Source organism: Temnothorax curvispinosus, unplaced genomic scaffold (assembly GCF_003070985.1).
Source record: "Temnothorax curvispinosus isolate PA1 unplaced genomic scaffold, ASM307098v1 QBEX01002687.1, whole genome shotgun sequence".
Lineage (NCBI taxonomy): Eukaryota > Metazoa > Arthropoda > Insecta > Hymenoptera > Formicidae > Temnothorax > Temnothorax curvispinosus.
The window spans coordinates 20,279-92,184 of NW_020212467.1; the positions used below are offsets into that span (position 1 = coordinate 20,279).

Below are 71,906 nucleotides of genomic sequence, written 5' to 3' on the forward strand. Positions count from 1 at the left end.
AGAGAGAGACGCAAAGCGTGCTAAACTTTCGGCTGTAGAAAACGCATCGTCGTCGTGTCGGTGCATTAACGTAATCACAGAGATGCCAGGTGCTGCTCTGCCTCTCTCATCTCTCCCCTTCGTTTTTTTTTACTATCTCTCTTAAACCGTCCGTTTTCCGGATGGACCCCGCGCGCTATATGGTCCGTCCAACGCGTTCAACACGTTCCTGACACGCGTCTGTGCGTAATTAAAACAAAGCAACTAGAAAAAAAATCCTACCGTCGCCTCTCGACGACCCGGGCATGGTGCGCCATGCCCGAACCATCAATATGGAAAGCGAGCGACCGTGCTTAAGTGGCTCTGTGACTCTGCAAGAATTCAATTTTTATAGCCCGAAAAAATACACGTCCGTCGGTCGGTTGACCGGCAACGATACACGCGGCCGATCCCCTTTATCGCCGATTATCGAGCCGATCATCGAGCGCCGTACGTTATCGCCGTCTGACGGATCGACGATCTGACACAATCGTCGCGATAGGTTTGATAGAAATAGAATATAGAACACACAAACGCAGTATCGTTTATCTTCTGTTATACAGGTATGTCCGAAAGATGCTTATACATATACTGACTCTAGTTAGATATCGATTATCGTTACGTGAAAGATATATTAATAGTTCTCAAATTTAATTGTTTCTAAATTCTGGGATGCCAATGGATATTATCTGTGATTTCGGTGCAGCTTTTAATTAGTTTCTTTTATCTTTCCTCGTATAGCATACTCTTATTTGCAATCGTTAACAATAAAGTTATATTGTGTATTGTTTATTTTTATGACATACATTTGCGACTATATAAATTTTTTATACGTACATATATATATAATAAAAGAGGAGTGTGAGGAAAAGATTGTTCGCAAAAAAATTAGTAATTCCACGCGAAATCGAGTTTCTCCTGAATAAAGTCTACATTCTTAGCCCGGAGGAAAGAGCGGTCACGAGATAAGAATTTATCAAGGCCGTTGGAATTAATCTGGCATTAATTCTAATCGCCCCGGCGATTTATTAGGAGACGGTAAATCTGCCAGGAACTTCTAAAGAAGTAGGAAAGTTCCCTCGCCGCCGAGCGAAGTCGTAAGGAACTTCGGGGCCGAAGGAGAGCAGGGTGAGCAGGGTCCGATTTTGGCTTCTTTAATTAACTGCCCTCGAATCACGAAATCCTCGTAAAATTTATGTCTATTCGTCCCTTAGCCGTGATAAATATACTCAACGTCATTTATGCGGAAAGTCCCTGTCGCCAAGCCGCGCGATATATCCGCCGTTAGAGAAAAAATACGCGGTTAATGTGACGACGCTGCCCGTACAACTATTCTAAATCAACGTCATTAGGGAAACATGTTGTTAGCGAAATGACGTGTCATATCTACATACACTTGTCATAGTTTCTCGGCCGTTAGTGATTCGTCGAACATATTTAACCTGTTTGCTTCTCCGAACTGATAAGCATCGTAACGATCGTGGCATTAGCCTTGAGGCTAATGGATGCATTTAACAAAAATACGGAACGCAATTAAGGAGGCTGCAGCTCGTTAATTATGCCGTCTCTTTCACTTCGTAATTCTCACTGAGTGAAAATATAAAGTGGATATTCTATTGCACAGTCTCTCGATGAGTTTTTCTGCTCTCTCATGCGCCACTATGTCTGTCACAGATTATACTGCATTACATCATTTACAGAGCTGCCTGTCTAGGTGTTTCTCGTTTTACATTTCTCCCATGTTCGATTATGTAAGCATCGATGTTTATGAATTAGACAGTTCTAGAAAACAGTTTTTCAAAAGATTTAGAGAAAGGTATCATAACGAGAATATCTGATACAATTCGAGACAGTTATTCTCTCTATATCACACATTTCTTTTGTACGTAAAGTTAGTTTTAGAAGTAAAAGTTTTAAAACGAAATAAAACAGCATTTTACAAAATAAATCAATACTTTTAAGTTAGGAAAAGATTCAGAGAATCTTTGTAAATTCTTGTATGAAAGACATTTATGTTTAACGTGTTTATACGAAATTATATTAACGGGAAAAGGGCTTAAAATATTATCTGTCTCTTAAAAATTTATTTTTATGATACCATCGCTAACAGCAAACGGTTAAATACTTGTGCAATTTTGCTGTCATCGGGTAATGTTGAGTCATTAACAACAGTCATTAGCACTCTTCTGCAGTACTTCTGCATACAGGTGATGTTTAAAGTGCTAATCAATCTACTTCCGCGTTATTAAGTACAAATTCGTAATACTGAAGCTGGCAAGAGGAAGAAGAAGATTTTTACTTAAATCATCTATTCAGTACGTATTTAAGACATAAATCGCGAAGGAACTGTAAGTAAAATCAATTATTTTTTTTCTGCATGGCATATATTAATCAATGCCAGCGTCTAAAGGACATGCGGCAATCAGGGAGCAAGTCGACAACTCTCCAAATCGACCATGTTCACGGACAAGACAGGACTCAAAATAACAAAATTAGAACTTGTAACACGCAGTTATCTTTAAGTTCACGCGGAATCTTCAAATAATCTGACAGCTTCATCCATTATTCACAAGTTTCGAAAGCAAAATTTTACCGAGAACGCGTCTACGCTTCCAAGGCGGACGACAAACCGCGGCAACAAAAGTAAATCCGAAGAAAAAGTTATTATCGGCGCGAATTTGACTTTTGGGAGGGCGGCCAACGTTGTCGAAAAAAAAAACGAAACGGCATTCCGCATTATCTGAAAGGAGACCCTGGAGAACTGCTGCTCCAGTCTCCTTTGGTGTGCTTTTTTTCCCCTCTTCTCTATTCTCTCTATTTTCGCCGCTTCCTACCCTCCTTCCACCCTTACACAAACCTGTTCACTTACTTTTCTAAACGCGAGTCTTTTATCCGAAGTCCCTTATCGCCGGTTACGCCGGTCAATGAAGGAGGGATTGTGATTTTCTGCATGAAGGAAGTTACATGAAAAATATATAGCCACATGCAGCTGTATATGTTATATTATAACCATATTATAATTTATTATTTTAATATATTATATTAATTCGATAACGTTAATGGAATTTAAAAGTCGCATGTAGATTTTTATGTAAAAAACGCTTTTATTCTTTTTATCTAAAAAATTGTATTCGTATATGTAGAAGTCGATATGCATTTCGCATAACGACTGCAAAATCTTATGAAAATATTTTAACTATAATCTGCAAATATACATATATATAATAATTTCTTGGATAAAATAATTTCCATCGAAATTCTTTCAACCGCGCCATTCGCTTGCTTTGATAACTATATATTGTATAGTTTATTGATGTCTATCGTTTCTCTCTCCGCAACAGTATCGCCATGAAAGTATCGACGTTTCCGAAAGACGTTTCCGCAACGGGAGAGGGCCAGAGAAAACAAAAGAGCTTTCCTTCTTTCCGGCCGTACTCGTCGCACGTATTTTCAGCGGAGAATAATAAATCGGCGCCGAGTATCCGAGGCACCGATATCGCGGTCGTTCAAAAACTCACGTAGTTATGTAATTTATGACTATTTTCCGACGTCCTCTCCAGTCCGGTCGCGAATAAAAATCAGGGCAGAAAAGTATCTGCGTAAAGCATCGACCAATCGTGCATTGGTATAGGACAGTAGGGATAGATCGCCGGGAGACATTCCGGAAAATCGAAAGCTTATTAGCCAGTGGGAAACTCTTGACTCGAAAGATGATCGAGACTTTATCGTCCTAACTCCTATATCAATTGTTTTTTTTCTTTTTTAATTAACTCTGCTATTATTACTTGTTCTTATTTTAATCTCAAATTAATTAAAAAATGAAGTTTAAGATGAAATATAATAAGAATCTGCTAAAATATAATTAAATATAAGTAAATAACTTCGAAAAAGCGTTATTATTTTTATAATTTACATTAATTTATTAAGAATAAAAAATAATAATTTATGCCCCAAAAGAAAAGTGATTAATTTTTTATTTTTATGATATCATTATTTCTATTTTTGTTTAAATGTAAGTTAATTATTACGCTCAGATAGAAACAAATATATAAATTAATATGTAACTAAATGGCTTTTTTTAATTTGAAAAGAAATTTGAAATTTCATAACTTTATTCTCATTATCGTTATAATTATATCTCGAAATTCACTCGCACCAATCATTATTTATAAATTGATCTTTCTATTCTGTTCATTATCCATTATGTCGCGTTCTTCAAACATAACAAAGCGTGTTTTAAAGCTCTTTATTATATGGCGGAAAATACGGAAATTGCAGATATATATTTCCAGTTGGTCATTTTATTAAAAGATTATACGTGTACATAATTTTGATTTCTTAGATTTGGGGTAAGCGTTGTTCATGTGGACATGTTTATGGGTGATATTTGTATAGTTATTTTAAAATACGCCATACAATACAATTCATCTTTGTATCTATCATAAAAAAATATATGTTAATATATTATTAATCAACATTTTTCCAATCTATCAATCTTTCTAGCGAAATCTTATTGTATTTTCCGATAAACCTTGTATAGCATTTATAATTTTTTACGTTATTATTATATATGTAGAATATTTATGTTATTGTACTCTTAAGTTCCTTAACAAGCAAGTTAAAGTAGATAGGAAAGGATTATTATGGAGCAAGCTATTACTTTTTATATAATTATCAAATTATTCTTTGTTTGGAACATTACCGAAGATGAAACGCAATAAGCCGGCAATTCACGGGACAAGGGGGGGAAGGGAAAGAGGTAGGAAAAACAGCGATGTCAAAGAAGAAGTGAACGAGATCGGTAACGAGGAGACACGCGAATGGACACGGTAGCTCTGCGTATAGCGCGCGATGGAACAGAGATCGGTTGTTAAAAGAGAGGTGGCAAGGTGAGGGAGCGAGAGGGCAACGGCGGCGGGAGATAGAAAAAGAGGAGCGCGCGGAACTCGGGAAGGAACGCGAGTCGACGGAGCGCGCGGAAGGAGAGAGAAAGAGAGAGACGGAAAAACAAGAGCGGTAAAAATGAATCGATAGGCGGAGTTTTTCATGACGCGCCGCTAGAGGCGCTCCAGGTGGGGAGCGCAATAGGCGGAGTCAAGCTGATTTAGGGCCGCCATTTTGTGACAATGGACGAGAGGGGGTATGCCTATCTGATTGGCTGATCTACGGACTTCTCTCGTCCTGGACAAGCTTCTACAGATTGTTCGGTTGTACACACCGCCGGGTACTCCAGCCACCCGGCAACCCGGCAACGCTGCCACCCCACACCGTAGCTTCTCCTACCCCGTTGCCGACGCTGATGTGCTCTCTCTTCCCTCCTCCCCCTACCCCGCTGCTGTATCATCGTGCGCATACACGTACATACGTACGTGCGTACATATACACGGAGGAAACGCCAAGTCCCGATCGCGTAGCGGAGGAATCCTCGCGAAAAATTGCAAGCGTTTCGTATACAGCTCGCTCGTGCGCGCGCGCGCGCTTTTATCTGCCATCAGAAAATGTTGATTGCAATATTTCACTTCCGCTTAATCGAACGTGCCTGTTTCTCTCTCTCCCTTGTTCTTTTGGACGAACGTCGTCCAGACGGACACTATCGCGTGATCTTCAGCTAGGATTTTTAATTTGACAGAAACAGAAGAAGAAAACGCGCGAAGACGCTTTCAAGTGTCGATTATGCAACAGTCTCCTCGATGGTAGATTGATTAGATTCACTGGTTAGCAATCGCGAAGAATCTACATGACTCTTGCCTCACGACATTGCATTCTTGCGAAAAGTTAAGTATATGTGCCAAGAGTACTTTGTCGATTAAAACGCATTTTCCGAACCGGGTACGACTTGTTTTTGTTCAAGAGATTAGGATTCGAAGGATTTAAATTTATTTTAAATTTTTAAATTTGTCTAATATTATTTTTTTTGTTATCTTATATAGGAATTTTATTTTGACTGTTACGTGATTCAGTTGTAATAATAATAACTAATAATTGTGTGTGTCTTCGTCACAATTACATAATTTATCCAATTTTTATTTTAAGAAATGCATAAATTTTTTATTAAATCTTGTTCTATGAAGCCTGCTATTACATTCCTTATAAGATATAAGAAATTAATATTTATATGCAATATTAAATACAAATTTACGCCATTAAAAAAAATTTAATTATTTAATCTAAGATCAATAAATTTAGAATCTTATAATAGCAGGGGTCACAAAAACTCCGAATTTTCGAACACGTATCGTGTATCAAAACGATTATGTATCTGTAACATATCATCGCGGAAAAGCTTGAAGCCGTATAAAACACACCTAACGTCGAGCATGCGATGTAAACAAGAAGATTGCCGGTATCCGGCTACAATTAGCGTAGAAGCGATGCGAGAACAGCGGGCGCAGGCCAGAAAGTCTCGGCCGCGCTATCGGATCGCACGACCTGGGGCAACCTGTAACACGGTAGATTGTCGTTGTCGTCGTCGTCGTCGTCATCGTGGTCGTCGTCGCATCTCGCTCGGATTTCAGACTTCGGATTTCGGAGGGCGTGTGTATCTTAATCGCGGTATCTCATCTAGATAGGCCGCCGGCATCAAGATCGACGGGGCCCGCTCGCTCTTTCGCGGCGCGCGCGAGTTACGTGTCGTGTATATGCAATGTACACACGCGCGGCATATGCATGTGTGTATACGTTTCGTGCGTGTATTGTGCGTATATATACGCGAATGTGTATGTATCTAGCCGGTAATCTTCGCACGTGGGGCACGTGGCTCGCGCCGTTCGGGCTCTCGTTTTCCTCGATCCGATCTAAATTCGGATCCGGTCGATCGCGTGGAGAAGGCGCGCGTCTCTCTTTCATCACGGGAACCACACCGGGATTCCCACAGCCACCTCGCGCGCCGATCCGACGGAATTATTCAGCATCCCGCCGGCTCGTGCTGCGATCTAGATAACCGCGTTTTACGCGATCGGCCCGATTCCCTTTCCGTCGAAAAGTGCGTAAACAAGCTGAGTTTGGTCCCAACTGATCAAGGCATCTCCAGAATGAATTATTTTTTTTATATTCGAGTTAACTTTCTTCTCTCTTCTTTTTTATTTATGGATTAATTTATTTTTAATTTTTACTTAATAAGAATATTAAAGACATAAAAGATCTCGAATAATAAACACGAAATTTAAATTGTAATTTAAAGATATTTATATTAAGCCACTCTATGGAATTTGATTTTGTATCAATTGGTCAAACCATCTCAAAAAGTTCTCATTGCGGAGGAAGATTAGAAAAATTATCCGCGATACTTTCATTCATCATTGCACTATGATGATACGTTAGATTTTCGATTGGCCGGCGCGCTGATAAATTGCCAACGTAAATAGCATCACTCGCGCTGCAGCTCGCTGCAATATATTCAAAGTAGACTATAGAAATGTATCGTGCATGTGCGTCCTGATGGAACGATTTGGCACTGTTGAGCCGCGGTATCTGCCAATCGGTGAGGACTGCATTAAATCCGCCTGGGAACATTGAATTTTCCACTCGCGCGCGGGCGCGGGCGTCCCGCTGTGAACGTTCCGAATCGCATTCCGAACACTCTTTGCTCCGATATACTGTTGCTAGGTAGGACCAGCTATTTCCCGACTCGTAAATTATTTCCGTTAAAAGGCAAGCGAATCACTTATCTGCATGTGTGTGCGTGTACATTTCTCATTTATGAATTGACTTCAATATAGTCAGGATAAATTGTACGACTCGTCTGTGCATTTTTTTCTTGAGCGAAGGCATTCTCAAGAAATACTGACGCCGTAGACCCGATTTGCTCCTTCGTAAACCGGTACGGACAAGATAAATGACCGAAGTGGGCTCGATGCTCGAAAGAAATTACGCCTAAGCTAAGCGGGCACCGCCTTCTCTCATGAATATTCAGCTGGCCAATAGAAATCCGTCCCACGACGACACAGCCTAAAAATTTCAATAATATATCATCGATCGTGTCGGGCATACCGCGTCTCCATCTACCTCGTCCTCTCACTCCTGAGGTACGGACTCCGTATCCATTATTACCGTTATACCACGCTACTAATTTTATGAAAGCGCGAGGCACTTGTCCTCTTCCATCGTTTCTCTCGCATATTCTTGTCAACGGCGTTGACAGCGGCGGCAATAACATCGTCGCTGGAGGAGCGGTAGGTACGGCCATGGGCATAAGTGCATACGGGTGAACAACAGAGTGCACTTCTCCGTCGGAGCAGTGGGAGGGAGAGGGCAGTTACGCCCCTCCGGTAGGTTGGGCTCCGGCTGGGGGGGCGGCGCTAAGACTGACCGAACGGCGCCGAACGCTGACGAACGTTGCCGAGCGCGCGGGAACGTGGGGGCTCGTGCGGCGCAGTGTTTTCATGCGCTTAGTTTCGCGCCGGGTGCCACGACAGTCGCATCGAGTTGAGTTCGCGCGCGCGTGCGTGCGTTTTTTGGGGGAAAAAAAAGGAGAGGAAACCTGCGAGAAAGACTCTACAGCCGCACCTTATCTGCTCGATAAGACGAACCGCGACGAGAAGACGAGGGACGGAGGATGGACTAGGGGCGAATTTTGTGACGGAAGAAGGCAGAGTGCGACGAGAGTTCGCGCGCCAAAGTTCTACCTCGCAACGTGACGGGAACGGTCGTCGGGCTCCTCGTATATCGGGATCTTCGTTCTCCCGAGAGACGTCCGCGGGCAGACGGAGAAACGGAAAGAGAGGAAAAGCAGACGGAAGGTCGATCGATCATCCGATCAATCTGCTTGTGCGCCTGCCCCCTCTCCCTCCACCCACCCACTTCACTCACTCGCTCATCCGCCCGACGAGCAGAACTCCACGAACGCTACAATGTGCTGTGTGTGTGATGTACGGTGCAGTGTGTTGGTGCTAACTTAGTGATAACGATATCCCCTCCCCCGCCGCGTCTATCATCCGCGGAACCTACAACAAAACTAGTCGTCCTGTTATCTCGTCCGGGGATTGCCGCCGGGAGATAAGGTAAGAGCAGACAGCGTCGACGATCGTATATAGTTGCTTGATTATCCGCGTTGATTGTTTCGCGACGGGGGGGGCACCGCACCGCGGCAACAGCATAGCCCAGCAGCGCCGCGCAAATAGGCACCTCGCGATTACTTGCTGGCTTGGGCCTTTATCCGAATCCACCCTGCCGAGTCGCTTTTCCAATCTTTGGCGCAAGCCGCGTTCGTCACAATAATACGTAAGTTAAGACTTACCGCAGCGCGCGAATAGCAAACGTGTTTAACTTGTTTTGAAATTTGCAAATGTTAAATTGCGAGCAGTGTAAAATTTTATCTCAATCGGATGATGTGTTACGAGAAGGAAATCAATTCGCGTTACGTATCGTACTTTCGCTTCTAAATGCTTTAAATATTCATGCATAATTAGGTTGGCGGGATAAAATCGAGCTCACCTCGTCTATATGCGGATAAAGCGTCGCGATTCTATATCCAGTATTATTAATAATTATAAATCATTGTGCTTTTATATACTATTCGTCATCGAGGTTATTTGCAATGCGATCGGTGACCGTCACGTTGCGTGCTATTCATTTCGTGACAGATTTTTTTTAGGCACGGTAAACAACGCGGCTTATTGTGTGATGTCGATATTGCAGGAATAGTCAAATCAAGAGTAGGTTTCAAGAGTTTCAAGAGTTTCAAAGAGATGATTCAAGATACATTTCAAAATCACTATAACAAAAATGGAGGGTTATTTATAATAAAAATAATTAGAGAAACGTGAAGTCGGCATGTTGAAAATTCATCTGGTCCGTCTAACGCAAAGTTATTAGGAAATGTTTAAGCGGTCGAACAATCCGACTGGTTTAGCATCTCCCGCGATGTCAATCTTTCTGGAAATGCGATTGAATTGATTTGTTTACCACCTATTATTGCTCGCGAGTCTTTCTATGTCTTCCATCTGCAACGTCTTTTTCGGATAATCACAGAATTCTTAAAATAATTTGTTTACCACCTATTATTGCTCGAGTCTTGACGTGTCTTGAATCAACAACAAACAACTACATCTTTTTCGGATAATTATATACAATTCCTTGCCTTGCGAAAACAAGATGAACCAAGCTGAGCGAAACTGTATCGAGAGTTGAAGCGAAAACTGGATATTCAGATGAATTTCGAAGATGCAGGTAGACCGGTCAATAAACTAGAATAATACAAACGCGTGTGACCTGCTTTTCGTGGACCCTTTTTCGACACCCTGTCGTAACACAACTTTACGCTCGTCAAAATGTCAAATTAATGTCCTCCGGTGATTTTCTTCAGGGGTTTGAGAATGTAAGCGTCATTTATAGTTTCTCGTTGAAATGGCCTAATGGTTGTAGGTAAACCTAAAACGCAGTAGGGTTCCATTTGTGGTTTCTCGATCTTGTTACGTCTCTTATTTTCTCAACGACAATAGGGAATTACTTTCAGCACTCTTGTTTCTCCAGCCGACCATCATCGTTTATAAAAGACTCGAAAGAAAACAAAAAATTTTTTTCGGCAATTTTTAATGACTTAAGTAATTATTGAAACATGTAAAATCCCAACGTGCCTACAGTTCACATTATGTTTGAGGTGAGACTGATGATTGCAGTTGCTGGGTTTAAAATTACACAGATAAAATCGAGGATTCCCTATCAGTGATTTTTTTCCTTCAAAATATTTATTGCTTGCCATTGAATACGAATATTTTACAATCTCTGGATACGTAAAACATGTTTTATGCATTTACAATAGTGTTGAGTTATTGCAAATTTATGCTTATAGTTTAAATAATTTGATATCGAATAACGAACGAGCGAATAACAATTAATAGTAAAGCATTTATGAGTGTGATACGAACTGATGTGATATTTGTGATATTTTTTATTTAAAACAAATAATTTTCTAATTTTCTCTTTCTTTCTTTCTCGATCTGTGCCGAAATAGCGTATAGTTTCATCAGTTTTCTTTCAGCAAATGATACCCCGGGGTACTTCGCTGATGTTAATCCAAAACTTTGTTAGGTATATAATTGGAAGAAACGCGCTACTTTTCTATTTCTGCCGTTATAGGAATTCTTTCGTGAGAATAACTCCGATTGCAATTATTATTATAGCACTGGTGCTAATAATGTTTATAGCATTGCGAGAATTCGCTATGCAATTGATTCTTTTTCGATATTAGCATCATAAGAACTTACTTAATCTCTGCAGTATTTCTCCGAGTATCTCCCTTTTTTGTGATTCCTGGTTTTAAGTAATTTAATTATCGCTGGTAACGTTCCAAAATTAAATATCATGACGTATGGACAAATCGTTTTTTATCATTAAAAATAGATGCTCAAAACTGATATAGTTTTTATTATACTTTAGATTTTATTATAGATATATAAAAATATTTTTTGTAAACGTGATGGTTGATATAAAACACAGAATTATATTTACTCTCGTCGAAATTATTGTCAAATTTCTAACTAAATAACTTGTATCTTTCATAAGACATTTAGTGCTTTTATAATATATGACAGCGATTACACGTCTCTAATATCGTTTGCATTTTCACATGAATGAAATTCACTTTTCTTCTTTTCTACTATCTCGTAAAAATATATCTTTTCTGCGGGAAAGGACGTATAAGAGACATCGGAAGAGGAGAAAACATTAAACGGCGAATCATAAGGCATAATTGGATATTTGCAAATGTAATAGACATACTGACGGTATAAGAGAAATAGAGAGACGTGAAGTTTGGCTAGTATAATTTGGCTACTGTTAACAGTGTTAACTCGATGATAGAAAAATGCGGAGGCGATAATATTAATCCTTTGGTAGCAGCGACGGTAATATTAACCCTTTACGTTCTGTCTTGGATATTTATCTAAATACAAGTAACATAAGAGAAGTTGCGATACATTAACGTATTTATACTTTCAATTTATTTGAATCTCACCTCACCTGTCATAAAACACATACACACCTCGACAAACACTTGATATATCTTTCCTAATTTTACCACGAAGGAATGTTCATAGAAAGACTCCCGCACACTCTCAGAAAAGAATTCTAGATACAACACTATTAGGATCGAAATAGGGCCAATCATATTTTAATCTTAAATAGAAGAATTCTTAAATTCTATCTAGACTTCTAGATAGTATATTGTTTATCTTAAATAGAGGAATTCTTAAATCTAGAATAAAATAATCTTGATGCTATCCCTCTAATTTTCTCAGAATTATTCTAGATTCAAGAATTCCTCTATTTAAGATTAAAATATTCTTCTTTTAATGCTAAATATGATTGGCCCTATTTCGATCCTAATAGTATTGTATCTAGAATTCTTTTCTGAGAGTGCACGTCGCGCACTCAATCGTCATCGCTCGCTCATCTTTTGCGCATCCTATTAAAGATATTTGTGATCGTTTCATTATTTCTGAGAAGCGAAGAAGTATACACAAGGTCGACGTCTGTTCTTCCTACCTACATCTCGAAATTATCGTGAAATTGTCCTCGAAATTTTTGTTGCCTGCGCGCGTCGCAAACCCTTTCGCCCAAGAAAACATTCTTCAAATTTAACTTTTGCCTCGAGCGCTACAGGTTATCCCGTAAACAAATGCCAATGTCCCTTCGAGCTTCAAAATTCAAGTTTTTTTCCCCTTTCTTTTCGGATCAAGGCGAGTATCGTGTTACGATATCTCTCGGCGGTTAGAGTCTCTCCCGCGTTCTCTATTGTTTCGTTCCCGATCCGTCGGCCGAGCGCGTTGGACAGACCGGCGCGGCCGCGGGCCGATCCGAGCGATCCGAGCGATCCGAGATCCGCTTTTCGAAGTTGCGCTTGCCAAACGCGTCTCTCCTCTTATTTCCATGGTCGTGACAGCGCGTGTCACGAGCTGATGATTCCATTCTTCACCTCCCGACTCCCGACGCGTTTCGACGGGCGCGCGAGCGAAACAGTATCCATTTTAGGGTTTCAATCAGGTTATTATTGCAAACCACGCTTCGTGAGTTCGTGATGAGTCCGATCGGTCCATATGTCACACGTGTTTCAAACATGACACTAAGATCTTGAGACACGGCGACACTTGATGCAGCAAGATTAAGTGTGTGAGCGAATAGTGTGATTTTGTGAAATTTTCGAGCGGGTTCGTTGAGAAACGTCATCCTTTTTTTACGCTGAAATTGTTCAATAATTTGAAACTGGAACCAGTGCTGTTCTGCATGCATCTTGGAAGCAAAAGGAATATAATGTGTTATAAAAAAAAGCATTTGCTTCTTGATCTTGAAGCCGCAAGGCCAGATTGGTCGCTCTATTCCGAAAACGTTGAAACGTGCTGACACAAAATCGACGGATTCTATTGTTATTCTACTCTATTCACATTGTGATATAGGTGAAATCGTGTTATCGTCGGTTCCAATTCTTTTCCAGTCTTCGAAACCTCCGTTAATTTCGACGTCGCATGTTGTGTGTGCGTGTGTGTATGTGTCGCGCTCGATAGTGTGTATTTTCGATATAACCAACGCTGTCACGACGTTACGCGGACACTTTTGAGGAGATTAACGAATTTCGATAAGATTAGCGATGTGATACGTGATCGAGGAGTTCACGCCGATGGAGTTTCGTCGAGAGTGGACACAGTGATGTAACTCAGAGTAGATAAGATCCACTAGATCGGCGCAGTCGGGGTTTAATGAAAGTAAAATTAGTTTGTCGGAAACACAAAATCAAATCTTGGCGCTAATCACGAGCGAAATTCCTAAAACGCCTGCTTCTCTCGTTTCTGTTAGTTACGCGAAAAATATCAGATGTGATTTACGGCGTATCAGATAGCCAGATAGCCAGATGGAAAAACGCACGATTTTAGATTAATCGCGACGGAGGGAAGGTTAATTTCTCGCGCGTTTTAATTATTAGCGTTACAATTGAGACGTGTACAATAAATCGCGATATCGCGAGGGAAGTCTATTCGAAAACTCGTTAATGTCGATGTACTATTACGATCGATGAGATCATCTTTATCGCAATGAGCAAATGTACATGAATAGTATACGCTTATCAGCTATAATTATTTCTTCGGCGGTTCAACGGACGTGCTCTAATTTGCTCGAACCTGTTCTCGTCACGGTCGCCGTATGTAATATTTACGATATATATATATATATAACGACGCCGAGATCTAGGAAGTAACCGCTTATCGTCTTGTCGTCGTGGTTCACTCGAAAAGTCCGAGTATTTTTTTCAGCCTGTCCTTCGTTTTCACGTACGTCGAGTGTCGTAATCTCTCGCTCGCGGTTAAAGTCTACGATATTTTCGTCTTGGTTATCTAGCCCGGGGTTTTTATCGTGATTGTCAAATCGATGAAAAACCCAATTCACGATCTGTACGAGTGATTGAAAGTGCATATCGGTCAAGAGTTCTGATTATCTAGAATCGAGCGCCCCTCTTATTAGATTAGACAATTTCCTTCACGTTCTAATTTTCAGTAGTAATTACGATTGAAAAAGACGAACTGTCAAGAATCTATTAGAATAGCAGAAGGGAAAAAAGAAGCAGGAAATAAGAAATCAGCAAAAAGAAACGAGTTTCCTTGTTAGTAAGTTGGTTTTTTTTGTTTTGTTTAAGAACGAGTTTCGCGTATTAGTAATCATTTGAAACTGTGAGAATACCCATATATATTCCCAGTGGTAAATATTCAAGCATGCTAATGATTTAAACGACCGCTGTAATATGGCCGCGATAAAAATAAAGTACGCGCAGGCTCGCGTGATTTATATTGCCAAAAAAATATTATTCCGATCGTGAGATATCTCTGAAAAGTAATCGCTCGTTCGTCTTGCGATCGTGTCGGGCGATACGGTTTGATTGATCTGTTCAAATTTAGTTATATCTATGATCGATCGAGTCCGCGATTATCTTTCCGACGTTTTTGGCGATAACCGCCTAAATTGGGCGACAATTTAGAACGTCATACTTTTCGGTACGCCTAATTAATGAGCTGCTCGATTGGCATATTACTCGCGATGTTAAATGATAATTGAATATATTCATAAGAAGTATCTAGACCAATTAGGAATATAGGGTTGCGTTAACGTTTGTGTTACACGTTGTAACATTGTTACATTATTAGCATAGCTGATAATAGTATTTTAACGTATGAAATATATTTGCAGAAATATATGTACGTCGTATATCATATAATACTTACATTAACAATAAACGATGAATCTCGATAGCTCGACAATCAAAATTAATCGGATATGCGTGTCACATTCCGGGCGGTATCAATCTTATCGATATTTCGTGTGTATCTTATCGCGCATTGTTTTTCGAGTGTTTTATTTGCTCCGGGCAAGAGTGATTTTTAGCGCGCAGCAAAAAGAAAAAGAGAAAAGAAATGTAACGTCCGAATTTGTCGAAACAACCACCACCGTCGCCACCACCGCCATCGCCGTCACCATCGCGTCGTTCTTTTTGCACGTCGAAAGATTCACTATTTTGCGGCTTCGACTGAAAATGAAACCTGTTGACCGGCGTAACCGGTTTCGCGAGAATATTTTTTTTCCGCCGTAGAGCCGCGAACGCACACGCGGCGTTTTTAGTTCCTCGCGACAATAAAAATTCACTTCACGCGGGAACTTCACGATCTACCGAGGAGATAGTTATCTAATATTTCCGAAAACGTGTCCCGATAAGAATCCCGTCGCTGCTTTCCGCCTCTCCACGCGGGGGCCACCCGGGCCACCGTTCTTCTCTCTCGCCGTCCCTTTTCCTCTCCCGCTCCTCTATCTGGATTGGGCGATTAAACCTACCTGTCCCGGTTGCGTCATCGATGACCTTGATCGCCCATAAGCTGATTGATAAATCATTTCGAGTATTTGATCGTCAATCGTTGATACTCAGTTTGTTCGCACTAAAGCGCTGATCAGGACCTAATTACCGTAGATCACGCTGATCGATTATCGAAATTCAACCCGTTACGCTAATTCAACGATCGGGGTAAGTTTTTTTTCCTTCGAGCATTTCCTCCGCTTTTATCGAATCCACGATATCGAACGGAAGGATTTCCATTAAAACTCCTTTCTTACGTAAGCAAGAATCTAGCGGTTTGATCGGAAAGGCGCGAGCATGTAACGTCCATAAATAAATCTGAAATCTGAAAATCAGAAAAGTAACCAAAAAACCCAGAAATAAGTCTGAAAATTTATACATCAGTTTTGATATCTATAAAAATATTTGCATTCTGCTTAAATCTCGGCTTAAATCAAAGTAATAAGATGTTGCTCAAGATATTTGTTTGCTCACATATACGTCGTGAAAAGTTCTTGATCTCTTCAGGTATCCATGTCCAGGTATCGTGAGTATATCGAGCAAAAGTGAATTTACAGTGAAATAAAAACGTCGGATACAGTGATCTTTTTTTTCTACCTCCAGTTGCCAATGTTGCCATCAGTTACCGAGTCAGCTCGACGAAGCAAGAATAGCGCTTCGTTTCGATCGCTTGCGAATCATCTCGCGTCTTTCCCGTTTTCGCGTCCGGTTCGCGGTAGAAAAAGAGAGAAAAAGGGAGAAAGAAGGAGAGAGAGACGTCTCAAAACAGGCGGCGCATTATGCAGCATGTACGCGATGAAAGAATCATTGAAGCGTCTCGTGTTTCGGTATTAATTTACTGCGTGCGTGTCCGCCCTGCTCATGACACGCCGCGTTCTTCCTTTTACGCGACAAGGGTGATATCGGCGGAAAGCCGGTAAGGACGCCACGTAAACCGGTGCGGCGCGAATGGACGGGCGTAGCTTGTCGTCGTGCACGTTACAAAGTTGTTCATTATCCCGTACCTACAATCGTGTATCGCGGTTAACACGATCGCGCCCAGAATCCGAGAAAGTCGGGCCGAGCCGAGCGACGGCTTTATTGAAATGACGTGTCGAGAGAGATATCGCCGGAACGTTATCCTCTCGCGGTGAAATCGGGGGCTATTGATCGATTAATTAATATAGCAATAATTTTCGCGGATTTGACAGTGTCTTATTAAAGTCAAGTCTGGCTGCCGCGCGTATCACCTGCTACTGCGAATGATATAATTAATTAATGCGCCGTGCGCGCACGTGTCTAGGCCACTTAACGTGGTCGTACAAATCGCGGAATTATTTATTGCTAATAAAGTTAGAATTTTCCCACCGTGCGGCGCGGATCGCGTGGATCGCGTTTGACTAAGCACTCCAATTAACTTCGTTCCACATTTGCATATATCTCGTGCATCTTATGGATAATACTTGGTGTTGTAGTAACTGTATATTTTAAATCGATATCAAACGCGCTTCTGATTATTATAATTTACTCCTAAAGGGTACCTAAAATAATTCCGTATGTTTAGACTTCTTAGATATATCTTTCGGAGTTCACTGATCATATGACTGAGACATTTTTTTTTCGCCGCACAATAGAACAATTAACGCGAAACAAAAAATAATCAATTGAGATGAACAAGCAACTGAACTAACCCATGTCGTTCGATGTGTTTCGCAGGACGGAGGCCAGGAAGAGGTTTCTTTCGCTCAGCAAATCAGACAAAGATTACCTATGATCCCACTGAGCGTCGCGAGGACGACGGAAAAGGAAGAGAGGCGTTTTTGGCAGTACTCCTAATCTTCTTCTCCGACCTGCCGCCCGTTCTCTCTCTCTCTACATTCCGCTTCTCCGTCCCTCTCTCTCCTCCCTCTTCTCACGACTCCTCCTCCCGCCGTTACTTCACCTGCTCGTTCTTCGACAAGCGATCGCGACGCACCGAGATCTCGTTGGACACGATGGACATGAGCAGCGAGTCAAGCGCTAGGACGTGGTACGAGACGCCTAGGTCGTTGGAGCCGCCTTCGGGGGGCGCCGGCGTGACTGGAGTGGTCGGCAACGATTACAGGGGTTACTACCCTCATGCCGGACCGACGGCGCATCACCCCGCAGCTGCGGCACACTACGCCCACAGTAAGTACACATCATGCCGTTCTCTCTCTTTTCTTTAATCGCTTACATCTTCCTATCTCTCTCTTTCTCTTTCCTCTTGCTTTTTTTTAATCTTCCCGTTTTTCTCTCTGTTTTTCCTCCCCGAGAAGCTGTCGTCGCGGTTCAACGACCGACTGCTCTCGCCGACATTTCCTTTGAAGACTTAGCATGGTCGAAATTAAAAGAAGCGAGAGGAGACCCTCGAGAAAGGGTCTTACCTTTTTTTTAGCGGCGGATACCGTGCTGCGCTATTAAGAAGATAATACGTATAATCTTCGAGCCACTTTGTAGCGTTATCGATTGAAATCCGCCTCAGTGATGCGTGCACGGCAGAAGCTCTCTTTAGCAATACAGCTTGTCGCGAAAACTCGCGGCTTCTTTGCTCCTTCGAATGTTGAGTATTACGAAAAAAAATGACACGATGTCGAATACACTAGACTTAGTTGAAGCGAACCCTTTAGCGAATCTATATGATGAAAGCACACTCTGCATGCTGTTGGCTGGTTCTCGCGTGTTTCACGTTGCCGTTAGGTCAACGACCGTTGAACAGTCACCTCTCTGCGGGCACTACTCATTAATTAGAATTTCTATATTTAATTAACGAGGCGTCTCCGAGGCTATCAGCGCCATCGAATGTCTCCCCTGATGCATCGCCATTTCGCCTCTCCCCCTCCTCCCCTTCTCGCTCCGACTAGATACCTGCCTCGATAATTAAATTTCTACCGCGGCTGATAGGCATGTGACATTGTACCACTGGGAGGCCCGGGAGAGTGACAACCGTAACATGCCATTGGGACAGTTTCTTAGCGCAGCGCTAATCCATCTCGAGCCCCCGAATACAGGCGACAAGGCAAACCCCCCTTCGAGATGCTCTTGAATGTGCACTTTCGAGCACACGCGAGTGCGTGTTGTGTACCCACGTGCCACGTCTTTTTTTCACGTGTCGCGTACACTTAACTCCGTTCGCTCGTGGCCTGTAGATACGTCCTCTTGATTCTCGCCAGGCAAATGACTTTCCATTTCGAACAGCGCCACCCTTGCCCACTTCTCCGGCGTGAGTGACAAGACTTCTCTAAGCGAGAGGCAGAAACGCGCGGCAAAAAGCAAGTACGATTAGCGTGCTACCGGCGTAAAATAAAGGAGAAGCGTAAACGCAGGAAACGTGTGATTAGTTGTTCGTAAAAAGGAAGTCTTCCTGGGAGATAACGTAACTGGGGGATAAAGCAACAACATTTGACAGTTATGTACAAGGGAGAAGGTAAAAAATATAATTAAATATGGAAAAAGAAATAGATGAGGTACAGTGAGAGGGAACTGCGAACGCGATCTCGAGAGAGATTATATTAGCAACTTTAGAAATTAAAAAACATGTTTTTTTGCAACCATTTTATTTGGTATTTATTTTATGTAATAATTGTTTAATGAACTGTAGTGACAGAAATTGTCGGGAATAAAACGAAAGTTAGTAACGCCTTCTCCTGAAAATGACCAATTATTTTAATTAGCAATAATCAGTTTTAATTTTTGTTCTTTGGTTTAGCACATATGTTTTAAATTACATATCGTCAGTTTTATCTTGAATATGCTGCTAATGCGTAAAGCGAATGCGAAATTTTCTATTTCTCCGTATATAATTTAGTCAATAATGAACAAATTGCTCCTCTCTGTTTTTAACTCTATGCTTTTAAGAAATTCCACGCGAGAAAAGATTTCACGGCCTCACGCAAAGAGAAAAAGAGAATCGTTTCGAGGAGAGGCGCGCTAGGCCGATGGTGTGTACACTCTAGATGTACGTAATCTCGATAGCTCCTTCGGTTCCTCGCCGTTAGCCAAGCATGAAAAAGCATAGCGTAGGTAGAGAAATATAGGTGTAAGATAGAGGACATAAGAATGAGAAGAGAAGAAGAAGACAAAGGAGAAAAAAAAGAAAAGAAGACGAAGAAGGACGAGACTAGCGTTTCATTTCGAGTCTCTTCGACGCGCCGAGGAAAATCCAAAACAAGAGGAAGGAAGGAAAAAGAGAGAACGTCAGGAGAGGGACAAGACGGAGGACAAATGACGGACGAGATGAGAGAAACGAGAGGGAAGGCAAAAGGCCAAAAAGTGCGTGAGGGACCGAGGAAGAAACACGATAGGGCCGGGCCAGATCTTGAGGCCCTGGAAGGCGATATCCCTGATTCGTGCCGACGTGCATGGATCATACTCGACTCTCTGTTAGCTCGTGGCCCCCAAAAAACGGCGCCCCTAATCAGAATCAAATCTGCTGTCCGATTGTACGTCGAGACGACGCGGAAAAAGCGCGGAACTTCTTGCGACTTCTGGGCCGCTCTTGCCGGGGCACATCCGTGCGTCGGCAATTTCTTCTTCCGCCGACAGAAATCCGCCGTTTCACTCGGCGGACGATCGGTTGCCTTTGATTTTCATCGCTCGAGATACGACCGCGTCGGAAAATCCCCGAGCCTCGCTCGAAGCGCGTCCCGAGTTTTGACAGCCGCTGATGAGTAGGGCGGAAAAATGTCGACAGCTAATGAACGTTCATCTTTCGAAGTACTTATGATCTTAATTACCATGGCGACGTTACGACAAGTTAATCCGAAAATGGTGGTTTAACTTATAAGTGTATGAAAAGTGTGAGTCTGCCTTTTCATAAATAAAACTACCGACAGTATCTGCAAGTAAAACTATATAGAATGCATGCAGTAGAACTGCGTAGTCAGAATTCTTTAACTTAGGAACTCCAACAAAACTAAATTAAATCACACTATATTCGCGAGACGCTTTCACGCACACTTGACGCCGAAGCCGAGATATTTCCCTCCGACGGAGCCACATTCAGCGAGAGAGACAGAGAGATGGAGAAGAGAGCGGGTAGGAGAGGGAGGAAGAGATGGGACAACGAGAAGTGATGCTAAAGAAGGAAAAAAAATAAATAAACAAGATAGGCGGACGCGCACGGAGAGCGGGATGCATAATACACAGTGGTTGCGGCACAGACAGGAAGGAAGCGCAGCCAACCGCGAAGCCCGCGGGGTCTGAGAGAGGTGCATACGTAATTGCGGGACCACGCGGGAGGCTCTCTTTTCTCTCTCTATCTCTCACTCTCTCCATCTCTTTTATAAGTTAGATCTTGTCCCTTCCTCGCCATGCTCCTCTCTCTTCTCCGCCGTGCGCGATCCCGTACCCTCGTCGTCGTCGTCGACGATGACGATGACGATGACGACGACGAAGGAGAAGAGGATCCGGTGTTGTTCATCGTCGGGCTGGAGAGCGGCACGGCGAAACGCGGCCGGCCGACGGCGGCGTCGTTCGCGCGCGTTGCTCCGGTGTGCAAAATGTGTGCAACCGCGGCACACACCGACCGACCGGCGCCATCTTGCGCAAATGCACACGCCAGCTGAAGGCGGAGCTTCTCCCGAAGGGCCTCTCCGTCGCTCTCTCCCGTCGTTTCTCTATCGCTATCTCTTTCTTCCTCTCTTCTCCGCTCGGTCTCTCTCTCTCTCTCTCTTTATCTCTCTCTCTCTTTCTCTCTGTCTAGTTCATCGTAGCAGATGCAGCTTCACCGCGATCAATCTTCCTCCTCGTCGCCGCGTTTCGTTCCCTCCGTAGTCTCCTCTCACCTCCGACACAGACATAGTGTGATTCCTCCGCTCTCTGCGGTAGCTCCGCAACCCGGACGAGAAGGTACATCGTCCGCCTCCGTTGCTTCCGCGCTTCGGGAATTTAGGGTAGATTTTAGAACCGATTCTACCAACGCTGCGATTAAATCTCGCCGGTGTTTAAACAAAATTCCTTCTCCCGACCGTAATGCCGTAGATAATAAACGAAAAACGGTATTCGGAAAAATCGTATTTTGTGTTCCATAAAAATAGCAAAGAGTTGCACTCGCGACTACCGGCGGTCGATCTTTGACTTCGACATGGAACTCTTCGTGAAAAGGGAATTCAATTTCGTGGAATGAATTTCTACTTACATTCTCTTAAGCCGTATATTTTTCGCCTGAGTACACTTACCCCGATCGCCTTTTTGCGATCGAGAGGGAAAGAAAGAGAGAGAGAGAGAGGGAAAGGCTTGATCGGACGGGTGGATAGGGGTGAAATTGCATGTTATTACGCGAAAGCTGCTGGGAGGGGAGAGGGGCGCCTGACATGAAATGAGACGTTATTTTCCACGGGAATTTCGTGCACGTACCGGGATTATATTATAAGACGCGCGCGCGAGAGCTCCCGCAGCAACGGGGCGGCTCCTTAACCCGTGGGATACTTTCGGGGCATTCCGGGGCTTAACTGGCCCTCGGCGGCAAACTGCGCCGGCCCTCCCCGCGCGCCACGGATCTTCTAACGAAAGTCATTCGCGCGAGAATCGTTAACTAGTTATTTCGCGCGGAGATTGCGTGCGTCTCGCCGTCGTTGTTGCGGGCGATAATTGGGCCCCTCGCTAACCGCGAGAATAATGACGCGCGAGAGCGAGTTTCCATCGGAGGATCTCTCTCTTTCGACGGAAAATGGAATTCAGCGGAGCGGCTCCTCGTCCTTGTCGACGCTCGCGATAACAATGCTTATCGCACACCGAGCGTGTGCGCGCGCGCGCACTCACGGTTAACGAGACTGCCGCGCAAAAATAATGCGTTTACGCGCGGTCGGCGGCGGATGTTTTTCAACCGAGGTGATATTTTAAAGCATATCATTTCTTATTCAACGACACTAATTGGAGCTTCGCTCGTCGAGCAGTTTCACGTATTTAAAAAATGTATGATCTGATTCGGATTCGTCGATGCTTATTTTCACCCCGTTTCATGTTTGTTATTTATTTATTTATTTACTTAATGATAATAAATTAAAGCACTACGTTATTCTATCGATGCTTTAAGGAAGTCATGATGGTGCAAACATCTCGACGCAAATCATCCACTATAAAATATATTTTCCGGAAAGAATCCTTTTCGTAGGATGTTAATGAACTGCCGCTTCACAGTTTACAGATCCGCGCGTTGCAAAAATAAGTCGTATAATTCTCTAAGTAAATAATTAATTACTATTTCATGGTAATGAAGCAGGTGTTTTCGCTCGGAAATTCCCTTCCTCGCCTAGAAACGCTCGAGATACGCCCGGTAATTTTCAGCGGGATCACTCCGGGATATTTCTTCATTAATAAGATCAACGCGGTAACGACCCTGGTCGCGCCTGAAGCTTGCTGCATCTCGAGATCTCCCGCGTCTCTTTTGAACCCGACGGCGGGTCTGGAACGGGACGGACGTCGAAGGCAAATGGCCGGGAAATAAAGCGCGCTTCCTGATACGATACGGGCGAGTCGTCCTTTCAGAAGAACCTGCCGGCGCTTTGAATCCTTTTGACTCTTTGAGATCGCCTCTTCCTCTCTGTCTCCTCTCGCTCTCGCTTTGTCCCGTGTCTCGCGCACAAAAGCGAAGTGTGAGTGTCCGCGCGCACGCTCTTTCGGGCGTGGTTAATTATTTGGAGTACTCGCTTTTGTGTATGATACGTACGGGCGAAACAGAGATCTCGCGCAGTGTCCATTCGCGAAATAAATATAGGTATTTGCGAGGACGTGGTTCTGCGCCGGCGTGTAGCGAACGCGACCGCGCGCGCATTTGCAAATTATTCGTTATCTGGTTAGTAGAAGCTTCGCGGGCAGGTTTTTTTTTTATGGAAATACTCCCCTCAGCTCGGAATATATTTCGCTAAAACCGATGGAAAGAAATGCAGCAGGGGACAATAATGATAAGCGGACTACGTTACTTTATCTACCGCGCCTATTTACTTTGTTTGAGAAATAATCATGATACTGCGATATTTTGCTGTTATGTGTGGATAAAAATAGCTACTGGAGAGATAAGTGTATACGAAATAGCTAGTAAAAATAAATAGGCGAAATGAAGTAGAACCAAAAATAAGTCGACGAGAAATTCAATGACCGATTTGCTCACATCGGATCCTATATTCGACAATGGAGTAAAAGATATCAAATACATTAACAAGCAAACAATTGCATATTTTATAATTCCGACAACGTTATTACGCTTCGCGCAGAGTAAATGTTTCCGCTTTTATATTACTATATTATTAATGATATCTTTCATCTTAATGGACGTCATAAGATATAAATCAAACTGAATTTCATAAATCAAACAAAGGCAAAGAAAGGAAAAGGAAAAAAAATCGATTAGTAGAGTACATTCGAGACTCCAAAAAACGTGTGTCGTCGCGTTGTTTTTCCCGCTGAATTTGTTTCACTCGTCGGAAAATGCCTTTCGCGGCTTTCACTCCGCCGCGCCGCTTTGATCTTTGTCCGCGACCGGAGTAATATAAATGTAAATCGGTGCGATTGAATTGCGTATTGGTTACGTAATAGCCGCCAGTTTCCGTGCGGCGGTTTTTCATGGCGCAGAAAAGTGGGGGGATGGAGAAAAAACGAAAAGGAAAAAAAAACTAACGCGCTCGACAATGTTCCTCAGGTGCGCCATGATTTCCGGTTCGTCGCTATAGCTCCGGCGCTTCGGCGCGGCGACGCTATCGATTATCATATTAATTTATTACGGAATGTCGTCTGTTCGCTCGGCGAAGTAACACGAGATCGCAGCCGTGCATACTTATACTCGCCGAACGCGTGGGTGCGGACGCGGGCGCTCCTGAATCATCTCTGCGCGCTCGACTGCGGGCGATCGAGTAAGCGATTAATCGAACCGATCTTGATCGCGCTTCTTAGGCGTGGACCCGTCTCTGACGTTATCGCGCGTATCGCTTGCCCCGTGACGAGCGAATTTAAAATACGCTGAAGTAAGAGAGACGGAGCCCAAAGCCGAAACGATCGGCCCGATCGCTCGGAGCGACCTTATTAAATCCGAGCGATGGGATTACACAAATTTGCGTGGCCCGTGGCGCGACCCGTTCTTTTTTTTTGTGGACAAAAAAGTTTACAAATATCGCCGGCAATTTTACGACGAGCGGATGCACGTTGCGACGTCCTGTATTAGCGAGGGGAAAAAAAATACAAACGTGTATTATATATATAGTCAAAGGACCGAGTACGTTATCTGCAGTCGTGTCGATCTCGTTCGCGCGATATAACAGTGACCATATCCATGGATTTTTCATGAATATTCATGATGCGCCGAACGGCGTGATACCGTGCAAAATCCTCCGGTTATTATCTAGGAATCAGCCGATCGGATAATATCGCGAGGAGCGAAGCGATATCTGGAATTTAACGATGCGGCTAACGGCGGAGCAGAGCAGAAAATGTGTTTTCTAAGCGGATTTACCTGTCCCGAAACCTCGAAAGTGATTTGTGATTTCCCATTCCCTTCAGCCTGCCGATTGACTTAATTGTGAGCTGAAATTTGATGTATGAGAATAGGATAGATTGCCGAGAAAATCGATATCGTTAGCATAATGTCATCATTAATATACGGCAAGCTGTATTCGGTGTACGTGGGCATCCGTGAGCCTCTTTTCGGATCTGGCATTTTTTGGCTCGATCGACGGGCAATCCTGCCTTAACAGTGCAAAGACGAATTCGCGATTGAGAAAGAGAGCGGCGGAATATTGAACGGGGGAAGGGGGGCCGTTCCCCAACACGGAGCGCCTTGGAACACTCGAAAAACTTCCAGATATGTAGCGCAATAATAATACGGCTCGTCCGCGCTCGTCCGCGCCCTCCTTTTTCCTTCTATTCCGACAAGACAACGTTATTGCCACACGCTGCCAAGTTTTCGATCTCGCGCTGAACAGCGTGATCATCGTAGGGCGATTTATGGAGAGCGATTATTGCGCGTGCGAAAACTGGCGGCTGGGTGGGTTCATAAAAGCGGAGCCACAAGAGTGAATGGAAACGTTATTCTGGATGATCCGGCTCTCGTGGAGCGAGCAAATCATATTCGTCGAAAATGCATCGCTGCCGCTTATAGCAAGCGTGATTTATAACATGCGTTGCTTTGAGTCGGTGATCTTTTAACGTGGCTACGTTCCTTTTCCGCGCTTGTATCTTGGAGATACTTAAACGATACCAAATGTTATTGCTCTCAATAACTTTATTAGACAATCAGTCGGACGTTTAACAACGATAATGATGCGATCACGTTTATTGTCCTTGAGCGTTGGATCTTGGAGCTGAAGCGCGGGCCCTTCGACATTCGCCGGAATGTCGGGAATGCGCGAGGTGAAGAGACAGACATTCGAACAGCTGACCGCTCGTCCGACAGCCATATTGCGCGGACGCGTTCCACGACCGATTAGCGGCCGCAGATAGAATTGCAAGAGTGACATAAATATTGTCGAGATAACCGCGCGAGAGTTATGTCAGCGAGTCAGGACGGGACAAAGACGACATAGGCGAAGGTATAACGGAAAGGAAACGGAAGAGTCGCTTTGTGCCGCGGGGGAGAGCCAGCCGGCAAAAAGCCCCGTGAAATCCCCGTAAAAACGGAGTCGCGACGACGAGGGTCGAGGAGGAGGAGGAGGGGGATTGGAAAGAGCGATAAATATCGCTCAGCATGGAAGTTTTTATTGCGTTGAGAGTGCGAAGTGTTCTTCTCTGTCTGCGCATTTCTCGCCGCTACCGTCTTTATCTTCGACTCCGATCTTGCTCGTCGTTGCGATAAGACTGATTCTGACACGAAACGACTGACTTCGACATTCGGTCATTCCGTCAGTGTATATTTTGTCTAATTGCTATTGCAACCTGTAATAATGCCGGGTGTCTCGAATAATTGGAGGAAATAGAATCGCATTGGGGCGCGTCTTGTCGTTATAAAAAATAACGAATGGGTATTGCATAACGTTATATAGCGGGATGAATATCAAGGTGTAATGAAATAGTCGAGGATTCGAAAGCGTAGCTACACGTAGAGCTTGTTTACTTTTCATTGCGGCTGCGCCGCGATGCAGCGGATCCAATTACAGACAGGCCATCGTTGGCTCCGATTAATTACAGAGCCGCAGCTGCTCATCTCGCCGCTCGCTGTATTCGTAATATTGTGTTTCGCGCTTCTCTAAATTTAGACAGCGTCTTTTCGCAGATTGGCCGCCGCCATTTGCAACCGCGCGATACACGCCAACGAGCATTTCGCTTATATCTCGTCGGATTTGTCTCCACGCTTGAAATAACGAATTTGCAATTGTATTAAAAGTCATGGAATTTATATTCGCGCACGTTGCGAGTACATTTGCGGAAGAAGAAGTGCGAATTTTGGAAACTTTTTCCTCGCGACGTTTGCGCGAAGTGCGAGATTCTCGTAACGCGGACGTGAGAGTTCGAGGGGCTCAAAATTAATGTCCATAATTCGAGAGACGGTCAGAAGGCCCGGGGAGGGAGACAAGACGAAGCGCGGTTTGGCAAAACATCATCTTGTTATCAGCGTATGTCGTGAAGATGGTGGAGCGGGCGTTGTTAGCAAGAACCACTCGATATATCGATCGGCCACTTGGGCCAAGTAAGCAGGTTTGCATGCGTCGCATGCACGTTCTGGTATTCGCTGGCAACAATGTGCATCCGCAAATTTGCACGGATATTAAGAACGCTGCACTTTCCTGGCTGACGGCGAAAGATGGGGATCGGTTAATTAGTCGTCGTCGTCGTAGTCGTTGTTGTCGTAAGATAATAACCGAGGCTAATTAATTTGATGCGTTATGAGCTCTCGGTACCGTCGTTAATGACAGAGGTGACCGTATCGTCGCAGAGGATGGCCGTAATTGCCCATTCATTTTTGTCCCACAAATATAACTCTAATTTTAGACATCGTAACCACGCCACGCCAGCTTTTTTGACTGTTAATTACCTTCGCATTAAAGAGATATAACTGTTTTTACAGCATTGTGCATTGTATTTATATCAGCGCACGAGAGTCATTCATTAACAATACTTCAATTTTAAACGAAAAAATTAGTTTTTATCTAAAACATGTTTTAGACGCGCTCCGATGTGATTTTACATACTTCAACGATCCGCGTGTCGAGAAACGGAAAATGCGAGTCTAAAGCAAACCAGGCATTAATCGGGAAAAAAAAAAAGTTACCTGCGATATCGCAAATCATTATATACGCTCTCGCGCGACTTCTACATGCGACACGCGGTCTAATTCGGACTTGGAGCGCAATTAGCGTCAGGCGAACAGCGCCATTTCTCGGTCCGACATTTACATAGCGCGCTTTCTTGTCGATAAGCACGATAAAACGGACGAGCGCGAGTCGTCTAGCCGATGGGCACACGTAACGCGCGATCTCTCGTCGGCGACGTCGGCGTGGCATCACGCCGGCGGATGACACGCTCCTGGTGTCGTATAACGAAATTAAGATTGCTAATGAAGAATTAATTATGCGTGGATAATCCGCGCGCGCAGGTTCAGCGCTTTATCGTGTATAAAGCGATTCGCGAGTGGCTTCAAACTCGATCGAAGAGTGATACACGTCCGTTCGCCTATATAAGGACAAAGGGAAGAAGGGCCATAATACCCCATGTCGAACGAGTGGGCATCGCACTTAATTAAGACGTCTGGCGCAATTAGGCAGCCTTTACGATCGGCATAAAATCTGATCATTCCGAGCACGCACGAATCAGGTTCTTCCTTCTCGCGACGGCAAGACGGTCGTTGCTACGACGGCATCTGTACTCCACGTGGGCTACCATTTTCAGATAAAGCCATTCCCGAACGAAGCGCGATCGACTCTCGCACACGAACGAGTCGCGAGACACACCTGCTCGAGCTCTTCATCGTACGGCAGAGTTCTTAAAAAATATTTATAGCAGCACGCAGCGGCAATGAAACTTGCTTTGATAGCTGGAGCGATCAATGCTTTAAATGCAGGATGGTTAAGCCTCTTGCACAATAGGCGATAGCGATAGCGACAGCGACTATCGCCTATTGTGCAAGGGGCTTTATATACTTCTGTTGCTTTTATTTCAAGAACAAAAAGATCACATTGTGAAATATACTGTTCGTCGGCATCGTAACGTGTAACGATTTCGCCAGGGATGTAAGGATATGATTCGTGATGAGAATTTATTTATTTAATTAGATATCAAACGTATCGATACAGACAATTGATTCACATTTGCGTATGCATTAACGCTATTCCGTCTAACGTTCCACGTTCCGTTTTGCTTTTCAGCAAGGATGTCGAGCAGCGGCGTGTCGAGCGGTCCAGTGAGCCAGGTATGCCGGCCGCACTTCCACAGCTCGGTTCTCCACCCGTGGCTGTCCGGCAGCAGCGCGGACACTTCGAAGACACCTTGGGGATTCCCGACGACGGCAACTACGGGCGGCTCGGTGAACGACGAGAAGCCGCAGAGTCCTCTGGGATCCTCGCTGCCGCCCACCAGTGGAAGTTTGTCGAGTCACGGTGGCGGCGGCCACCATCTCTTCTCCTTCCCGCCGACACCGCCCAAGGACGCTACGCCCGACAGCATAACCGCCAGCACGACATCCAGCACGAACAATAACAACTCCACGAGCGCCAATAATAATAATAGCGGTAATCCTCTTTCCGGGTTGGGCGGCGGTACCACCAGCGAGTACCAAGCGGCGGTCGCTCACGCGGCGGTAATGGGCGCGTTCATGCACCATCAGGACGCGCTGGGCGCATCGGGCGCCAGCTCGTGCGACATCAAGCCGACGGTGATGCTCGGCCACCATCATGGAGCGCCCTCGCCGCCGCATCAGCAACACAACGGTTCCAACAACGGCAGCAATGGTCCCGCCGGCACGAACGGCTCGTCCGCCGGCCAGGTGAAGCAGCGAGAAGGTAATAACCAATCCGGCAATGTGACGGGCAGCCAACAGGCGAGTGCCACGCAACAGCAGCAACAACAGCAACAGGACGCGTATCAGAGCAACAACGGGGTGCCGGCCGGCGGCGGAGGTGGTGGCGGTGGTGGTGGCGGCGGCGGCAGCGGTGGCGGCAGTGGCAATGGCGGCGGCGCGGCCTCGCCCTGTAGAGACAGTTACGCGGCCGCGGCCGCGGCCGCCGTCGCGGCGGCGACCAACAGCCACCATGCCACTTCCGGCTCGCAGTACGATCCGGCCGCGAGCGCGTACAATATGTACCAGCACCTGCAGTATCCCACCCACCATCACCATCATCATCATCACGGCGCCACCTCGTCGTCTACCGCGTCGTCCCACAATCCGCACAACGGCAGTACAGCCGCGGTCGCCGGTATTTTCGGTCATCATGCCGGCGGTGCCGGCGCCGGTAACGCAACCGGCGGCCTACCCGGCGGCGCCGACTCGAAGCTCCTAGTCGGTCACGCGGCCGCGCACGGAAACACACCGGGCTCGCCCTCCGCGCAGCAACAGCAGCAGCAAAAGCCGAGGAACAAGTCGAGGACGTCCGCCGGTAAGCGGCACGCGCCTATCACGGTTCCTTCTGTTTTTTCTTTCATTTCTCTTTTTTCGATTATCTTTCTTTTCATTTCGAAATTTGTCTTCAATTTCGAGTATTTGGTTTGTTCTTTTCTTTGCTTACATTATCATTTACGGGAAAAATGTTCTAGAAAATCTTAGATGATTGAATAAAAGTCCTTTTAAACCCTGAAGTCTTAGGAATAAGCTTGATAAGTAAAATCTTTTTTTTTTTTATTAAAAAAATTAAATTTTTTAATTTCTGTTTTGAGTTGTTCCATAATTTAAAAACCTTGAAGCTTTAAGTCACGTTCTGAATGAGATATGACTGATAAATCACATTTTTCCCGTATAAAATGTTGGGATTTTTTTTCTTGAATTATTTATCAGTTACTTTGCGTAATTATTTGCTTCGGCATCTTTAGTTCCGCTTCTTTGCACCGGCGTCGATTGTTGAAATTAAAAATGTTAATACATAAAAATTTCAGTTAGTCTTTGTACGCATTTTATTTTATCTCACATTTTTAATACTATATTGCATTATCGAAGAATCTGACATACAATATTTTGTGCAATTTATATAAGCTCAACGTAATCGACGCCAATGCGTTTTTTTTTCTTCCTGGTTTTATAATATTACTTTTTCTTACGTTAAACTTGTTAATTTTCAATTTCATTTAACTTTAAAGATATTCTTTGTTCACTTTCTTAGAAATTATTTTTATCTCGCTTGTATTCTTCTTCGCTCGACATCCATTCGATATATTTTTCGAAAGCATTTCGAGTATTGGCTGGATACGTAAAAGAGTATGAGAAGAAACAGACGGGATATATTTATCAATTTTGTTTTATTATTATTCGTCTTTGTTTCTTTTTTTTTAGTTTAACCGTGAGCTTTCGGTGGCGGTCGTCTTACGCTTAAAGTTCGTTCAGAACACGTTCTTACCACCCGTTTCTCTCGTTTTTTTGAACGAGCTGTGTCACAATAGAAAGAAAGCGAAAGAGAGGGAGGCACTGATTGTGATTTTTTGTATTTTGCCTCACTAATGTGTTTTTTGCGTGGCACCCACTCGAGAGAGCGAGCGCGAAGCACCACACCCGATTTACGAGATGACACACGATATATGTATCTATACATCCCTATCTATATAAATACGCATACTGATTTTTCCCCTCACACTCACACACACACATCGTACACAATTCACACGGACACACATACATGCGCAAAGACATAAATATGCGAAGAAGCACAGGTTCTTTTTTCGATGTGGTGTGGCTAGCGCTGCATTTTTGTTTTTGTCACGGCAAAGCTCCCTCTCAAAGAGTCCACGGAGACCATTTTTCGGTGGCGTACCCTCGGAAGATATATTTTTTTTCTCGCCGCGCGAGCACACGCGACTAGGTCGCATTCGTCGCGGAGATTCGCGGACAATTATACAGATCACAATTATTATCCGTAAAGTACGATCGCGACGAGAGTGTACAGAGTTCTCGAGCGATCGACGAACTTTTGAGAAATTATGCGTACTCTCGGTAGCGTCCGTAATGTCGTATCGTCGTCGAAGTGGATGAAGCCGAGGAGGAAGGAGGAAGGAGGAAAGGAGAAGGGGGAAACGAGAAACGGTTGAAAAATGCCGGATACGCTGATTGCGGTAATAATAGCCGGTCGCTCTCCAGCGTGGCGGTGGCGGCGGCGGCGGCGTGGTAAAAATCCCAATTCCGGGAACAATGGCCCCCGGCTTCGCGCCATGGAAGCCCGTTAATTGAATCGACTTACGACACACACCAGCTAGCCGCGCGCGGAACCTCTCGATGACGAAGAAGAAGAAGAAGCCAGACGGGGGCATCGCGGCAAGCGGTGACGGCGCAGCGACGGCACCCGCGGCACCGACGGTTCATTTAGCGACGCCTACCGCGATCGCCGAGAAAATCGCCTGTGAGAAGGCCACGAAAAATGGCTCCCGTAACGTACAGCGTCAGCCGAGGTGACGCTTGAGAGGTGTCGATTGAGCAATACCTCGCGGCACGAAAAGCACAGACGGTACAGACACGGGGATTGGCAAACATCCTTCGCGCGCGATGGGAAGGAGGTGAGAATGAGGTGGAACGACGGATACTCGAGATTCCCTCCGCACGGACGAGTGAACGAGGAACGACTTCAATCGTTCAGAGATATGTAATTAAAACGATAGGCAGGGAAAGCGGCGAATGGCAATCGATAATAAATCGCGCAGTAAACGATAATAATAATAATACATTATGGATAAATAGATAACTTGTTGGCATATTAATATGAACTATGGGCGAACATTTTCATTCGGTTTTAAATTTCAATCAAAAATACACATCGCAGTATCTTATATAACACCGATAAATAAATTAGAAGCCATTAGCGTATTCGCGCTTACAATTAAACAAAGTAAATAAGAGGACCGGGTCAACGACCAGAAAGTCATCGAGGAGCAGAAGCTTTGCAGAAAGTCCTGTTAGGTTCGGAAGGATCGCAGAATTACGGTCGCGTACGTAATTAGCAGAGAAAGAAAGGACAATACGTGGAAGGGAGATAGCCGTGGGCCAGCGCAAAATTCGTGACGGAACGCCGCTTCTTTCGTACTGAATCATAACTCGACCGTTGACGGTAGAAGTAGCACGGGACGAGAGGTGGTTTCCTTCCTTCACTTCGCCGATTTTCTTCGCCCGCCAACGACCACCGGTGCTCAGGCTATAACTAGGCCCTGAATAGCCCTCGCTCGTTTGTTTCTGTATCAACAATGAGTTGCCCGCGACGATAAACGTGGGCCACTTAGAGAGAATTTTCTGGAACTTTTTATCAGCACAAGCTACTTGATATACATAATAAAAAAAAAATAAAGCAAAATACAACGGCGTATATTTGGATACGCAAGAATAAGGAGCGTTTCCAAATTTTGCAGCAGAACTTCGTCACGATACGATATACCCGTTTTATCAAGCATTTCGTGTTGTAATCCGGAAAGCTTCGAGAAAGTTGAAACGGAAGCGGAGGGTCTAACGAGCGCTTCGTTGCATGCCTGGCATTAAGGTCGGAGGTGATGTCGAAAATGGGAGCGTTACCAGTCCCTTTGGAGTGAAACCGGCCATTTTAGCGTCACCTTCTGACACGAGGACTATATTTCGAGTACGACGCAAACGAGCGTCACCTCGATGTTTCGTGGCTGATACCCATCGTCTGCGTCGGTGTCAGAAACCGTCCGCCTGTTCGTTCCATCCATTACCAACCGATCGATAGCCAGAGAGAGGCATCGGTCAGAAGGAAAACACGCGCAGTCGGAAATTATTATCGGCGATATAAATCCCGAGAAGCGGTGAACGACCATTCTATTAAGCCAACAAAATCCATCGATAATAAATATAAATTGCGAAAAATTTATTCCGCAAAAGGATGAAACTGCTGTTCTCGAATAAAACAAGAATGTCAATTAGAAAGTAATACAGTACTAGAGAGAAGATCAGGATTTAATCAGCAATCACCGAAGCGTCATCGAAATCAAATCGGAAAGCAGTGAGGGGATCAAGATTGAGCGCGTTTATGCCGCTCTGTTATTGTCGGCATGAAAGAGCATAGCAATCGGCGATCGACGGTAGTCGTGGGTGCTTCTTATCACCCCAGAATCTGCGGATTGGTAAGACCCAAATCGAATTAAAACGCCGCGCGGAGGAGTGACTCGGGCGGGTCTTCTTCCAGTTAGTTCCGAGATCGATCTGGGCGACCGAAACGACAATTAGGCGAGCATTAAACGTGGCGTTTCTCACGCTAGAATCCAGGATGCTACGCGATCCTTGATTGCGCGTCTTACACGCGCGTACGACAAGCCTCTGACGAAAAGACTGACGTTCGACTGCTCGGTTACAGATTCATCTAAGTACGTGGTGGATTCGGCAAACGAGCCGCTCGCGTGTCGACAATTACATGCGACCTACGTTACGTGTGCTAGAATTATTCCACCGCCGTCAAATTTCGCGTTAAATTGAGGTCGAGTCATTAATCAGCGACGCGCGTTCAATCGATATCGCCATCATCAGCACGACATCTTTTCGGAATTATGATATGATTTTCAATTGTTACACCCTTTATATAAAACTGAATATATCTCGCAAGATAAATTACACCCCCACAATTTTCTTTTCAACAATAATCAAAACGTACACTAGCAATAGATGTCAACGACCAGAATTGATCTAATCGCAGGGTAGTAGTCGGAGGGTGGTTTTTACGAGTATCGTTAAGATCGTTCAACAGCCACTGAACGGAACTCAATTTACCTTTACTTCGAATCGCGCTCAATCGTATATGATCGCGTAACAATTCGACAATTCGGTCTCTCGTACGTCAAAAACCCGAGGGACCCGACGACGCAATTTAATAGCAATAATTTTCAGTACCGGCCGATAAACTCGGCTATATCTCCGCGGAGGACGCAGCTCGGAGGACGATTCGTGAAACGCGCATTTCGGGAGAAGTGATCCTTGTCTCTCCACGATCCTTTCTTCTCTCCCGTCCAAAGTCGCGCGTTGCGAAAGATCCCAAATTTATTTTCCGCCGCTAATCCCGCGGGAAAGAGCGCTCTATTAATTATTATTGGATTAACGTTGATCCTTAGAAACATTTAGAAAATAAATTTGGCAATCTTCGAGCAACACCGTTTTCCCGTACCGTCCGGTCATAGACCGGGAGAAACGAACGATCGCGAATGAATCCCTATCCTTCTTCCCCCTCATACTCGCTTCTTTCTCTCGCAGTGTCCTTGGGACTAACCAACCGCACTAACGTAAGTTCGATCCGTGAATCCTATAAACGCCCATGGTCTTAAAGAGACTCTGCTTTTGCTCTGGTAATCGCTTGATATTGGTATGTCTGCAACTCTGCATGCGAATTCTTTCTCACGAGTCACCTGACTGTTCCGCAAATCTCTCTGTAAACGCACGTTGATTCACCGAAGTTAAATTATAGATATTATTACGTTAAACTAATGTCGTTATTTATCGCGCAATGCATTTCGATGTAGTGTGTAACTTGAAGGGCCAATGCTAGTGGAAGAAAATGCCATTTCGCGGAATTAATACAAAATGAAAATAATAAATGGAGAAATATAGATTCAGGGATGGCATTTTTGCATAAAAATTTTTAAAGGTATAATATATGAGAGATTGAGAAAACGATGAGTGCCCCTTCGCGCGATCAACGTGCTTCCGTGTTCGCGTGGGAAACGTTGGAATCGAGTTCTCGAAGAGAAGTTCTCGAGCTGTGTTCCCACTTTGACAAATACGATCTCGCGTTTCGCACGCGAACACGGGCGAGTGTAATATTGCTGTGCGATTATGAACTGCGCCGAATTAACATGGTTTTCGTTCCGTCGGGGTAGAGGGTCGCGAGTGCGTGAATTGCGGCGCCACATCGACACCCCTTTGGAGACGAGACGGCACTGGCCACTACCTCTGCAACGCCTGCGGGCTTTATTACAAGATGAACGGACAGAATCGACCTCTCATCAAGCCGAAACGACGCCTGGTAAGTACCTAAGCTGCGTTAGTTTCTCGAACGAGCGACCGTGTACGATTATTTCCGTCAAGCTTGACGGCAGAAACGATTAATCCGACGACGCAAAGATAAAAATAGACGGCAATTTGATTTTTTTACGCTCGACATCGACCGCTTCTGATTAATAGGCATTCGTATGCTCATGTTAATTTACATATCTGTTTTATTATCATTATATTAAGTAGAAAATTATGTAAAATTGAAAAATGGCGTGGAAATGCATAGTGCTTTGCGCGATAATCTCGTGATACATTTAACGACTGAACTTTGTATATTATGATATCTCAATCTCGAAAAAAATCCTACCGACTGTCTACACCTTATTCGCAAAAGTGCGTCCTTGATCGCTTCCTTCGTGCAAGCGAGACACACATACTTAATTAGCACGTACGTATATAGCGGAGAGAACGAAGTTATGCGTTTCTCGCGGTGTGTAGATATAGTAATCAGAATGCAAGATAAAACAAGGCCAAGTTAATTTCCTGTTACCCGCTGATTAATATACGCTCCGCTCCTCTTCACCGTGATTAGCAGCTCCGTATCGCAGAGCGCGCCCGATGATGGCGGGTCGAATGATTTTCGTGTGGAGGATCGCCGCGCCACTGTGTGTCGGAGAACGCGCGGATATAGTCCTCCGTTAACGAGAACATCTTGAAACACCTTAGTCACGTCGGAAGCGCGAGACCTCGCGATCTAATCAATTTCAAATTGACCGTTTCAAACGGAAGCGATGCGTTTGCCCGAGTAAATTACCCCCCATCCCCGCGCGGTATTTTACACGTGCGATTTGTACGCGCGACAAAGAAGGCCAAGTCGAGTCCCGCGAGATAGAAATCTTTCAGGTCCGTACTAAATAGCGCGTTTCAAAAACTGCTTATTGTAGGCTCGAACACATTTCCGTAGAAAACGAGTGTGAACTTTTAAAATTTTTAATGTTAAAAATGAATACATTAATTATAAATTTACTGTGACTCACGCTAATAATAGATTCGTATCATCTGTGTTTAAAAGAGAATTGGATGCACGTTTTCAATCGTGGCGCGTTATAAGCAGCGGCGAATTCTGTACGTATCGGGTCGCCACCGTTCGATCGATATCACGGAACGGTAGCCGGAGGTTTCGTGCGATCGGCTCGTAGAATTCGTGTGAACTCGATCTATTTTTGGCGACTCGGCTACTAGCACCTATGTAGATGGAGCAGCCTCGTCCGAAGTACCGATGCGGAAACTCGATACCACCGGCTCCGCTTCCTCTTCCATCGTTCGGACTCTCCTCCCAACTGCGATTCGACCTGACTAAACACTCACGAAAATTCGCGGAATCGATCACGAAACGTCTGTTTTATGGTTTTACACTTTCCGTCTCTCTAATCACGTATTACCGAAATCGAATTCTCTCTCTCTCTTTTGTTTTTTATTGCGTACAGCGCATGGTTGAATCGTTCGCGATAGTGCGAGATTAACATTTTTCAACGCGCGATGCGTGATTTTACGACCGTAATTTTTAAACATTGATGCAAAAGCACGTTTCGACAGAAATGTTCTTATAGAACATTCGCAGAATGTGTGCGTGTCAATGTCAGTTAAGCGATCAAAAATATCACGACGGTTGAGCACGCAATCTCCGTGAAAAAGAAAGATTGTTAGGCCAATTAGACGTCCAGATGTTGCTCGCGGTACACTTTCACGAGTGTCAACCCGTGTCTCAGATCGCGAAGATCGCGGCTCACGGCGCTCCAAAGCGAAGGCGCGCCTCGTCGAGAGCGGCGTGCGAGATGCAACGAACGAGCCCGGCATACCTCCGATGCAGAAGCGCGCATTGACGTTTCACTATCCCTCTCGTTATCGCACTTTCTCCCTGGTGCGCGATAGAGCAAGGCTGATGGATTCAAAAGTTTTTCACCGGCCGGCGGTCGTCTCGCGAGTAATTATATGCCGCACGCCATGCGTTCGTTAATTGACGAAGTTTTACAAACAGCATCGCCGCACCGCCTCGCACACACCGTGTAATTTTCCGTTGCTATTTCTTTTCATTTTGTTGCTCGCGCTTAACGCATCGCGATCACACTCTTTCGCGAAACGCGCGGAGCTCGTTGCGATTTCGCTCGATCGAACTGCGCAAAACCTTGCGCAATTTCTACGGAGAAAAGTCGCTTCAAGGAATATATTCGACGCATAATTTATTGCAAATCTCTGATTACACGTATATGTGATATGTTTCTGCAATTATTCGACTATCGAGATATTTAAGGAAAAAACAGGAAGATTGGAATTTGTCGAAGAATCAATCATTAACATGTGTCAGAGAGTGGGACATTCTACATACAACCCAAATACACACTCTGGTGTATATAACTCATTTGCTGTCGCCGTTTAAACAAAGGCAATCGTTTCGCGAGTTCGCCATGACGACCCGTACAAATATTCCGACGCGATGATGAACCGACACGCCCACCCATCATTCATCCGCGTGCACGCGGTGGTGGTGCGGTGTGGTGCGTGCGTGACGTGCCCGTATAAAAACGCGGCCGGCCGGTCGATAAAATATGTATCGATTTAAAGCAGTGGGCGTACGCACGTGCGTGCGACACTTTCGGCGTTTTCCGTAATTTTCCCCATCGCGAGAGCTCCAGACACCCTTTTTCCACTCCCGGACTAAGCTAACTCACCGCGCGCGCGCGCGCGCGCGCCACTTACTTGTCCATGTTTACTTCCGGATTAAAAATTCATGCTGCCACTCGGCCGAAATTCATCCCCGATTGCCGGTTGTCCCGGCGAAATGACGGCCGATCGTTTGCGATTGATCGACCCCGTTCGGTAAACGATGCCGCGTACAATAATAGCGGAGCATTCCGTGCGAGGGGAAAAAACGTGTCCATTTATTATTCAACGATTAGTACCTACGTATGAAGATATAGCGAGAAATTACGATATAGGCTGCATTCGGAGAGCGTGCTATTAGCGCTATTGTATCATTCTATCTTTATCGCTCATTAAATGTAAAACAAGGATAGAATAAGCAAATAGCGCTAATAGCGCGCTCCCCGAATGCAGCCATAGCTTCATTTACCGTAGAAGGTGCGACAAAATTTGACACTTTGTTTCTTTGAGGGATCGAATTCTCACAGCGAAAAATCAATTCTATTTATTTATGTATTAAAGCGAGGTTTATACATAATGTATAAAACTTGGTTTATTTCCAAAAAGTACGATTGACAACGGTGTCGGATCTAACTGCTCGCGCGTTTCGAGTAACCAAAGTATCCCGGCTGAAAAAAAAGGGGAACCGCGCGCGCGCAAAGGCATATGCCTCTATCGCAATATGTTTCATTTTTAGCGTGCGTCCGACCGTCGACCGGTTTGAATCCATCACAGATGTGTCGCCGAAAAACGGAGCGCAGATACGATCTGGGAAACAAAAGGCGGCCACCAGGTATAACGCACGCGGGTGTGCACGCGGCCCACCACCCCGTATATAATAAAGTCGTGGCATATATTGCCCACCGCTCGTGTCCTCTTCCTCCTTTGTGCGTATTGAGCTACACGGAAATTCCGCACGCGCACACGCATATGCACGCATACGTACGCACGCACACGCGTGCGCCGTGAACTCCTGCGACGGCGGCGAGGTTTCGATCAGGCAGATAGCAAGGGTTGCAACCCCCTCCCTCCCGTTGCGACCGTCGCCCGCCATGTTTGATCTTTCAGGAAGATAAAACGCCGGCTCGAACAGCTGGGAAATTTTCGTTTTTTTTTTCCTAAACCTCTTTCTCTCCCCTTGATTCTCTCTCTTTCTCCATCTCTCCTCGCCCGTTCTTTCTCGCTGTTGCTCTCCGTTCGCGCTAAGGGTGGCTACGTGGCTTACCTATATATCTTTGCGTACATGCGCGGGGTGGAACATTGCGCTCATGTCGACACGATATGGCGTCGAGACCTGTGGGGAATAAGATAAAATAGTTTAATGTAATTCTTGGCAATATTTGTTAATATCGTTTAATACAATATAACTTGAAGCATTAACGATATTATACATTATAATATATTTAACATGTAAATGTGCTTAGTAAAAGCAAATTAATATAACGATAAAATTTATGTATGTATTTTTTTTTAGATATATACGCCTAATGAATTTAATTTTTTCATAGCGCACATGGTTATATCGTTAACTTTGCAAACGCGATTATCATTTAATTAGAAATGATAATTCTGAACATGAAATTTCCAATTTAACGATACTCTAACAGTCAAGTAAAAATGAAACAATTTTTTCTCACCTATTTTCGTTTTCAAAATACAAACATTTTTATAATTCACATTATTTTCGTATCTCCGTGATTTCGATAATTGTTTCCGTCTTCGCGTGAGAAAGTAATGCGGAAATCGCGGAAACCGCTACCGGAATCGCTCCTCGACGACATCACACACGGAGAAATCATCTTTTAGTCGCAAGCCGCGAGTCTCTCGTAGTCGCGGGGGAAAAGGAGGAAGGTACCGCGCGAAAAGGAGAGAGAATAACTCTTGCGCGCGGAGTCGCTCGTTAACGACTGTCCTACACGCTCCCCTGCTTCCCTTTTCTTCTCTCTCTCGTCCTGGGCGATGCTTATCTGCGCCCATGCCCGGTCCGTGCCGTGCAACGCTCGTCGAATTACGGTCCTCCAGGCGTTCCTGGGCATACCAGCAGAAACTGCGCTGCCATTGCTGTAGCAGAAACAGCAGCCTCGGCGAGACCTATTAAACTCCTGCTTGCTAACGACGCGCGATGCGTTCGCCGAGAACAGGAGAATTTGTTAGTAAGGAAAACGTTCAAAAAAAATAGTCAAATAGTCTAGAGTGCAATTGAATTTATACTTCCCGACCTTGTCTCGCGAGAAGCTCATTTGCGCGAAGTGAGAGCTTCGGAAATGATGTCAAGCATTTACATTCAAATGTCAACAAGACGGAAAGACGTTATTTTCGAAAAATCGTTCGATCCAAATTCAAGCAGTGACGAGATAAAGAGTGACCCTCCCGAACTTCGCGGCGCGATTTTATCTCGATTGGCTCTTCAGGTAGCCAAGATAGGGCGCGACCGAAAGAGGGACAAAAATCGTTCTCGGGTGCAAAGGGTTATCCTCATCGATCTCCACGCGGAAAATGAATAGCGTGCTCTATTATGCCGGAGTCGAAATTGTCCGGCGTCTCGCGCTCGCGCATTGTGTCTCCGAGGGATTAAAGACTCCTTCGTACGAATGAACGAAGCCCGAGTATAGAAGAACCGAGCCGGCCAATGACTCTGCATTCATTTACCGGGACTAGGATTTATTCTTCCTCGTTGTGAAGCATCGGTTTAAATAGCATAATAATTGAGCGTGAATTTTTAATGGCACTTGATGACTTGATAAAGTGTCGTTACGATCCTACCTAGCCTACGTCGTTACGGGCGTATTTTTAGAGGCATTCGCCTTTTAAGTCTCGCACACGCCCCGAGCGTGTCACTTACGTGACGGTGATTGAACGTGTTTGGGAGGGGGAAAAAAAAAAGAAAAAACACGGGAGGCAAAAAAAGGGCATGCGATCTTTTCGTACTCGCCGAGTGCGCTCGCGATTCTCGTAAAGGCGCAAAGTAATCCGGGCAATGACTTGGAATACGTCTTGCCGGTGCGCGAACTCGATTATTCCGCCGCGTGAAAGTATAATTCGCGGCGGCGCGACCGGCTCGGTGTTTTTCGCATGCGCGCGCCGTGAAAATTTCCCTTCGCGTTCGCTTTTTATGCAGACAGACACACGCTCCGGAGCGATGAAAATTTCCACATAATGCACCGCGCGGCCCGGTAATTGCTCTCATGACTCGTCAACGTTACGGTTTAATTCATGCGCTATATCCCCGACAGTTCGCTTTAAATAACTTTTAGATCTTTTTTTCTTTGCAGTCTGGTACGTGCGGCAATTCGCCTCCGTTACTCTCGAACCTGTTCCTGAATCATAGATCTTTCCTCAAACGAAATATCAGCTTTAAGATCGCTATGGAAAGGTCTCTATTAATTTAAAGTAATTTGTAAAACTTGATATTATCAATGATGTGAAAAACTATGCGCTAATTTTATTTCATGTTTAGACATTATTCGTTAAATTACGAGACACGAGAGCGATTTACTTTCTCTCGCGAGTAAAATTGGAAAAGTCTCGAGCCGCAGCGGAATCGCATCGGCCGACGAAAATCCGCTGGTGGCTGTTTTTTTTCCTTCGCGGATGAAAACAAGCGTCTCCCCGACTGCCTTATGGTGGTCTATGAGCAGTGTTCGCTGCGTAGCACGTCGGGGGCAGTAACGGCGACTGAATTATGTACCAGATGCAAATACCGCCGATTGTTCGGTGCCGCTGGCGTCTTCCATCCATCTTTCAGCTTCCTTGAAAATTCCGCTCATGAAATACGAGATTTGCATCCGTTCACACTTTGAATATACGACGCGCTGTCCTCGCAAGCGAGATCGGCACTCGTCTCTCTTTCTCTCTCTCTCTTTTCTCTCGTCTCGTCGCATCCCGTTTTCGCGCCTTTCCTTCCTTTACCTCGCGACGCCCGATCGATGCTCTGTTATAGCGCCTCCAGAATCGATCGAATCTCGAATCAGCGATCAGAGAGGATTTACACGACCGTGGAACGCTCCTCGCGAAACAATAGCACACGAATTCGCGATTTCTCCGGGAACAAAAGAGCTCGTAAGTATGGTCCCGATCGATTGACTCGTTATTACTTGCATTTACCTGTATGAAATATAACTATTACATATTGTAATATGATATGTATTGTAACACTGTATGATTGCGTCATGACAATTGTTACATTCCAAGATCAAGAAATAATAATTCATAAATAGCCATTAATCCATTTATGATAATCTTAAAATTTTTATTAGTTTTTGACGGCCTCTAAAAATTGTTTATTTTTTATAGCATTAGATTTATTTATTCCATAATAATCGACTGAATGAGGTAGGATGATCATGCTCTATGCGCCTCGTTTTCAAAAGGTTTTAGTATCCTTCTCGACGGTGTACACGCATATAATTTTCGATAGAGAGCGAGAACGAGAGAGCGAGAGATAGACGAGCCAATTAGATGGGCGTGTGCGCGCGGACCAAACGAAATAAATTCAGAAAGGAGAAGGTGAGAGAAGGGGGAAAGGGAGGCCGAGGTGTGAGAGAAGGGCGCGTAACGAATCGTCGTAACCTATTAACTTGTAAATTGCTTCCGACTGTTGTGGGCGAGAGAGGTGCGCGGCGCTCCACTCATAAATTCGCGAAATAAATCCCCGGGGCCTTGTCGCCTCGGCAAAACGAGACGCGTGACAAAGTTATTGGATTCCCGTTAGCATAACCGAAGCAGTAACCGAAGACCGATTAGATTCCGTGTCGATAACTCGTAAAATTGCGGGTTTCCGCGCGACTTTGCATCGAAAAGCGACTAACTCGTGTCGCTCGTTGATAGGGCCTCGTAGAATTTAAATACAAAAATCTGAAACGGAGAAAGCGAACAAAAGGTGAGATAAATCGGAGAGTTCGAAAGACGATCGGGTCCGTGCGAGATTATTTATTGCGTGTTATCGGTAGGCCTAAAAAATTGGACGGATCAATGTCGATTTATAAGAGATACCGGATATAAGCGGACGACGATCCTGTCCTATTCGCTCGGCGCGAGACACGATCGCACACTTCGATCATTATTGACGCGATAATTCAAGCCGGTTGTTTGCCCGGCACCGTTATACCCCGCGTGTATAATGCTTTTCTTTTTCGTCCCGTGGTACACGGCTACTTAAGATTCGGTATGCCGCGATTGGACGGCCGTGGCCGGCCCGTCCGACAAGCCGATCGATCATCCGCTCCGGCCCAAAGAAACAATTGTTTCGTCGATAGAGTGCCGCGGTTCACTCTTCATACGCGTATATATTTATAGACCCTTAACTCTTTTTACTCGTCCGTGAAGGACGAGTTCAACGACAGTTTCTCGCAGAAGAATTTCACGTATATAAAAGTAACGTATGCGGCTTAGCGAACAAGACAAGAATTGCTGCAGTTGCAAATCATTCTTTACCATTATATAAACTTTGAATAACTAAATAAATTTAGGAATAATTTAGGAGTTGCAGAAGTTAACTCATTAATAAATATGTCGCTAAAACATGAGGCAGGGTCAAGGCACTCGAGCTGAGTATCTCGAAAAGTCGGCAGAAATATGTTTCACTATCTTGCGATTGCGCCGCAACGTTGACCGCCGGAGCCGAGAAAGCGCGCAGAAATTTTTCTCGCGTGCGCCCATCCGCCCGTCGTGATCCCGACGAGAAAATGTTTCGTCGCTGCTAAACGCGAAGACTCGGTACGGCGGTGTCGAATCCGGTGCTTTCCCTCCTTGTAAGAGCGTGAAATTGTTTCGCGTGCGCGTGCTGGAGGCGAGCGAGAACGGACGAATTAACGATTTAATCGCTCCGCGCAAAGCGGTCTTCGACCGATATCGGCTCGCGTGAGTTATGCAAATCGTTATTCAAATCGCGTCGCGGTGTCTGGCTGTTGTTACTGAACTCGCCCTCTAACGAAGCTCCAATCAATTCTACCTACTGGCAAACGCACGGGGGCATTGCGTCGGTGAAGGTGGCGAGGAGAGCGGTAAAACTCGCCGCGCCACGCCGCGCTGGCGTGGCGTGGCGTGGCGTGGCGTGGCGTGCACACGCAGGTGCGCACCGCTATCGCGTTACACGCTTATCAGCCGAGGGAAAGAACACTGCTTGGACATAGACAAAAAGTTTCCGGCGAAAACACGATTCCGCGGCCGCCCGATCTACAACCGTAAGGTAGAAACGACGTGAAGAAATTGCGTCGGGAACGGATTAATTGTTAACTATTTGTCTTAACATCGGTACACGGCTCGAAACGGGACGTAAGAAACGTAACGATTCGTGATAGGTATTAAACCGTGTCGACCGGCTCGGTTATTATCGAAGAGACTAGAGCGCCCGCGACGTAGCGGCGCGTTCTTTCATTCCGCTCCATCGTGGAAAAAGCGTCCTGTTTTTCCCAAGTGCCCACAATTCTAATCCTTTCCCATGCGACCCCTCGGCACGCCCTATATATCGACGGCGGTTTAAGGCATCGCTCGCCCTTTATGCCCCTTCCGTCAGGAGAAGGGGATCTTCCTCTCGTTGAAGGCAGACGTGGATTCCTCGCTAGGTTTCCCCAGGGCAGCTGCGCACTCTATCATTGGTCGCGATCTCGATGTATCCCACCCGAGTCCGGGAAACGACCCCTCTAGCAATCAAGGACCAATCCCATCCCGCTCGTGTCCCGTTGCAGCAGGAGGGTAGTAGGAACCCCGCGGTCGCCGCTACCGCCGTCGCCGCCACCCTTCCTTCATCTCCTCGCGCACACTCCAGCTCAGATGAATTCCTCCCTTCGAGCCACCCCTCGCGCGCACGAACGAGAGAGACTGAGTCGCTAAGAGCCTAGGTGGGAGATTTGACGGTGATTTAGGAAATGGTGGCGCATGCTGCGGGCACAGCTCGACGGGGAGAGAGAGAGAGAGGGAAAGATGATTTATTTATATATTTTTGTCGGAGAAACTGTTAGAATCTGTGATTATAACACTGAGAAGCAAATGAAAATGAATGGAACGAAAGGAAGGCGTTGAAAGTTGAAATTGCAAATTAGGTATTTATTCTCTCTTAATTGGAACGATAAATGGAAATATATAGATGAAATAAGGCGTGCGCGCGCGCGTATGCGTGTTAGACTAGAGATTTAGATTATGAAGCGAACAAAATATGTGCATTGTTATTAATTTGAGCGGGTTCGAAGCATTTCGCAATGGAAATTATAGGTGTGGGAACTGTATGAATATTGGTCGCGGCGTTCGAATTGAACTGTACTGTCCCGGACAATGGCAAACATCATGAATTCTAAGGGTAATCGTGTCTAAAGATGTGCTCGTATTGTGTGCGAGTTAATCCAGTAGCATTACGACTAATACCTCTATCAGTAGTAACACCCTAATCCCACCAGACACGATTGAGAGCAACGATTCCCGAACTCGTGCGATTTTCTTCCAAAAATTCTGGACCCATTCTCAAGTCGCTTTTATCTACCTTTACGTGCGAGTCGAGTATCGATCTCCGGTTCGGCAATCGGCTACGTCTGAGAATCGGGAGAAAAACACCGATGGAAAGAGGTCGCGCGGGTCCAATCTTTAAAAGAATCGTCCTGGGAGTCCATAAATCCTCCGCCGGGGCACGAGTACGATCGGAGGGGGAGGGGGCACGAGTTGGAGAGAGATTCCTCAGTCACGAAAGAGCGAAGAGAGGGGGAAGAGAGGACGAAGAGAGGAGGCTGACCGGCCGACTCTGTCCACCGAGGAGCCCGAATTGGCCTCGCGGGCACGAAAAACGCGCGACGATGGCACTCTCGAATAAATCAAAGTGGCGTGAAAATCAATTGTAAGACACTCGCCTCGCGTGTAGTCGGCCCGTCAGCCATCCCCATCTTCCCTCCCTCCCCCCCCCGCATCCCCGGATGCTTCTCTTCGTACGGTACGTTATCCGGACGAGGACGCCGTCCTTTGTGCTCCACGATGCTTGCCTCACGCGCCTCTTTGTCCACGAGTGTACGTTTACGTGTGCGGGCGAGAGTGCACGCGTGCGTATACATACACGCGCGTGTGCACGCCGCCGCCGTAGCCGGAACGTCTGCGGCTTTCGCGAGAGGGGGTGGATAGGGAGGGCGAAGCGACGGTAAAGTCAATACGGACGTAGCGGCGCGCAAACGCCGGCTACCAGCCAATGCGAATGTCGCCCGCGGCGCATGGCGTCCGCGGGAGAGCCGCCGCGCCGTCACGGCGCTGATATCGTTCCCCATCTTGTGAACGAAGAAGAGGAAGGTGATAAAGGCCGAGTGTGTGCCTGTCCACGGAATTTCGGACACTTTGCGCGAACGCCCGTGGAATTTTAGGGCCGAAGGCGTCCGTTTCCTCGCCGTTGATCGATCGGGCCAGAGTCCGAGTACGCGATTCCGCGAGCAGAGAGGATCCGTCGACGAGATCAAGATGGCGAACGGCGATCGAGGCGGATGTCGATCTCGACTAGCCTCGTATCGAGACACTACTCCGACTCGCCGCCCTCCGTTTCGTCTCGTTCGCGGCCGATGAATTATTTATGCCTTCCTGCGTTTTGTGCGACAAATTCCAAGAACGGAATGACCGGGATCACCGATATAATTTATCATGCGTGTCGACTATAAAATCGCTCTGCGGCGTGCGCAACAATGCGAGCCGCGTAGCTCGCGCGCGATTTATGGATGTACCGATTCAAGGATCCCGCGTCCTGTTGCGCGATCGCGGGTTTGACGAACTAGAATTATATGTCTGCGTTCACTTTTATCCCGTGTCGCCGATAAAACGGGAAGGGATAAAAATTTCACGAAAAATCGATAATTATTCCTTCTCGAATTCTTCCGTTTCAAAGTAATGCAACACGTGCCTCACGTTTATCAGAATATTGTGAATCATTTCTGACAACTTCGCGTCAAAGTAGTTGCACCGCTTGCAATCGTTTGAGAAATTAAGCGTTGCGGAAAACGGATCGCGCTGTATGCGAACGAGACTCGCCGGCCGACGGCTTCCGCACACCCTTTCGCCCTTAGTTGTGAAAACGGGGGTGCGGAGGGTGAGTGACAAGTAATGGCCGCCGCGAGCGTTATTTATTGTGCCGCTGCCGTGCACACGCGAGAGAGGCGTAGGCGTAGCGGCAATTTCCAGCGATAACCGAGCGAGCGTGAGTACGCGGCTCGTCCTCGCGATTATTCGCCGCGAGTGAATAAACGGAACAGCTGTACGGAGAAAGACAGAGAGAAAGAGAGAGAGAGAGAGAGAGAGAGGTCTCCACGACAGTCGAACATCGTGATTAAACGACCTATCACTGCACCTTCGCCTTGGAATCCGACGGACGGATTTGCATGCCTCGAAGAAGATCTTACGATGGAAATTATTTTTAACATTGCAAATTGATCGATCCTTGTGCGCAATTTCTGAATCCGTTCAAAATTTCTTTATTAGATCACGCGCGAGAGGCAAGCTTCTCGGCTACATTCTATCTTCGCGCACGAGCGGGACTCGATCGCGCGCGGACGGTTGCGGCAACCGTGTGCGGCGGCGGCGTTATTTATTGCGGCCGTATAAATACGAACGAAGGCGCAACGGCTATTCCGAGCGACAGTCATGGACTTCATCGCCAAGACACATTTACTGTTTCCATCATTAAGGCGTCTCTAAATGTCACGCTCGCGTAAAGAGCGCTTAAAAAACTGCAACCGCTCGGCTCGATTGTGCGCACCTCATTTTTCTCGGAGAGTATCGTCTTTACATCCTCGTTAGATATCATACAGTAGTCTCGTTTCGATATTGTCTCCGTTATAGCGAGGGACACAGCGTTATACCGAATTTTAATTTTCTATCGCTTTCCTAAGATCGATCTCTCAGATCGCGGACGTCATTGTCGGCGACGAGCGCGTTCGATAATTATATACATTCGCGAGTCGGGACAGCGCGCAACGAGGCGACGGGAGGGAGCGGTGCGAGGAAGAAACTGCTGCTCTCAGCATTTACCATCCGCTCGAGAGCCGCGGCCAACATAATAGAGACAACATAATGGCGCTATAAATAAATAATAATGCCACGGTTTAAACGCGGTTGTAAGGAAGACTTAAGAAAGGCTCTCAAAGCTAGTCGTATTCATCTATAGCGCGTTTCTTACACCGCCGCGTGACACGCACGCTCCGTTAGACCCGCGTAAGCAAGAAGACGATCGAGAGGCGCGTTATCGGGGCGAGAACAAGGAGAGATAGAGAGGAGAAAGAGGAAAATCCGCCGTGAAAGATAAATGTCTTGCTCGCGCGCTTCGTTGATTAATTAAATCTCTGTATTAGCATAAGTGCGGTGCGATCGAGCGCGTGGCGAATGCGAGAATCCGCGGAATCGCGCATCACTGAGTCCCGGCTTCTCGGAAGGTTGACTATCTCGGTCGAATATATCTCTCGATGAGAGAACGCGAATTTACGTGTGGACATCTCTGTGGAAGGATCATTCTAATCTCTGATCAGACGAAAGTCCGAATTTAATATTTTGAAATATCGAACGTCAACGAGAAAGAAATATTTTATTTTGCTCAAGAGGGAAACACGCGAGCATTGATATTGGATAAAAATAAGTTTTCCTTGACCGTGCTTACGGTAAGAACAACGCGTGCGGAAGGTAGATCGAATAAGAGATTCAATCACGAAAAAATTAATGTCCGACCTGCCCCCGCGATCGAGGACTCCCGCGATTCGCGATAAAACAGATCGTCATGCACGGCAGTAAGTGGCAGCGGTTGAATAATCACCGTCGCTAATCGCGCTGATCGTTGACCGAGCAGATAAGAGCGCGCCGTGTGCTTGAGGAGAAAAATCCGTTTGATGAATGGCCAACGCGTTGAAACACGTTGCTGGCATCTGCCTCGTGTGTCACTTGACAGATCTTGACCCTAACATTATCAAGAGGAACAAGAGAAAGACACTTTCGTAGTCGTTTATTAATATAATTTTCTTTTTATAGAAATGAGATATATGTGGCAAGAAATAATACAGTTATTTATATCCTCTTTATCGTAATACATTGTAATACTTGATTGTAATGACAAATTATTGTAATTAAAAATGCAGAAAACAAATTACGGCTTCATGCAACGGAGTGCGAAATGATATATGCAATTATAGAAACTATGCGGGTAGTGTTGAAGTTAAAATAACGAGTCTTTTGTTTATTGCCTTTTTCTCACTATCGCATCAGTATTATAATTTAAAACCAAGTGAACGTTGTAACTCGTCACGGGATTTCCATTAACATATCCTGCGGTAATTATGAGGAACGCATTGTATAAATTATCGGTGAAAAAAAAATAGAAAATTAGGAAAACAATTTTAAGCGACATAAATGATTATACGGATCGTAAAACACACAACAACAAAAATAATGTTTGATAAATTTCACGATCAACATCATTTTATATTACTTAATTGAAACTGAAGACAGCAGCAGTTAGCAATATACGTATCTAAAGATCGTGGAGAAAATATCAGGGCAGTATTTCCAACGTCTCGAAAACGTAGGTGTACACGGATATGTCGCGGTGGCGTTGACATAATTTATTCGATGCTCGGGTGATAAATCGCATATTAACGCGGATCACGAGGTCTCTTTCACCGATAGCTCGGATCGTGGCAGCACGGCTCGCCATTAGCTCAAAACGTTACGGCATTAAACGCCCTCGTCGGGCTCGGGCCGACGGCCGGTGCATTACACTATCATTGATATCGGTATCAAAGTAGCAAGGCTGGCCACCTTGCCCTAATAAGCCGAACAGGATATTCAATCCTGCCTGCCTCGTCGCGCGTGTGCGTGCGTGTGCATGCGAATGTGTCGTGCATTGTCTGACGTACGCGCGCAGAACAGTTGCACAATCTTCCTACCCACACAAACAGACTCCGCGCTGTATTAACATACAATCATGCCGATTTTGTACACGTACACGCGATCGGTGTGGTTCTACGCGGTAGCTTTCGCGGCTGAAGGCAACTTTGGACATCAGAGATAATTTCGTATATTATCAATTCAAATACCGAAATTGTGCGACTGACAAGACGGACAATCGATAAGTTACGCAAGAACGAAGGCTGCTAAAATAAAATTAATATACATCGCATGGTAATTAGGGACCCCGTTTTTACGTATTGCACTTCGTATCGACTTCGTATTTAAAAAAATTTCTCGGATATAATTGTCTTTACTTTTCTCTTAAATAAATAATTTTCAATTTCAAGTGAAACGTTTATTTGTTTTAATTTTCATTGAAGAAAGAGAAGCAGAGAAGCTTGCTTTCTTAGCGAAATATGAAGACGTTGTTCAGCGCTCCGAGAAAAAAAAATAAGCATAGAGAGATAAGAGAGTACCGGTGGACGCATCGCTCGTAAATTTTTCCATGTGCGACCTCACTCGACCGTAGAGTGAGTCTCGCACTAACGGCCGGTACGTGTATTCACGCATGAGAAGATGCAGTGTATGTTGCGTGCGTGTGCCCGCGTGCATACACGCGGGCGGCAGTCGTGGTTGCAGGAGCAACGTTGTAAAACGATTTAAATGCCACATGACCCGATGGTGTTACACACCTGGGTACTACTACTCGACTTGTCTAATATCTAAATATGTCTCGTACGCAGCACGAGGCGGCGGCGGTGGATACAGAGAGAGAGAGAGAGAGAGAGAGAGAGAGAGAGAGAGAGAGAGAGACGAGGGAATGCCAGAAGCAAGAATGTGCTTGAAAGTATGCATCAATTTGTGTTATGCAAAGCACTTTGAATATCGGCTTAAAAGATAAAGTACGAATGTGCGCGGAGGAACGTGCGTGTTACTTCCCGCGTCACGTTAAAAGCCGCGTAATTAGACGCTCCGCAGAACCTCGATTCGCGTAAATTGGAAATTACAGTTGAGACCGCGACATCGCGCGGTAATTGCGGCGTAACACTTTTGGAGATTTGTTTCACTGGTGGCGAGAATGTCACTGTCGTTGCTTCTCATCCGGAGGATGATGCCTGATTCGATGATGATGATGATGATGCGAAATAATTAGTCTATGATTGGTATCCGCTCTCTTAACTGTTTTACACATGGATAATTCTACTTTATATGCGTACGAAGATCTTGCCCACCGATAGAAATGGGCGGCGGATAATAAAACGCTCTTGGCAATGACGAGCGCATCGGCAGGGCGGTGATTATAACGATTATAAAGGTAAAAGGAGGTAGGAGGTACGGTAACGATTAACGGCTGATCGAAAATAGCGCGGATAGACCTCGTATCTAGCCTATTATTTTGTACGTATACTAATTGATAGTTAACAATTTTCACGTGCGTGCTTGAAACGGTGAAAACGTTATCATCGATTAATTAACGCTTAGACGTAAACTCTACTAAAAAAAAAAATCAAGACTCTAATCTCGATAGCAGCGAAAGAATAATTCTTTTGGAACAAGCACAACGTTAGATTGCTAAAATCACACCCAGATGACTGTCGCTATTCGTCGAGATTACGCGTGTCTACGTGCGTGTCGTACAATTTACGCACTATAGCACTCGTATTCACGTGGACGGAATTCCTTCTCTCCCCTTTCTACGATCGTCTTGCCTACGCTCCGGACACCCGTTACGTTGGAATATATGCCCGGACGAAAGTACACTGGGGCCGGAGTGTGGGTGTGTGTAAGAGGTCCAGCCTTGCCTCGGACGGAGGCTGGGTGTGGCCGTGACTAAAAGTTCACTAGAGCACTCTTTAACACACTTAACACGCGGTTTCTCCGTCGTGCCGTGTACGACGAATCGCGCGCGCCCGATGCAGGTACACTGGAAATTCAACCGTCCTGCATACACCCGTCCGCGTAATGCATTCTTTTTCGACGCGTATATGTAACGCATCGAGATTTCCTTATCCGCAACGATCTAATCGCGATGTCGGCGAGATCGACTCTGATCGAGACGAATCGAGAGATTCACCGTTGCGTAATCTGAGATTTTTCGCAAAGCAGCGCGATACGTTTTCTACATGAGGATCTCTTACTGACAACTTTGTATAATTATAGTTATAACTGCTGTAATTATATAGCTCTTGAGTCAAAGCTTAATATCTGTATTGATCTTGTTCTATTTTTTTTTTCGCTCGGGCAACCTTTCCGCCTATCATGGTCAACGTCGTTAAATCAATGTAACCAGTATATAAATCATTTGTAATATAATTACAATCGTTTGCGCGGACGGAATGAAGTGCGAATGGAGTTTCCCGAGATTACAGTGCGGTTTTATAGAGTAACATCGCCAATAGTAATGCGTCGGATAATTCTATATAATATCGCATTATGATCGCGCGACACATACGGCGGAGGCATTACGACTAATGCCGCTAATGATAGCGGCCGATTAATTTGCGTATACGAACAACCCGTTTCGTTACTTTCACGCTGTAAGTGCCGCGGCGGTTGAGCGAGCGAGAGAGAAAGAGAGAGCAAACGAGCGAGTGCGCGCGATATCGATCGTTAGATCGCGGTGATTCATACTCCATTTAAATGCATACCCTGTCGCTACCGACGAGGATTTTTAGCAATGCCACGAAGAGCGTGACGTCGCAAATAATTCCCGTGGGAGGTATATACAGAGATTTCCAAATACCCGTGTCTTTTAATTTAATTTGTGCCAATTCGAGACCATCTATTTCCGCGAATTCTTCGCTTCAGTAAATATCAGGCAATTTTCTTGTCGAAATACACATCTCGATTTTTTTATGTTAAATCATTGAAATGTTTCCCACAAATCTTTATATAACCATTCATTCCGTTATGCGGAATGAATGGTGTAGAATTTTTTTCCTTCTCGTTAGTTATTAATAAAAGCGCGGAGGAGAGAGAAGTCGCGCCGACTTCCGTCGTTCATTACGGCGAAGTCCCATTAGAGGAAGTTAAATCGGCGACGATCGGGCCGAGGATCAGCGTCGTTTATCTGGTATACTGTAGGGAATCAACACTTTGTAGAGCGACCGTACTACGCACATTTGCATGCTATCGCGAATGGATCGCGGCCGAGAGATCGGCCCCCGTGTGACGGTAATGCGCTCGATTTAATTTCCACGACGGGCCGGGAGTCGCAGGAGAGATCGCTTTAGCATCCAGGGTGATCGAGGAGCGCGGCGTCCCCGTTTGACACTGAAAACGACGGTGTCGTTAACTATCGACACGCGGCCACTAAGGTATCCCCGCGTCAAAGTTACGCACCAAGTGGCACAAAGTCGTAAAGTGTGTCTCGATATTTTACGACGAGCGAACGTCGCATATATATATGTTATAAAGGTAAACCGCTTTCGAGAGAAACGGCACGGGTGGGGAATTAAAAAAAAAAAAATTACAATGTTCAGCGACATATAACGCATTTATTTAATTTAATTATCTGGTCTGTCATTGAGAGGGATTAATGCGAATAATGAAATGCGAGAATGATATTTCCCGATGACGTTAACGGCTGCGATACTATTAAAAGGCAATCGGCCGCTATTAAGAACGCACCGACGTGAGTGTGCATACTTCAGGTGCTCGCGCGCTCGCGATATTCATCGCGGTATATTATATATCCGGCCTAACGTCGATACGATCGTCAAAGTGCGTAATAACGAATAATAAAGATTTATACGCAATTTCATTATCTCGATTATAAAATCGGCAGAAATCGGCGTAATCAGCGATTCACGGCGTTTCGCACGTTGGTCATCGGTGAGGATGATGATGCCATTAAGGTAACATCGGACGACTAAGCGAATTGACTTTGCGCCTGTGTGCGCGCGCGCGCGCACACACACACATGGACTAACTGTATGGTAATCGTGTGGCCGAGGGGGGATGGTATCATACCGTATATTATCTAGCGGCAGATTATACCGAGCGAATCGCAATTATCCGTCTGCACGCGCGCGCGCGCACTGGCACATCGTCTTACCGCTCCGTCTGTATAATCTAATGCTTTTCAATAAGCACCGATTTTCCCGATCATTAGCGCGCTCGTTTTACGGCCATTTGTCTCCCGTGGCCACCGCCGCACGCGCGGATCGGCCAAGATATCCTCCTCTCCTCCCGGTGTCGCCGGAGGAGAAAGAGGACGGGAGGGCGAGAGGGGTAGGGAGGGGAGAGAGGTAAAAATCGCGACCACGAGCCGAGTGCGCAACGCGCAATTTGCCTGTCAGCGAAATTACAGGGAGCTGGAAGTCGTGTCGATGACGCTCGCCGGATATAATGTGTAATAAAGTATTGCGTCATGGTATGCTATATATCGCGCGATAGATATTGTGTGGCAAAAGTATTGACGCGCGTGATCGCCGCCGCGCGGTTGCAACGCGGAGTAACGGGAACGTCGAGCCTCACCGACTTAACTTCGACTACCTAACGCTCGCTCTCGCGCTCGCGCCGCGCGATGGGAGCGATCGCGAGAGCGCTATTAATTGCATAGCGTTATATCGCGACGTCAGGACGGGAAGGGTCGGTTTTATCCTCGGACAGAAGGACAAATCGAAAGAGTTGATGATACCTTACAACAGGTACTTTCGGCGTGGAGGAATAGGAATGTCGCTCGTGTCTCTTTACACACGCGTGACATTTTCCTCCATCTAAGACGGGGGATAAACGATATCGCCTCGCTCCAGCTCCAAAGTATCGGCTGCGTTCCCGTTAAGTATAATCAAGTGGCACACGGTCAAGGCCTGCCGGACCGTGAAAAAGCCGCGTTCGCGCGGCTTTCAGCGCTAATGCATGTCCCTTTCGGCGGGCAAAGTCGCGGCGCAGCATTTTCAGATGATAATCAGCCGTCTCGCATGCAAATACGGAACACGGTTAATCGCGCAAACAACTATAATTTAACGGCACACGTTGGGAGCCCCGGAGTAATCGTGATATTTAACGGAAGTGCACCTTGCGCTCGCATAAAAATCTTTACGTCGAAGAAACCACTGGATTTCTTTCGGCGAGATTTTATTATTTCACCGTACTTTAATAATTTAATACGTGATAGAATCTGTACCCAATGCTAATTCTAATTTAAAATAGCAAGTGGAAATTTATAAGAATAAGTATGATAATGAGGATTCGTGCGATTTATCTTGAAATTCAACGGCGCCAGGATGCATTAAAATGAGACTCCTTTTTCAAGATATTGACACGGGGATTTATGCAAAAGCAATTCTTTTGCGCTTCTTCCTCGAAGATCGATTAACGAAGACAATGCGATTTAGTCATACCGCCGTCACTTCGCCGTGAGCGGAGGAGAGGCAAGACTTCGAACTTCACCGCATTGAGAAGGATCCAACGGCGTCGTGATTTACGCCATTCTAGGATCGTTTGCTTGTAACGCCTTGAATTATAGATGCCTATCCTTGTGGAAAGCCGTGTACACACGCGGAATCGCGCGCCGGAGACGCGCGCATATAAATATCTGCGAACGACCACGACGACGACGACGACGAAGCGCGGAAAATGAAGTCGCCACGCGATCGCTGGAGTCGGCCGCGAGATAAATCTCTCATACGACGCCGCCATTAATTCTTTATAAGCGAGAGACGCAGATGCATCTTGTATTTTCATTTAATCGCGGGAGATTCGTTCAATTTCTCAAGATTTTGCAATGATATGTAAAACTAATCTCTCGAGATATTATTGATATCCATCCGATGATTAACAGCGATACAGAAGCGTTATTAATGGCCTCGACGATTAATTTCCTATCACAATTTTGTAAATTTAAATTGACGATTATCCCCATTTAATAGCAGATGCCAATGAAACACAGAATTTTGATCGAACTTGTTAAATTTTTAATCTTTAATTTTTCCCGCCTGCCAACCATCGAAGGTTGGTAAAAAACCAAGAGGAGTATGTGTTTCATCTGTTATTACTTCTTGGTAATTACAGTATAATTTGATATCAACTTTGTTTATAAGTTTCTTATTACCTGTAATCATAACGCTTATGATTGCGAGAATGAAACGTATGTAAATAATACATTGCGGACAAGAGGAATTTAAAAGGTTCACGCGTTACGTGTTGACGGTTCAACTGAAGTTCGGACTCGAGCACAATGTAGCAGAACCTCGACAGTGGCCGCAAGCAGTTAGGCAAAGTCATAAATCGAGGATCGAGGGGTCCAATTGTGGCCGGACACACGCACGCACACGAACGTTCGTACAGACGCGTATACAAGGGGTGCACCCCGTTCGCCTCGGGTGCCCGGACGACATAATTCACCCCTCTGGAATTCTATTTCAAAATTGCTGCCGCGAGAGCGCCTCGAATTTCTGCAATTCCCTCTCGATCTACCCTTTTCGCGACGTTTACCTCCATCGTGCGGCGCTCGTGATAAGTCTTATCCCTCGCGGCGACTTGGTCGCAATTACATTAAATCATTTTTGCACGGCCATGTGTCGTTTCCGTTGACTATATGTGCGATTTTGCGTGTTTTCTTAATAAAGAAAGAGAAAGAGAGAGCCGAAGATACAGGCTGCGGTTGCAAATAAAGAGCGCAGCAGCGGCCAGTAACGGCAGCAACGGCAGAGGCAGCTTTCGGTAGCGAAGGAGACAATTTTTATTTATGTTCCATTGAAACAAGGAGCGCGCGGAGTAGCTGCGCCCTTTTTTTTCTCCTGCACGCCTTCTTCTGGAGCGCGCCCCGGGGGCTCACCTCGTAATTCACTGCCCACGCGGTCGTTGCCGTTGTTGCCGGAGAGAAGTGCGAGCGGAGGAGGCCAAATCAGGAGCGGAATAAACGCTTCCGAAGAAACCGGCCGCGCGCGCGTTGTCCCGACCGACGCGAGACTAATTGCATTATCATCTGTAAACAATCCCCCGATTTTTATCGACGCTCGTCGTTAATCTCGATATATCTCGGCGCTTATCCCTGCAATTATAGCTTACCTTATCTCCGCGTAATGGACGCAGAAATGTGAGAGAAAAAAAAAACCTAATGTGAATCATCGAATTCCTAGTCTCGTGGCTGTAATTACGATCTGTACAATCGCGATAAATTGCTATACGTGGAAGCGTGGGAGCTACGAAAAGCAACATGCGATTTTACCCGAGTGTAAATCGCAAATTTTGTAAATTGCAATTTTTTAATTACGACTCCATCGTAGTTCGAACAATCGAATTAAGGAGTGCATATAATTTATGTGCATGACGGCTCTTCCTCGAGTTGCACGTATATGTACATACGTTCGACGCTCGTGATGCTCTCGCCACGCAATGTGGAACATCAAAAGCGTGAAAAAAGAAAAGGATAATTATGCGGTCCTTCGCACCACGTGAGCACGCAGGTTGATCGTTGGTGTACCGCGATACGTTCGAATGCATTCTCGTGTCACTGCGCATTGTAACGATTCGCTCGATCGTACGAGGCGCTTCCTGCTGCCGCAATAACTAACGAGCGTCCAACAGCTTTATGTTTGTTTAGAGGGCCGAACGGGCTTCAATGCGAAGTCTTGTCATCTCGTGAAAATTACAATGGAGGCACGTCGAGCGACGCGAGAAAAATATGTGCGTACGCGTATCACCGTAAAATAACCGCGTCCCTCCCATCGATCGCCGATGTATCCTCGGCTAATCTATGCTTTTCCGGATATAATGAGCCACAATTTTTTTTATAATGATCCCGATGAAGACTATGACGAATGGCTTAATTTCGCAGGGCAAACAAATTGAAATCTGCCTACGGCGCGGCGCTCTCTAATATGTATTTGAATGCATAATTAACGCGGCCACGTGTTATTAACCCATTGTCTGCCGGCGTGAGGTAGCGCGCGGACGTAAGACGCTCGTGGTGCATAACCGGGCAATTTACACGTCTTTTGATCCGTGAGACTTGTTTTCAACTATCGTCCCGTAAATCATCTCGCGCTCCATAAACTTGGCCGTCGTTGTATCTTCCCTCCCCGCCTTCTCTCCACCTCCTCTCCCCTTTCTCCGCGCGCACTGCCGGGCTCTCGTCTCCCGTTCTCGTCGGGCACCGGCGCGCGCGATCCTCCTTTCCTCTCCGGTCAAATAACACCCTACGATTTACGGTGTAATTTACAGTCGACCGTACGTATGTATACTGCGATCTCACCGTGTAAATACGCCACTTTATTTCGTATGCGCGAATGCGTTCTCTCCACCCTCTCGCTCTTTCCTCTTGTTTCTCTTTCTTTCTCTTTCGCCTTTTGTTTTTCTTCCTTCTCGTCTTTCTCTCTTACCAGCCGCGTTCCGCTTCGTGCGGTACGCGGAAAAGTTTTGATAGAATTCCGGTTCTGCTCGGAAAACTCTTAACAATAATGTCGAAATGGACTTAATATGCCGACTCTATCGAACTAGATATCCCGAACGAATAAAGTATATTCTATTCGTCGTGGCCCCTTTGGCTAATTACGAAATATCCGCAGGAAGTGCCATAATTCCCAAGCCAAAGTTTGAAAAGTGTCAAAGGTGCCTTCCCAATTCAGAGTAATTGATTTTTTTTTTGTGAGTTTATTCTGAAGCATTTAAAAACTGTGATTTTTGTTTAAAAAGGAGCCTTGCGGTTAACGTACACTTGGATGACTCTAAACCGAGAGGCTTCCACATGCTGTCAGCTAATTACACGCTCCTTTATTTTGTCGTTCTCCTACGAACCGTTATACGCGCCTTGACTCTCAAGATCGGTACGTTCCCCTTTCGTTCTGCCGTAATTCGTGAAAAAATCGGTCGGGCGACGATCGGGGGACTGACGGGGACTGACGTTTTCTTAATTAAATGATTCATTATCGTACTCGTTGCAGGCTACGCATAATTAGATCGTGTACGCGTACGTACGAAACGTGAAAATGAAAGGGCGAGATTTGTTTTTACGTTCGCGTGTCATCGATAATCCTTCCCAGCCTGAGCTGCGGCCTGAGTAATAAATTAATGCAATTAGGTAACGCGGTGGTTCAATTTGAGGAGAAGTTAAGTAGCGCCGGGAGAGATAGTGCCAGTTACAACGCGGGGCAACTGGATGCATTCCGGATTGCCCGCAATTACACGGTGCGCGCAAGACGTGCGCACGCGTCGTGCACCGTGAGCCGGAAACCGGCTCGATAGCTGCCGGGTATCTATTTAATGATATCGCCCGGGCGTATATAGACTTATTTGCAAAAATTCCTATTACCGCTCCCGATGCGAACGAATGGCGACGGATGGGATGGCCGGGCAACGATCCTGATGCGCGCCGCGCGCATCAGGCAAAAGCGCTATCATCACGCTCATTTTCGCGAGATGATGATTACATTCTCGTGCTCACGGCGCAACGACCGTTAAATATCTTTTCGCTTGTGATTTTTTGGTTCCATTTTAATTTCTATAGTCGCGAGGTGAAAGGGTGGCTCGATAATGATGTTAACAATGACGTTACGCGACGGCTGGCAATTTTTTAGAAGAGAACTTCGAGCGTCGCGGCGAGCGTTATGTGCGGGTCCGAAGAGAAACCCGGCCGGTCCCGAGCGGCTAGAATGAAACACTTTCGCGTCAATTTACTAAGGCACGTATCTATCTGACATATTATCAATCAACTCTCAGCCGGTCCATTGTCTCTGTTGTTGCGTTCTCAACCGACCGAAGCCTGTCGTCATCGACGAACGGTTCTCACGGGGGTGGTTCGTTTAAGCGGACGGAGCGCGAAGCGAAGGAGAGGTGAAAAGGCGGGAGAGAGAGAAAAGCATAGGGGGAAAAAAAGAGAAAAAAGAGACGAGAGACACACGCTACGGAGGTGGTTTCGGTGCCTGTCGTCCCACGGGGCGATCCACCCGATCCACCGTTCGGCTTTTCTCCCCGCCTTACAAACCGGCGACCGGCTAGCCCGCTACACGCCATCGACTCTCCCGAGTCGACTCGTTTTGCTCGATTTCGATTGTGCCGGGACAGAAGAAGCTGCTGAACACGGTGGAACATTGCTCGCAATTTAAATAAATTCACCGCGAGCGCGCGGAGACTCTCCTCCTCCTCCTTCTCCTCTCCGGCCTCGTGTTCGGCCTGAACTGGCAGCGCGAGCACGCACACGAGAAAGATCGTTAAAGCTCATGCACACTGCATTTCGTTGGAAACGGCACATTGTGCAACAAGTATTACATAAAGCGAGTCACGTGCGAACGCTGCCGAAGCCGAATACAATTTGAATTTTCTTATTAAATTAAAATATTATGAGTTCTCCAATCTTCGATCGAGTAGAAACACCGTGATTTATTATTTCGTCTAGCCTAACTGCAGCTTAATTGAATAACGCATTTCAGTTGAATGACAAATTGACTCGGTGGTAAATTATAACTCGACAAGTGAAGTGATATCTCCTAATGATGCTACCGCATTTTATGTATACATATAAGGATTTATCGAATTATCTGTTTCATTTATATTTCGAGTTTCACATTCAAATCACCACGTGCGTCACACAGTGTGCAAAGGCCTTTACTCGCGAGCATGTAAGAATGTATTTCAACGTGTGTGGGTGTACGGGACATATCGCGAGATCACTCGCGCTCGAGTACGTATCCTGAAATCGTCCTGCATCTTTCATTGCCATTTCCACGATCCGACATCCCGATTCGATGTATTCCTGTCGCGATTATTGTTCGAAATTAATTTTAACGGGACTAAATATATCAGACTCTTGTAATAACGATGTCCTGAAATCCGCCCATTGCAAATTACACAGATCTTTTACTTTTTAGCGGGTAGTATCAAGTGTATTAAATTAAAATTAATTCAAATATATTTAAACATCTATATAAAATATTACAAGTTTGAAAAGATGTGTATAATTATTAAATTGAACAATTTATTAAATTTATTAAAAGCGATAAATTACGAGGAAGAGAATCGGGAACAAGCGAATAAAAGATATAAATTAGCATATCATTTCTTGATTTTTTTTTTTTTTTTCATTCCGCTGCATTAATCCGTTGCATTAACAGTTCCTCAATCGTGGTAATTGATTCCAGTAAAAAAATCCTTTTTCACATCACGATCTTAATGCATCGATAGAGGAAGAGAATTGGGAAAAGGAAGACGTCAACAGAATGCAAGGGTAAAGAAATCTGTTACTAACCGATTACCTAGTTGCCACTCTTTGGAAAACAAAGAGAAAAAATTTATATCACGTTCGAGGCTAAGCCGGCTAAGCGACACGTCGATGCTGCCGCGAGTTTATCTTCATCAGTCGTACGTCTTGGCGGAAATTAATGCGATTTGCTTATCGTGTTGCGATATAAATGCGGTTTATCACATTAATGATATAATCACATTATACCGATTGCGCGTTCGATTCCGGAGCGGTAATCCTTCCCCTCCTCCCCCGCGCACGAGCGGGGATAAATTGTCCCGTGTGGCGTAACCGCGATGCGATATTATAAAATCTATCTGTGTCATGCGGGGCGGCCATTATATTTGCGAACAATTTTAGCCGCCGTTCTTTGGGCTCGTCGGCCGGCCAGGCAGCGGCGCTATTAGAAAGGCAGAGTCAATCGGCGGAATGGCGTGGTCGGCTACGTCATGGCGTGTGCACGGTGAAAATCGTTTGCCTCGTCGATCTCCGTGGCGCGTTCTCTATGTGGAAGATGAGTGAAAGGTTGGTTACCCGACCAAGGTCTGTTCAATGTCTCGTTTCAGCTTCTCCGGAATAGCAACGAGCGAGCGAGCGAGCGAGTGAGCGCGTAGATATTTCTGCGCTGTTAAATAAAGCGGCGCACAGCGGCGGCGGCGGCGGCGGCGGCGGCGCCCGCCCGCGCTTTGTCGTGATAATCGCAACGATTCGTATCGCCATGATGCGATAATACGGCGATAGAAATCTGAAACTCGCTCGGTTCGGTGATTTATATACCGCTACGACGGAGCTCTTACGACTTGCGGGGCTTGGCTTAATGAAAAGCTCGCGATTTAGGTGCGCGAGGAGAAAATATAACGCGACACAAAGGCGCGCTGGTCGTAATGAGATTAATGGCAAAAATTGTATAAGCGTTACGTCACGCGCAGCCGTGATATTTATAAATTAATATTAATACTCGTATATACGACGAACGTTATATGTCAAATATAATTTTTATCGATGGCGACATTGGGGCGAGCCGTTTATTTTAATCGCTCGGGGCGCCGTAATTATCCGCCGAGACAACTCTACATTAACTGCATAACAGCAAACCAATTACAATGTATTTTCCTCCGATGGAATACCATCGATGCCCGTCGTGCCGTGCCCGCCGTGCCCGTCCGCGAATGCAATATCGTCGCATGTCGTACGGAATCTATGACGTCGACCATTCGGTAGGATTTTTCGGCGCTGGATATCTCTGTCGAATATCAGCGGATAATTTTTTTTCATCTTTCGGCGGAAAGATGATTTTGGACGTGTCGCCCTATCGCGACACGGTGACCCGAGACGCTCCCCGAGACACGGTCCCGCGTGACACGGACGTGCATTATTTGTGCCAGGGTGCTTATTAAACCGGGACGTCGACCACGTACGTGTACGTATATACACGGTTGCACGCGTGTACACCTAACACAGGCTGTTTATCATATAGATTGGCTACCATACTTCGTAGTAGCAGCAGCGCGGCGGTAATGGCTAGGCTCTCTCTCGTTCTCTCGTGCCTGCCCCCTCCTCTTCCCTCCCATCCTCCTCGTCTCCTTCTGCACCGCTGTATCGATACCGCGAGATCGAGCCGCGCGCGATGCACTTCGTAGAACGCGTGCAGCCTCCCAATCCACTGGCGTGGGACACGGCCGAGCCACGCGTGACCTTGTCCCCCGCGACGACGCCGATTCGCTAATTATATAAATATTTCAGTGAATGCTGAATCCACAAAGTCATATATTTAAATGAGAGATCTCTGTCTCTATGTTAATAAAAATAATAATAATAATACTATAATAATAATAATAATAATACTATCGTGGACCTATCGGGCTCGCGTTTCCTTCGAAGTGCGTTTATATCAAGATAAAAAGATAGACTCTTTACGCGCCTTTATCGCGCATATATATTGAATGCTTATGAAATCATAAAATACAGGATTACATGCAATAAATGCAATTCTATTATTCGACTGACAATCCGGCGATTAATTAGGTAATTACGCGCGAGCACGTTGCCGCTCGCGCGCGATAAAGTGGAATTAGATGGACTTAATGTATGCATACGACATGCGTGGAGCGTACGACCTTACTTTCCACGATTCTCGGAACATTGTAGTATATACGTTTGCATGGAGAGTATCCTTGAGACTTCGATAAACGGATGATTTCGCGCGGAATATGTAATTGCGGGTGGAGAGTCGGAGAAAAATTGGAAAGACACTCGGATAGACGCGGAGAGAGAAGGTGAGCAATCGTTTAATGCGTTAATGCGAGAATGCGTACGAGCGACCTTACTTTCCACATTTCTCATTGGCGTCGTATCCTCGAGTCTCTAACGAAGCACAAAGAATACTAACTTTGCAGTTATATAAAAAAAATCTTTTTAAAACTATATAGACAACGGGATACAGTTTGCGTGGAATGTTTTGCAAAATGCGTTTCTACGTCGCGAGAGAAATCGGCGCGTGTAACTTTGCACGCGTTATTACCCGTTGGATCCGCGAAGTTGAGGACTCATCTGGAATGGTGGAAGATTGAGAATGTTGTCGGGGAAGTTAATGGGCTTTAGTTGTAGTCATGAAAACATATCGATCCCTTGAAACTAGAACAACCACATCCTATTAGCTGGAGCTATTGTACGCCGACTTACGGTAATAATAGTTTTATCATAAATGTGACTTGTGTAATCCGTAACATAATGTTCTCCATGCTTCATTTATCATCGTTAAGTAATTTCTGTGAACGACCGGTGGAACGACTCCGAGGCACCACACTATCCGCGTGATGCACTTTTTGCACAGACCCGAGCATTGTTCGTACCCCACCCTAGATCGCGACGTCGCGTCGGGAGCGATAGAAAGAGAGAAAGAAAGAGAAAAAGATGAAGAGGAAAAACGAAGGAAGAATCAGGGGTAAAGATAGGTAAAGGGAAAGGGTAGCGATGCCGGAGGAGGAAGAGAAGAGAGGGGGGAGAGGGAGAAGGGCGATGTGTGTGCACGTTGCCCCGTGTGCACCAAGAGCAGCCGGAACGCGAGCTAGTGTTAGGAATGTGGTACCACTACTTGTCACAGTCACAAGCGCGCACGCCGCGCGCAGTACCGTCGGTGCATTATATTATGCGCCTGCCGCGCGCGCCGTTGCAATAGCAATATACAGGCGCGCACAGGCTGCCGCGAAACGCGCGAGCGAGTAGCGAGTATACACTGCGCGACGTGCCGCGTATTTATTCGTATTACACACGCCGCCTCGGGGTGCGCGCTTCCCCGAGAGAGCTTGAGATATCGCCGGTCGCCACCGAGACGGAGACGGTGCTCTCGCAGCATCTCCGCCGCTCTAGCCAACACGTGCTCGAAAACGCTCTCGAGAGACGGAGAGAGAAAGAAAGATCACGCCGCGATTCCGCAATCTCGCTAGCCCTCTCGCACGAGCCGGTTCCACGTGGTCGACAAAATCGGTCGCGGTCGCGCGCGAACGCGCATAACAGAGTGCTGTGTCTTTGCACATCCGGGGGCGCGAGACCGTTCGCGCGCGAAGATCGCAAAGCGAAATCCGGAGCGTAGCTGCTTTCAAATTATAATGCGAGTAAAAACAAGCGGACGTTCCTTCCGTCAAGGAGTCGCCCCTCGGAGAGCAATTCGAGGAAGAAGAAAATCCCCTTCTCTCTCTCTCTTTCTTTCTTTCTTTCTGTATCCATCACCCTCACTTCCTATTATTTATTCCGCCCTATCATTGGCAACCGCTGTTGCTGGCTGCTGCTGCTGCTGCTACGCCGTACGAGCAATTTGTATCCCGAGAACAATGTTTGTAGCCGAGCGTGTATCGGCGGGTTCTGTCCGCCCGCTCCCACTGCCACTTCTAGTCACGATTTAGTCAAGGATACACGGAGATCGTTATCGAGGCTACGCTCGTAAAACGATAGTCTCCGGCGCGCAATGCGGACCTGCCTGCGCGCCACGGAAAAGTGTCAGCCGATTTCGCCGCTGATCCCTGAATGTAGATCTCTCCGACGTTCCCTTTCGAAACACACGAGCTCCTTGACTCTAACGAGATCTCAAGATGTCAAAATATCTTATTGTTAGAGAAATCGGTTCCACGATTAACACTTGGATCGCAACTTCGGTTGCTCCGCGATTCTAAACTAAATCGTTTATATCTGGACTTCCAGAAGCGACCCTCCGACGTCGGGAATCGCATAACTTCTAATCGGAGCACGAAAGGACTGTGGCGATTCGCGCGCGATGAAACCGGTATGCTAACCGAGACGATTTTTCAAAGTTAATTGTCAGCGTGTTATCGATCGGTCGTGACACGCGACATTGAGAGAGTAATAATTATTGTCGAAACACAGACGCGCATAGAGCATCGAGATCTTGTCATTCCAAATGTAGATCAGCTTCTCGGAAGCGATCGTACGAGCAACGGAGACATCGTCGAAATATCATTAATCATCTAATGGCTAATTTGACTGTTATTCATTTCGTAGGTAGCTCGGGAAAACGACTGTGTTAATGTCAAGACATTCGATTGCCAGGATATTTACATTATACATACCTATATCTAATCATTGATGTAACAATTTAAGAGAACTAATTATCATCCCGCGATGCGAACAGTTAAGATTTTCTGAAACTAATTAATTGCTGGAAATTAATATTTGCGCATCTTTATACGGACTCTAGTCTCAATGTTAAAACATTAAGACGAGTTATCTCGTTCGATTGAAATATCGGTCGGAATTCTTTTGGCGGAATCTTCGGGTAGCTTCATCCAGTGAGAAGTGCAAACATTGCGTATAGTATTATTAGGATTATCGAGAGTTCGATCATTAATCAGTGTATCGAGCTAATTAATAATGTGTAATGGTCTGGCCGGCAGACAGACCCCGCGATCTCACGCAATCATGTTGGTATTGATATTGGTAGCTATGTTCTCCGGGCAACCTCCTTTTTCGTCTCGTTCTCAACCTCTTACAGGATTAGCGCATTAAGGATTACCGTGATAAGCGACGTAACAGCATTTCTGTCGTTTCTTCTCTCGCTTCTGTTCATCGTAGTGTCGCATTTTTGTTTTTGTTATCCAGACAACACGCTGTCTAAAAAAGAACGTCTCAAAGACATCTTGTTTAAAATATCTTCAAGACTTTACCAAAAAACGTTTTACAAGCGTCTTCAACATTTTCGAAAAAGATATCTGAATATTATTTCGCATACATGCGTGTTAAAAATGTTTCAAAGACGTTGGAAAGACGTTTTCAAAAAATCTGAAAATTATCTTTTATAAACTGTTAAACCGAGCTATTTTTATTACTGAATGTAATATTTATTGATTAGAATACATGGCATGTCAATCTGGATGTAACATAATCTATAAAAATGTTTACTATCTATCAATTAAATCTTAAAAAATTATAAAATATTATTTATTATTAGTGACACATGTATATCTAATATCAGATTTAATTATTTTATAATAATTCGTATGCTTATATATCTTATTAATGATGAAAAATACATATTTATCTCGAAACTTAAAGTTCGTTGAGCCGTTGGTTGAGCTTGACCGTCGGACCGAACGTCGAAGCCGATAATCCAGTTTTCAATTTCGAGAATGCGTTCCTCGAGTCTTGCTCATTCGCTCGCTCGAAGAAGGCACGAAGACCGAGGGCAAATAAAAGTACGATTCGTCGAGAGACAGAGAAAGCGAAAGATCTTTCTCTCTTCTTCATCTTCTCTTTCCTCCTTCTCCACGAGAGACGTCGAGACGAGTCGATGTACGTTGGGGTGGCGATGAGGGGGTGAAACAAAACGAATGAGGGAAACGCGAGGTCGAGAGGAGGAAGAAGAGAAGAAAAAATAGAAGAGGAGCGAGGAAGAGAAAGACTGACGACTGTGGATCCGAAGCCGGTGGGAAAGGAAGTGGCGCGCGGGAGCGGAGTGCAAGGGTAGCTCGGCCACACGGGAAAAAGAAAGCAAGAGGCGGGAGATAAAATAGGAATAAAAGGGACGGGAGAAACGTAGATCGCCGCGAACTTCAGAAATGTCATATCCGTCAGTGTCCGGAGCTCTGCCTTCTGGAGGCAACCGGTTCCAAACGCACCCGGCAGCGGATGATAAAGTATTGTCCGCGCTCTCTCGCGCGCGAGTCCCCGATACGCGCGCGGGGGCAATTACCGGGAGCCCGTCCTTCGCGGGATATATATTCGCGCGAGTTAAATAAATTCGCCGTGGACATAGGCGCAACTTAGCTCTCGCGAGCTCCGATTCGAGATCGACGTCGACGTCGAGAGAATCGCACGCGCGCGCGAAAGAGAGAGAGACTCTCGTCCCGCGCGGATGGCAGGGACAGGACTTACCGTGGAGAAACGAACGAATACTTTCAGGGATCTAATCGCCCAGCAATGCGTACACGACCGTGCCGCCTGACCAGTCAGTCGCTCTCGCACGAGGGAACATTCGGATGCTCGTCGGCATTGAGCAGTCGAGTCAGCGATATTTCGAGATCGTGTGTACCGGCAGAAATAATTCCGTGTCGTAACTAAGCGGTGGATTTCCAACTTAAAAATAAATTCCGTCCGAGTCTTGACTTAAGCCGCGCGTAAAGCTGTCGAGAAATAGATTAAAATACCAAAACAGTCATATTCTGAATAAATTCGCTATCGCTCTTGACGGATTTATACATTCGAGAGAAAGGGAGAATTTCGCGAAGGTCGCGTACCCCCGCCATCGTATTTTGTGTTTCCACCGTCGCGTCGTCGAATTATTCTCCATTTGCTAATGATCCCCCGGACAGTCGGAAACCCGCTCTCGTCTGGAAACTCGTCCCGCGTTCTCGTTTAATAACCATTAGCCGCGCGACGTGATGGCCGGTAGGTGCCGGTCGGCGATTTTCGGATTGTCCCAACCCCCCGCCCGAAGGGGCGAGGGTGTCAAAGATCTAGAGCAGATAGCGGCGCGGCTATATTGATGAGGTGGCTCTCCGCGTATTGATTCCCGGGGCGGGAAGGTTTTCCCCGCAACGAGCGCGCACACCCCGCGGGCCCCTTTTGCTACGCGCAAGGGTTGATAAGATCCGCCAGATAAGGCATGATTACACACCGCACCGTACCTACCTTCTCACTCCGTCCTCCGCCCACCCCGAACCCTCCTCCCCTCGTGCCTTCCGACCCTTGCGCTTCATTCTCGAGGTAAACAAGGGTCCTTTCGCGCGATGGACGTCGGGACAAAAATGGATCGAAGAACGATAGATTTTTACCGAGGTAGCGCGTAAATTATTGGTGAGCGCGATTATAACATAAAAAATATATTAAACTCACATTAATATATAACAATCTTCGCGGAAAATAATGAAGCTGTTTTGCGATATAATTGCGTTTGGCACGCTTATCTCAGAATCTTTGAAACTTTTTTACGACATTCGCTACAATAACTAGGCACGCATCGACCACCCCGGAAACTGCAAGCCCTCGATCACGCACTGATCCGCGAATTTGTCCCCGGAATATTGAATAGAACGCGAGACTGCGCTCGAAAAAAGGGGGTCCTGAAAAGCGTTGCGAGAGAGAAAGAGAAAAAAAAATCGGGAGACACTCGTTTTGGTACTGTCTCAGAGTTCATTGTGTGTGACGCAACGTACGCGGGGAGGGCGGGTTGAAAGAGGGCAGTTTTGTGTTCTGCATAGGGGACACACGCGTGCTATCTCTCTCGCTCAAAGAAATTTCAATAAGCTTGCTATTATGCGAGCCGGCGGGCGGGAGGTTCCCCTGTATTTTGTGCTTTCGCCGACAATGACGCAGGTATAGTTTCGCTCGACGGTGCCCTGCCTTTCCGAGTGCCAGGGTGCAGTGTCATCTTGGGGGGGTTAAGTGGTTTGTGAGTAGGGGTGAACAAGGGGCGAGAGTGGAGGGTCAAAGGTAGGCGCCTTTCGTAAAAGAAACATCTTATGCGCGCCGTCACCGCCATTATCTTGGCATGGTGATCGATTTTGTTAAGTATTCATCTTATCAGTTATATGTGCTAACTCTTAAACAATGTCATATATGAAATATATCGCTAAGCATTATATATCATATTTGTACACGAGTACGAAATATTAATTCAAGAAGGTAATAAAGATAATAAGCTTAAATGCGCGATAAGATTTCAATAATTGTTATTATGATATTAATTAATGGTTCCAAGTAATCGAGACAGAAATTTATGAGAAACAGTTTATCATATTGCATGCCTGGCAATAATGATTCAAAGCCCCATAATCCCGAAAGGACTAAATAATATCGTCCATTAATTTGTCTCGGTCAACGTGCATTGCGCGATGCGCTCAAAATTTACCTGCGGCGCACAGTTTTCGGTAACAGTATCATCCATTAACGGTTAAGTGGTTCAACAGGAAGAACCGGAGAAAGAGGGGCGAGGGTAGAAGTGAAAGGTGGATACGTGCACCGGGGAAGGATCGGAGAAGAGGGCATTTTATAATACGGATCCGGCGGCAGGATACCTGCTCCCGTTCCCTCTTTCCCGCGTTCGAGAGTGCATTCGCGCGCCGCGCCGCGCCGCGCCGCGCCGGTTCGTGATGCGGGGGAAATAAGCCGCGGTTAGTCCCCGAGGGATAAAACGGATTCCGCTCCTTTTCGTTAAGTGTTTGCCACTCGCATGCCGTCGACGAGGGTATACAGGTGTACGCGAGGCCGAGATTTTCGAGTTTCCCATTCTTCGAGAATGAGAGACGCTTCCCTGAAGATAAGCTTCTCGCTCTCCTCTCGCTATCGGTTCTCCTCTCTTTCTTTCGGGACACGTCGATCCGACCGAACGACCGACCGGCAGGCAGGCATCCAGCCAGCCAGCCGGGAGGGATTTTGAGGGGTTGATGTGTCACGCTAACCCGCGTCAAGCTTGTGGCTTTTTGATTCCGCGCATAAGCCGACGGATCAAATGCGCTTCTGGCGTGGAAGTAGAGAGAGAAAGAGAGAGACGGATACTCGAACATACTAAAAGAGTATTTCATTCCGTCGCGCGTCTTATAATCCTTTCTCGTATGATGCGAGTCTGATCGCAATTTCCATGCCGTGTGTTTCTTGTTCACAATTTGTCCGAGGAGAGCAGTTTGAAAGAATGATATTCATATGTATATGTGCGGGTAATGTAAGATAAGAATGTGTCTCGTTTTGCATTTATAAAAACTTACATATATAACAACTCAAATTCTTCTTTTTTTTTATAATTAGTAATATAAAGATTGATTTGATTAATGAATCTGCTTTTAAATACACAGAATTTAATTTAATTATAATAACATGTATTTCTTCGCCATTTTTCTAATAGTGTCCTATACAATATTTGCATATACTAAAATACGAAAATTAATTTGAAAACCTTTGCTTATCAATTACATAAACAGATCTAACCCTAGCAAAAAAAGATCAGAGATTACATTGCGTAAATATTAAAAAGCCACAATATTTTTTATTCGTAATATTTATTTTAAAACTGTCTGCAGCTGGAAAAAATTAATAACGCAAACGTATAATTGTATATAGTAGTAGATTATAGTGCGTTGCGATTTTCGATCGAATTTATAGAAAGTACTTTAACATTGCTTGGGTTAAATCTAGCCGAGATGATCACGCGACGATCGTCCGAAACGCCAGCGTGACGGGTGTGATATCTGTGTCTTCTCTTTTCCAAAACTGTCGCTGCAGAGTGCGGCGAGACGGGCGGGCACCAGCTGCGCCAACTGCAAGACGGCGACCACGACCCTCTGGCGGAGGAACCAGGCCGGCGAGCCGGTCTGCAACGCTTGCGGGCTCTACTACAAGTTGCACAACGTGAGTAACACTCATTAATTTTATTACTCCTTGCCCGCGCCACACGACGATGCGCGTCGCGAAATCAGTGTGGCAGTTTCAAGATGCAACTATTTTTTTCATGAGGTAGAAACATGGTCTCCGTGTATCGTTGTGGAATGAAATATTGTCAGCTGATCTTGCCCCGCTGACTTTGCGGCTCGCTCCATGTGTGAACAACACATTAATTAGTCGGTTAATTGAGACGGAGAAAGTTGCTCTTTAGTGCGCCGCTAGAAGCTTGGGGATCCTCAATTTCCAATACCTTTTGCGAGCATCGTAGACAATTGCTTGTTAAACGATATCGTTTCAACATCTTACGTAACGTAATCGGGTAGATAACTTCAAATGATTTTCCATTCAATGTGCTTTATTAA

The 71,906-nt window shown here is 45.6% G+C and overlaps 1 protein-coding gene across 1 annotated transcript; it reads left to right on the forward strand.

Annotated features, from left to right (window-relative positions):
• The first annotated feature begins 8,394 nt into the window (after window positions 1-8,394).
• On the forward strand, window positions 8,395-35,928 carry LOC112451860 (GATA-binding factor C-like). Its single transcript, XM_025011767.1, has 5 exons — window positions 8,395-9,017; window positions 17,543-17,995; window positions 29,134-29,766; window positions 30,235-30,360; window positions 35,771-35,928. Exons 2-5 carry the CDS (start codon window positions 17,821-17,823, stop codon window positions 35,926-35,928), a joined length of 1,092 nt encoding a protein of 363 aa, XP_024867535.1. The 5' UTR covers window positions 8,395-9,017; window positions 17,543-17,820.
• Window positions 35,929-71,906: the final 35,978 nt, after the last annotated feature.

Coding starts and splice junctions, on each gene's coding strand:
- LOC112451860 (XM_025011767.1), top strand. CDS start 17,821: ATGGACATGAGCAGCGAGTCAAGCGCTAGGACGTGGTACGAGACGCCT. Junction 17,996..29,133: donor TGCGGCACACTACGCCCACA/GTAAGTACACAT, acceptor TTTGCTTTTCAG/CAAGGATGTCGAGCAGCGGC. Junction 29,767..30,234: donor CCAGGTGAAGCAGCGAGAAG/GTAATAACCAAT, acceptor CAACCGGCGGCC/TACCCGGCGGCGCCGACTCG.